This window comes from Taudactylus pleione, unplaced genomic scaffold (genome assembly GCF_031769625.1).
Source record: "Taudactylus pleione unplaced genomic scaffold, aTauple2 ptg000016l, whole genome shotgun sequence".
Lineage (NCBI taxonomy): Eukaryota > Metazoa > Chordata > Amphibia > Anura > Myobatrachidae > Taudactylus > Taudactylus pleione.
The window spans coordinates 54172492-54244580 of record NW_028284418.1 but is presented as its reverse complement, the minus strand read 5'-3'; the positions used below and the strand labels follow the sequence as shown (position 1 = coordinate 54244580).

The 72089-nt window shown below is 44.3% G+C and overlaps 2 protein-coding genes across 4 annotated transcripts; one reads left to right on the top strand and one right to left on the bottom strand.

The window, feature by feature from the left end:
• Positions 1 to 12521: 12521 nt before the first annotated feature.
• Positions 12522 to 31915, top strand: RPP30 (ribonuclease P/MRP subunit p30). 3 transcript variants are annotated; one of them, XM_088476513.1, is made up of 12 exons: positions 12522 to 12638; positions 14660 to 14742; positions 15280 to 15335; positions 17121 to 17177; positions 18576 to 18650; positions 19518 to 19589; positions 20445 to 20534; positions 22239 to 22355; positions 23898 to 23927; positions 25150 to 25187; positions 26027 to 26106; positions 31536 to 31915. In XM_088476513.1, the coding sequence occupies exons 2-12, from the start codon at positions 14661 to 14663 to the stop codon at positions 31643 to 31645; spliced, it is 807 nt and encodes a 268-aa protein (XP_088332639.1). In that variant the 5' UTR covers positions 12522 to 12638; position 14660; the 3' UTR covers positions 31646 to 31915. The 3 variants fall into 3 exon arrangements, with proteins under 3 accessions (XP_088332639.1, XP_088332643.1, XP_088332631.1); XM_088476517.1 differs by lacking the exon at positions 12522 to 12638 and adding an exon at positions 13035 to 13091; XM_088476505.1 differs by lacking the exon at positions 12522 to 12638 and adding an exon at positions 13157 to 13178.
• ANKRD1 (ankyrin repeat domain 1) lies at positions 31784 to 45572 on the bottom strand. Its single transcript, XM_088476491.1, has 9 exons — positions 45467 to 45572; positions 44090 to 44269; positions 42539 to 42676; positions 42345 to 42452; positions 39521 to 39619; positions 37774 to 37872; positions 36063 to 36161; positions 35329 to 35427; positions 31784 to 34034 (listed from the first exon to the last, which is right to left on the bottom strand). The coding sequence occupies exons 1-9, from the start codon at positions 45488 to 45490 to the stop codon at positions 33924 to 33926; spliced, it is 957 nt and encodes a 318-aa protein (XP_088332617.1). The 5' UTR covers positions 45491 to 45572; the 3' UTR covers positions 31784 to 33923.
• Between the last annotated feature and the right edge of the window lie 26517 nt (positions 45573 to 72089).

The following is a 72089-nucleotide window of genomic DNA, read 5'->3' as shown; positions in this document are numbered from 1 at the left end:
CGCAAAGACTTTGACCAGGACCCCGAGGAGGACAGCCAGAGGACAGAGCGGAGTCACAGGAGAGTGACAGGGAGTAGCAACAGCAGGAGGAGTAAAAAGGTACATATATATGTATATCACAGGCCTATCTTTTACTGTGCACATACAACTGTCCTCCCTCCCTGTCACTATGTCTGCACTGTCTACCTTCCCTGTCCCCCTGTATATATACAATCCTCCCTGTCCCCCTGTGTACAGTATATACAGTCCTCCCCAGTGGCGTAACTAGGGCAGGGCGAGCGGGGTTCGTGCCCTGGGCACCGTTGGACCGGCGGCGCGGGGGGGTGCCGCCGGCCACGGTACCGGCCCGCCCGCCCTAGATAGCCAGTGTAGCGCCGACCGCAATGAGTGCGGTCAGCGCTACACATTTGCACAGGACAGGCGCTAGGCTTCCAGCGCCGGTCCTGTGCTGCACGCCTGAGCCCGTTCCCTCCCCCTGAGCGCTTGCCCAATAGCACCAGGAGGCGGGCTCAGGCTGTGCATAACACACGCATCAGATAGACTCTCATTGACTGCTGCAGCACCCACTGCAAGAGCCGGACTTCCGTCCAGCTCCTGCAGTGGGTAATGGGACTGACGTCATGACTGAGTGCGCCAGCCCGGGCAGACTGGAGGGCGGGAGCGGCATCGGCATCGCGGACAGGAGCAGCGTGGAATCAGGTAAGTATATTTTTATATATATTTATTTATTTTTAAACCTATCTGCACAATGGGGGAGGGGTTGGCTACTACTGGGGGGGACATCTACTGGGGGGGACATCTACTGGGGGTGCCATTGGGAGGACCTCTACTGGGGGGGGGCTACTCTACTGGGGACTACTACTTGGGGGGGGACTACCACAGGGGGCATTCTAAGAGGGGCCTAGTATTACTAGATGCACTGCACTCGGGGGACCACTAATGGGGGCAATAATAGGAAGGGCCACTACAGGGACAACTGGATAGGGGGGGGTCACTACTGGGAGCCTGCATCAGGGGGACCACTACTGGGGGCACTGCATGGGAGGGGGGGACACTACTGCTGGGGGCACTATATAAGGGGCTTACTGCTAGGGGCACTGCGGGGACCACTACAGGGGGCACTAGATAGGGGGGATCACTACAGGGTGCCTGCATAAGGGGACCACTACTGGGAAAACTGCATGGGGGGGACTACTGTTGGGGGCACTATATAAAAGGGCACTGCATAAGGGGATACCGCTACTGGGCGCACTGCATTGTGGGGACTGCTACTGGGGGCACTGCATAAGGGGGAACACTACGTGGGGCACTGCATTTGGGGGGGCCACTACTGGGGGTACTGAGTAAGGGGAACTAATTGGGGGCTGTATAAGAGGGACCACTACTGGGGATACTGTATAAGGGGCACTACTATGGGCCTGCATGAAAGGGACCACAACTGCATACTGGGGGTACTACTGGGGTTAAGGTGCATATGGATAGGAATGTTCAGTTTGAAAATAAAGGGGTGTGTCATGTTGACATGCCCCATTTTTAAGTGACCACGCCCATTTTTTTGCCGCGCGCACATGGGGGGGCTCCCTTTTCAAATTTGCCCTGGGCTCCAAATACCCTAGTTACGCCACTGGTCCTCCCTCCCTGTCCCCCTGTGTATATACAGTCCTCCCTCTCTGCCCGTGTATATATAGTCCTCCCCTCCCTGTGTCTATATACAGTCCTTCTCTCCCTGCCCCCCTGTGTATATACAGTCCTCCCTCCCTGCCCCTGTGTATATACAGTCCTCCCCTCCCTGTGTCTATATACAGACCTTCTCTCCCTGCCCCCCTGTGTCTATATACAGTCCTCCCTCCTTGTCCCCCTGTGTATATACAGTTCTCCCTACCTGTCCCCCTGTGTATATACAGTCCTCCCTTTCTGTCTCCCTGTGATTATACAGTTCTCCCTCCCTGTCCCCCTGTGTATATACAGTTCTCCCTCCCTGCCACCCTGTATATATACAGTCTTACAGTCCTCCCCTCCCTGTGTATATACAGTCCTCCCACCCTGTGTATATACAGTCCTCCCCTCCCTGTGTATATAGAGTCATCCCTCCCTGTCCCCCCTGTGTATATACAGTCCTCCCCTTCCTGTTCCTATGTGTGTACTGTCCTTCCTCATACATATATATATACAGTCAGGTGCATAAATATTGGGACATTGACAGAATTTTCATATTTTGGCCTCTATTCACCACCACAATGGCTTTGAAATGAAACAAGCAAGATGTGCTTTAACTGCAGACTTTCACCATTTAATTTGAGGTCAATTACATCCAAATCAGGTGAACGGTGTAGGAATTCCAACGGTTTCTATATGTGCCTCCCACTTTTAAGGGGCCAAAAGTAATGGGACAAACTAAACAATCCTAAATCTAACTTTCACTTTTTAATACTTTGTTGCAAATCCTTTGCAGGCAATTACAGCCTGAAGTCTGGAACGCATAGACATCACCAGACGCTGGGTTTCATCCCTGGTGATGCTCTGCCAGGCCTCTACTGCAAATGTCTTCAGTTCCTACATGTTCTTGGGGCATTTTCCCTTCAGTTTTGTCCTCATCAAGTGAAATGCATGCTCAATCGGATTCAGGTCAGGAGGGGATTGACTTGGCCATTACATAACATTCCACTTTTTAGCCTTAAAAAACTCTTTGGTTGCTTTTGGGGTATGCTTCGGGTCATTGTCCATCTGCACTGTGAAGCGCCGTCCAATGAGTTCTGAAGCATTTTGCTGAATATGAGCATATAATATTGCCCGAAACACTTCAGAATTCATTCTGCTGCTTTTGTCAGCAGTCACATCATCAATAAATACAAGGGAACCAGTTCCATTGGCAGCCATACATACCCACTCCATGACACTACCACCACCATGCTTCACTGATGAGGTGGTATGTATTGGATCATGAGCAGTTCCTTTCCTTCTCCATACTCTTCTCTTCCCATCACTCTGGTACAAGTTGATCTTTGTCTCATCTGTCCATAGGATGTTCCAGAACTGTAATGGCTTTTTTAGATGTTGTTTGGCAAACTCAAATGTGGTGATCCTGTTTTTGAGGCTCACCAATGGTTTACATCTTGTGGTGAACCCTCTATATTCACTCTTGTGAAGTCTTCTCTTGATTGTTGACTTTGACACATATACACCTACCTCCTGGAGAGTGTTGTTGATTTGGCCAACTGTTGTGAAGGGGTTTTTCTTCACCAGGGAAATAATTCTTCTGTCATCCACCACAGTTGTTTTCTGTGGTCTTCCGGGTCTTTTGGTGTTGCTGAGCTCTCCGGTGCGTTCTTTCTTTTTAAGAATGTTCCAAACAGATGATTTGGCCACACCTAATGTTTTTGCTATCTCTCCGATGGGCTTGTTTTGATTCTTCAGCCTAATGATGGCTTGCTTCACTGATAGTGACTGCTCTTTGGATCTCATATTGAGAGTCGACAGCAACTGGTTCCAAATGCAAATGTCACACCTAGAATCAATTCCAGACCTTTTACCTGCTTAACTGATAATGAAATAACGAGGGAATAGCCCACATGAAACAGCTTTTGAGTTGATAGTCCCATTACTTTTGGCCCCTTAAAAAGTGGGAGGCACATATAGAAACCGTTGTAATTCCTACACCGTTTACCTGATTTGGATGTAATTACCCTAAAATAAAATCTGAAAGTCTGCAGCTAAAGCACATCTTGTTTGTTTCATTTCAAAGCCATTGTGGTGGTGAATATAGGCCAAAATATGAAAATTCTGTCAATGTCCCAATATTTAAGCACCTGACTGTATATTGATGGGGGACCCCACATGTTTGGTGCCCAGGAGCTCCCATATGCCTTATTCCGGCCCTGCTTACCTGCATGCGTCAGGATTTTCACAAATGGGATTACGATGTCGGGATTTTAACCGCCGGCATTATCAGCACTGGGATTGCGTACCCAACCCCACTAGGGTTCATTTGCATACAAATTCCACACAGAACGTGCCTTGGTTGGGAATTGAACTCATGATCTTAGTAATGCTAACCACAATGTCAACAATACTTTCCATTCATTTTATTAATAACATTATATGTAGGACAATAATTTCATTATGATTTGATTTGTGAAAGGTTTCTTCAAAATGTAAGATCTTGCAATAATAGCCATAGCAAGTTGGGGGCAATTCGATTAGCAGTGATTCCGATGTTTAGCGCTCCTACATACAGATGGAGCAGTCTTCATCATTTCCGCGATGCGCATGCATAGCAGAGCTCTTGCCGGGCTGCAACTAGGCACGGCCGGCATTCTCCCATTGAAGTCTATGGCGTGCATACCCACGTCATAGACGCGGACACAGTAGTCGCGCCATCCATGGCTACATCTGTATGGTAAAAAAGTAAAATAAGCGAATTTGGGTGTTGTTGCAGGCGTTACAATGCCACTACAGTGGCACCTTCTGGTTCTAGCCTGTAATTCGCTCCTAATTGAATTGACCCCTTAGAGATTATGGGCTCCTCGACACATGTTGCCCCTTGTCAGACAATAAAGCCATCACACTGCAGCAAGTGGAAAAAATAAATGATATGGTGCGTACACACGGTACGACGTTATCGATCATCCAACACAAGCTGCCAACCCTTTACAACTATAACGACCCACGATTAACGATCGCGGGTCCCTATAGTAAACAGGCTCACCTGGTCGATATCGACCAGTTATGCCTGCTTGCACGGACTACCGACAATGGTCGATAATGACCATACGTGGCCGCGCATCGACCATCATTTGGTCACTTGCAGAGGCCAGAAGCTGTCAGATTTAAACGATAACGATAGAATTGTTATTGTACAAATCTGATAGCTTATCTGACCGCGTGTACGCACCAATACACGAAAATGAACGCAGCGAAAGGGAAATCCGGTACGGGGTGTAATAAATTCCCCTTACAAATTGATTATAGTATTGTGGAGAGGGCTCCTCTGCTAGGAACCCCACAATTTGTATCCGCAGGCTTCCTACCCTTACATATAGCCAGGACCTTGGCTGATCGCCTTGGGTGCTTCTGCTATTGACACAGGCGATGTATCACATCTTCTACAAAATAGGAAAAGTTATCCATAGCAACCAACATGCTTCTACCTATTACTTTGTATAATGTACTTGATAAATGCTAGCTAGGAGCTGATAGGTTGCTATGGGCAATTTCTCACTTCTGCACTCTTTAAAATGTAGATACATTAACCCTCCCCAAGAGAAAGTCATAGGCTACCAGCAGATGAATCACACATGCTGCTGCCTGACTGCAGCTTTTATTATAAAGACATCCAAGTGATCTTACACATCCACAAAGAAAGAAGAGCCAGGCTGGGCAGCAGCCCACTTTATGTACAGTGTGGACGAGGCTGAAGTTGGCTTCGTATTCGGCCAGCTTCTTATTCATTTCTTATTCATTTCTTATTCACTTCTTATTCATTTCTTATTCATTTCTTATTCACTTCTTATTCATTTTCCAGCTTCTTATTCAGAAAATGTTACATTAAAACATTTAAATAAAGTAAGATCACTAAACTAACACTATGTAACCAAAGAATTGTGTCCCTTACACAGTTTACAATTATTATTTTCCTGGCACAATAAGGATTTGGGTATGAATAGGGCAGTAAAGCGGGCACAGGCACCACATTTTGTCATTTTGAATAAGAAGCTGTAGTTGTGCAGGGGTTAACTAGCTTCGGTCATCAAATGTTACACTTGAAACCCACAGAGGGTGGTCTGGTACATATGACCCACTTGCCACTTGCCTTGACCAACAAGGATTTTGGCATGAATAGGGCAGTAAAGCGGGCACAGGCACCAGATTATCTCATTTTGAATAAGAAGCTGTAGTTGTGCAGGGGTTAACTAGCTTCGGTCATCAAATTTACACTTGAAACCCACAGAGGGTGGTCAGGTACATATGACCCACTTGTCATTTGCCTTGAGCAACAAGGATTTTGACATGAATAGGGCAGTAAAGCGGGCACAGGCTCCATAATTTGTCATTTTCAATAAGAAGCTGTAGTTGTGCAGGGGTTAACTAGCTTTGGTCATCAAATTTACACTTGAAACCCACGGAGGGTGGTCTGGTACATATGACCCACTTGTCATTTGCCTTGACCAACAAGGATTTTGGCATGAATAGGGCAGTAAAGCGGGCACAGGCACCACATTTTGTAATTTTGAATAAGAAGCTGTAGTTGTGCAGGGGTTAACTAGCTTCGGTCATCAAATGTTACACTTGAAACCCACAGAGGGTGGTCTGGTACATATGACCCACTTGTCATTTGCTTTGACCAACAAGGATTTTGGCATGAATAGGGCAGTAAAGCGGGCACAGGCACCACATTTTGTCATTTTGAATAAGAAGCTGTAGTTGTGCAGGGGTTAACTAGCTTCGGTCATCAAATGTTACACTTGAAACCCACAGAGGGTGGTCTGGTACATATGATCCACTTGTCATTTGCCTTGACCAACAAGGATTTTGGCATGAATAGGGCAGTAAAGCGGGCATAGGCACCAGGTTTTGTCATTTTGAATAAGAAGCTGTAGTTGTGCAAGGGTTAACTAGCTTCGGTCATCAAATGTTACAGTTGAAACCCACAGAGGGTGGTCTGGTACATATGACCCACTTGTCATTTGCCTTGACCAAGAAGGATTTTGGCATGAATAGGGCAGTAAAGCGTGGGGTTCACCTTTTATTCCGATATCCAGCCCTAGGCTGGTTATAGGGAGAAAGGGGGCAACACTATAGCAGGGAGACACACTTAGGACCTTATTCAGAGGCGCTCGCTCTGAATCAGGGTGGTGGCTTTTTTATTTTATCCCAGCCTCCTGGCCGCTCGCTAAGCTGTGGGTTACCTCCCACAGCTTTTACGAACGGCCAGGTGATGGTCGCGATTATCGCGACCAACGGGCTTGCGACGAGACCCTTGTGATAGGGTCTCATCTGCCGCAAGCCCCAGTGAGCTTCCTGCGCAAATAGAGCAGGATGCTCACTACTGACATCACAAGTGATGTCAGTAGGGCCGCCCACAAATGGCAGGCGTTCATTCAGGAACGCCTCCGTTTGACCAGCCACCCCCCCTCCCCGCCTACAAAATGGGGCGAGCTGTCGATCAACATCGACAGCCGGCCCCTTTGTAGCTAGCCCCAGAGCGAGTGAATTTCTCACTCGCTACAGGGGCTTGCGCACGTGCGCGGCATTCGCAGTGCTCCACCATCGACCCGCTTCCCATCGCATAGCTCTTGCAAGTGGGTCTGAATGAGGTCCTTAGCATGGTGTCCTCCTGCCATCACATTAACCAGCCCCAAACTATTCAGGACATTTCTGGAATCTCTCGGAAAGCTGGCACACCGGCAGTGGCGTAATAAGGGGGTGCGTGTGAACAGGCCCGCCAAGAGCCGTGGTGGGCCCGTTTAACAGGGGGCATGGCCTAATCATGGGAGGTGTGGCCACATCCCCTTTCCGAAAAAAAAAAAGCTTTGCAGCGCCGCTTTGCTGGGGAGGGGGAGCTCTGAGCCCCCTCAGCCCTGCTCAAAGCCGGGGGGGGGTGCGATCAGTGTGATCGCTCCCCCCCACAGGCATTGGAGACTGCAGTTTCCCACTGCAGCTCAGCACACGCTGTGTGCACGGCTGCTGTGAGGGAGGGGGGGCGGTGTCGGACCCAGGCCCCCGCCGGGCCCCTCAGGAAGCCCGGGCAATCTGCACCCGCCCCCCCCTCTCAGCGCCCCTGCGTGTGGGGCACCTTGCCCTGGGCACCAACTGACAGACCCGGCAGAGGGGGGTGCTGATGGCCAGGGCGATGTCCAGGGCTCAGTGGCGTAACTAGGGCAGGGCCGCTGCGGCCAGCGACGCCCCCCGCACTGCAGGCCACAGTACTGGCCCGTCCTAGTTAGCCAGTGTAGTGCCGACCACAGTGAGGAGCTCATTCAGAGTAGGTCGCTGCTGGCGGACGCTGGCTCTCCATGTTGGCGTTTTTGTTTTTTTTTATCTCCAGGAGCTCGCAAAGCTGTGGGTGACCACCCACAGCTTGTGTGAGTGTGCTGGAGATAGTCACGATTATCGCGACCATCGGGCTTGCTACGAGACCCTGGGGTAGGGTCTAGCTGCCGCAAGCCCGAGTGGACTTCCTGCTCTAATAGAGCAGGAAGTCCAGTACTGACATCACTAGTGATGTCAGTAACCCCTCCTACAAACGCCAGGCTTTCCTAAGGGAACGCCTGCATTTGTCCGCCCACCCCCCCTACCCGCCCACAAAACGGAGCAAGCTGTCAATCAATATCAACTGCCGCCCCGCCTTGTTGTGAGCCCTGTAGCAACTGACCTCAGCGGGGCTCGCGCATACGCCTGCCGGACGCGGCATATGCGCAAACATCGGGCTGTGCGCTCGCGAGCATCTCTGAATGAGCTCCTGAGTGTGGTCAGCATTACACATTTACTCAGGACCGGCGCAAGGCTTCCCTGCGCCCAGCACTGTCCTGTGCTGCACAGCCGCACCCCTTCTCTCCCCCTGAGCGCTTACCTAATAGCGCCAGGCGAAGGGTGGGAGGCGGGCTTAGGCTAGCTCATAGAGCCGCCAGTGCATTTACAGCAGCCAATGAGAGTCAGACAGACTCTCATTGTCTGCTGCTGCGCCCACTGCAAAAGCCGGACTGGAGCTCACTAATGAGCTCTGCCTTCCGGCTCCTGTAGTGGGTTATGCAGAGTGCACCAGCCCGGGAGGACTGCAGTTGTGCGGACGGCGGCAGGAGCAGGTAAGTGGTATTTTTTTTTTTACTTGTGTGTTTGTCTAATGGGGGCACTGCATCGGGGGGGGAGGTGACCTCTACTAGGGACTACTACTAACGGAGGGAGGTAACTACTATTGGGGGCACTTTCCTTGGGGATTTGTGATATCTTGTTAGAACGCACAGTTCTTTGCTCTACTGGGGACTACTACTGGGGGGACTACTACTGGGGGCACTGCAGCGGGGAGGGACCATTACTGGGGGCACTACTGGGGAGGGGACTACTACTGGGGCACTGCATCGGGGGACCACTACTTCAGGGCACTGCATGGGGGGGACCACTACTGGAGGCACTGAATAGGGAGGATCACTACAGAGGGCACTGTATAAGGGGCACTGGATAGGGGGATAACTACTGGGGGCCTGCATAAGTGGGACCACTACTGCGATCTGCATAAGGGGGACCACTACTGGGGGCACTGTATAAGAGGAACTAATGGGGGGCTGTATAAGGGGGACCACTACTTGGGGTACTGTATAAGGGGCACTACAAAGGGCCTGCATAAGAGGGATCACTATTGGGGACATTGCATACTGGGGGTACTGTATAAGGGGCACTACTGGGGGCCTGCATAAGGGGACCACTACTGGGGGCACTGCATAAGGGGGACTGTATAAGGGACACTGCATTAAGGTGCATATGGAATGGAAAGGAATGTTCAGAGTGACGAGATAGGGATGTGTGTCATTTTGACAAGCCCCATTTTTAAGTGTCCACGACCATTTTTTTTGTGCATGCACATAGCGGGGGGCTCCATTTTTAAATTTGTCCTGGGCTCCATATACCCAGTGGTGTGACCAAGTGCTTGATCCCAGCACCTTAGTCCTGCAGTCCGGTGAGATGTATCCCCAGCAGGTCACATAAGTGTCCTGTGCTGGGACAGTATGTCTGTTTTCAGTGCCGGTCAAGCACAAGCAGCGGCTGACATGTGGCGCCGGCTGCTAGCTGAGTGCAGGTCATGTACCGCCGGCCATTGAAGAGGGGTGACAATTTGAATTTGAGCCAATCACAGTGGTGACAATTTTGACAATCTGAACAAATCACGAGGCGTGCACCGGTAGCCAATAGAAATCGTCCACAGTGAGCCAATCATTGTAAGCCGCGTCATGGCTGGCTACGCCCGTGGCATCTAACGTCAGATGTCTCTGGGAGGAAGAGTCAATTTGGCGGAAATGGGTGAAGAGCTCCAGCGGCCGTGGAAGAGTCCAGAAGACACCGGGCTTAAAGGAGAAGATCTTCAGCGGCTGCAGAAGACGCCAGGAGACACCGGGCTCAACAGAGAAGAGCTCAGGCAGCGCCGCTACTGGCCAAAATGGGCCAGCGACAGAAGAATGCGGCTGAGGACCGGAGAGTACTGCAGAAGTTGGGAAGTAAAAGAGTGAATGAAGCTCTTCACTGCAGCCTCTCCCACCGGACAGGTACTCTCTTTAAGGCCTTACCATCATTAACCCCTCCCTAGACCACCAGGTTGTTAGGCAGTAGGCACGTAGGGGTCATCGGGCCTTAAGCCTGTGGCACAAATAGGTGGGCATTAGGCCCGTGCTCCTAAGGCTATAATTGACCCTGGGCAATAAGCTCAGGTCACATAAATAAGCGAGGTGCCAATTTCTCATCTTGTCCTGGGCGCCAAACACCATAGTTATGCCCCTGGACCTTGGTCACTGCTACCTGGGTGAAGACTGCTGTGGCAGTGGGAGTTTGCCAGCTCAAGGTGAAGACTACAGGAAGCACCGAGATCATGGGATTTGGCCCACCTCGGGTGAAGAACTTGGGTAATTGTGGATGAACTAGGGTTAGTTCAGCCAAAGACTACTGGACTGGTAAATCTAATTGCATTTTATTTTCATTCAATTGCATGCTATTTTAATTGTCAGGCATTAGGCCTATGGCCACTGTGGGCGTTAAGCCCTAATCAGCAGTGACTGACTTTGTTAGGCGGAGAATAAGCCTGAGCCAGAGAGGGCACTAGTCCCACAAGGTATAAAGGGCATTAGGCCCTATAGGGTTAATTTGGGATCCACATTATTAACCCATTGTTAGGTGGGCAATAGGCAATACATAGTGTCATTGATCCCCTAGAAGGCAGGCACTAGGCCTGAGGCAGCAGAGGATCATTAAGCCCTGTAGTACTGTTGTTCTGATTTGATAAGAATGTATTATGGTTTGTAACCTTGTTACCTCGTCATCTCAGCTACTGCAATCAGACCTCCATTAAAAGGAAGGCTGTAGTAAGGTACCTGTTTGTGATTATTGTAATGCTTTGTAACTGCATTATTCCATTGTCCTGTAACAATTATTGCATTATTGGTGTAGCTGCATTGTTGGGGAGCATATGGGTAGCATGGTGATATGGAGTGCACTACATCCAGCCTGTATTGCTGTTGGCAGGATGCTGGTGTATGTATGAGTAGTCAGGTTGCTGTGTGTGGTCAGAGGCATCACCCACCATGGTGTCACCTGGTGCGGACGCTCTGAGTCGTCCTGCGCACCATAGGCGTGCGCTCCCGGAAGAGGCGTGGCTTCGCATGAAGGGGCGTGACCTCACCCGTGAAGCCACACACCTTATGTGAGCCGATCCTGCAGCTGCTGGGGCAACCCACAGTCTCTCCCTGCCTCTCTCCGCGTCCTGACATCACGGTGACACCATCCAACGGGGTGACACCAAAATAGCAGAGCAGCTCTGCTATTTTGGTGTCACCCCCTTCGGATGGTGTCACCCAGTGCGGCCTGCACCCCCCAAGGGACGCCAGTGTGTTTGGTACACACTAAAGAAAGAAGTCAGTATAGTGAAGCTGTGTAGGTGGCTGTTGTTTTGTGTTTATGTGCAGGTACCGAGATCCGGACCATTTGTCCATTGCCCAATTTAATTATGCCAAAATCCTTGTTGTCAAGGCAAATGGCAAGTAGGTCATGTGTACCTGACCCCCCTCTGTGGGTTCCAAGTGTCAAATTTGTTGACCAGGGATATTTACCCCCTGCACAACTACAGTTACTTATTCAAAATGAGATAATCTGGTGCCTGTGCCCGCTTTACTGCCCTATTCATGCCAAAATCCTTGTTGGTCAAGGCAAATGACAAGTGGGTCATATGTACCAGACCACCCTCTGTGGATTTCAAGTGTAACATTTGATGACCGAAGCTAGTTAACCCCTGCACAACTACAGCTTCTTATTCAAAATGACAAAATGTGGTGCCTGTGCCCGCTTTACTGCCCTATTCATACCCAAATCCTTATTGTGCCAGGAAAATAATAATTGCAAACTGTGTAAGGGACACAATTCTTTGGTTACATAGTGTTAGTTTAGTGATCTTACTTTATTTAAATGTAACATTTTCTGAATAAGAAGCTGGAAAATGAATAAGAAGTGAATAAGAAATGAATAAGAAATGAATAAGAAGCTGGCCGAATAAGAAGCCAACTTCAGCCTCGTACAGTGTGGACAGTTCACTGTTGCTGTGTGCGGTCAGCGAGAACGGAAGTGGAACTCTGTCTAACTTTCAGAGGGAGTGTTAAAGAGAGACACGTGACGTCACAACCTCCTACACCCTCATACATCCTCACCGCTGGGCCGAAAGCAGCTCCCCCCACATGCAGCAATGCTCTAACACAGTCACAGCACTGTCAGATTCTGTAAAACCCAGGGAAATCCGTGAGTGACCAGCTATGTAAGCTCCGCCCATTTCAGCTCCGGATTACTTGATTGGCTAGAAAGGTGGAGGGGAAGGAGTGAAATCAGGATCTACCGTCTGCAAGCGCTGTAGCACATGGACGCCTGTCATAGAATATAGCATCAGCCGGCAGGTACTAATGTGCGCCGCGCTCTGGGCAGCACCGTGTCCGCGGCTCCGCTACTATAACTGTCAGAGCAGGAGTACTGCATTCATTAAGCTATTACTAGTCCCCCCAAGTTGTTTATAAATGGTCCCATGCAGATTACCCATTGCATTCCTCACCATGTACATTGCGTCTAGTACAGCAGGGCAGTGATTGCCCCTTTTGCTAATTGTGCACATGTACACCATAATGCTAATGTATGTGTGCTATTGCATTTTTGCCAATTGCGCTGCAAATGTGCGCACGCATCCTGCCGTGTGTTTAGCCGCGCGCGCTACGGTACGCACTGTTGTTCCATGCAATCCTATAGGGTCACGGATGCGAATGCAGCGTGCATACCTTCGGGGGTGATCGACTCGCGCCATGCGTGGTGCGATTTGCTACAACTGTCAAGGATGCAAGAGGGCATATCTGTATTATGTGTGTAATATCTGTGTGTGTATCACCCACCTTGTTCTTCTGTATCAATGGAATGCCTCCGGTCATTGTAGTATCCTATTTCTGTCAGTGAGTACTGTATTACCAAGTCTTTTGTCTTTGTAAAGTCTACCCAATGCTAGGTGCAAGAGGTGGCATCCACTTGCCATATGCAGGACTTGGAATAGGTCACAACCCTGGCTACACACCCATGAGATGGTACTCTTCCATGCATGCGCCAGTTGCTACTCGGTAACATTCATTTCATTGATGGAGAGAAACTACCAAGATGCACCCCACACAATGAGGACATCCTTTGAATACTTAGTATACGGATGGACATGCTGGTAGCCAATGGTTAGCTAGCATCAATGTTCCCGATAGAAATACTTCCAGGTCTTTGATGGTTGCCGGACAGCAGATGCAGCTTTTTAGATGCCCATCCGACGGCCCGACAGCTTCTGTACAGTTGAGGACACCTGTGGAAATGGTTTCCACAGCTCAGCGCATATAGTAACCATTGATGGTCGTGTGGCAACCATTCATTGCTGGTCTTCCGATGTCAGTTCCTAACTCGGTCTGCTAAAACTGGCTAGATGTGGTCGAATTCCAAATTGTGTGTGACTCAGAGTCTATAAGTGCAGGTCCAACAATTGCTGTACTCGCATTCAGATTACCTACTGTATGTACATGTCTGACTGCATTTTCCACTGGTCCCGAACAAATAAATCAGCGTCAGTGGTAGTTTTGGTACAATATAAGTTAAATAAGGCTATTTGACTGTCCAAAATGCAGCATGTGTTTGTTTTATCGTGGGTACCCAGAACTGTTCATGTTTTTTTTTAGATTACAGGTGAGATAATTAGTAGCTAATCAGAAGTTTCAGTTATTTTTATGTTCTAGAATATGTTAGTTATAAAGGAGAGCTTTGTTGCAGAACTTTTTAGTGCAGAGGTCCGCAAACTATGCCATTACAGTCCAGGTTTTAAGGATATCCATGCTTTAGCTCAGATTGTTGAATCAAATTGACTGAGGTGCTAATTAAGCCATCTGTGCTCCTTGATATTCTGGACTGTAATTGCAGAGTTTGGGGACCTCTGTCTTAAGCTGCCCACACATAGCAATATTTTGGCCGATTCCGACACATTGGAACGACAGATCGTGTAAAATATGACCAAATCGTGAGTCCCCACTCACGATCACGATGCGATGCGCGTCCCCGCTGGTCGCACATCGCATCGTCAGATCTGCCGTGCAGTAGGGCAGATCTGACAATCTAGGACCCAATGCACTGTGAAAGTCTGGATGCAGGAGAGATCGTATGAAAAATCGTGTGCAGAGCTGCCAGGGAGAGTTTCAAGGGAAATCGTACACGTCAGCTGATCGTGAGCACATTGCTATGTGTGTGCGCACCTTTAGTGTATTTGTCAGGAACCCTCTAACTTGCTGCATACTCCCCACTCATTCAAGGTTTTACATGATAACTCTAGTATTATGAGTCAAGGTTTTACATGATAACTCTAGTATTATGCTATCTATTCCAAGTTAACGTGTCATACTTCTCATTTCAGAATGGCAGTGTTTGTAGACCTGAATATTACGAACTGTACTGAAGTAAAGGAGCTACAGAGTATTATTGAAATGGCAGCACACCGTAAGTGCCACAGAGTCTATGAATGCAAAGTTTCACATAAATAGGGAATGTATGTTCTCATTGATAAATACAATCTAGTGAAATAACTGTTGTGCTATTTATTTAAGCAGTGCATCCATTACACAGTAATATTTACATTCATAGTTTTGTTGTATTAAGGTGCCTACACACTAGACGAGTTTTTGCACAATTTGGGCGATTCTGACGCATCTGAATGACAGATCGTGTAGTGTCCATGAACAATAACGATCCCGATGCACGGCCCCTCGGTGGGTTGGTCGTATCCTCAGATCTTCCGTACATGCAGTGAGATCTGGCATTCTCGTTACCGACGCACTAGAAATCGTTAATGATGCCCGATAGGACGTTGGTCAGATTGCACGGTTTGAAGCACGATATCTTATGTCCAGGAGTGCCGGGGAGATCAAGGGAAATAGTTGATGACATTGTATAGGTTGCGAGTCGTCTAGTGTGTTAAGACGCCTTTACATGTACATAATCCTGAGAAGAAGTAATATATTATTTTTAATCTTTTAGTCGGCTATTCAGCTGTTGCCATTAATCATGTAGCAGACATGGAGAAAAAGAAAACGGTAAGATTTAATACAGCGTTTACTGTGTATTTACACCATAACTGCACAATGACAGATGGTAATCTAATCTTCATATGGGATCTGTCCAAAGGACCACATAGAAATGTATTACATCATGTAAAAGTCGGGTATTCTATTAGAATTGGTATGTTGCTAAATGTGTTTAAATTTAGGATGTAATTGTTACAAAATCAAAGGAAAACTGAAATCACTGTAGTTTTGTAACTGAATACCCCTACATCTATGCAAATATTATAAGAACGTTATGTCTGTCTGTTTGTTCCGATTTGGCGCAAAACTACTGAACCGATTTTTATGAAAACTGGTTATGTAGTGGAAACTCCTAGAAATAACTTCATTTCATATCGAGCCGTCAAATTAAAGCTGAGCAGTAACAAAAACAAAATGTATTGACGTCATCAAAGCAAGAGATAGGTGTGGCACCATGTACACTGCTGGTGTGGGGTGGTGGGAGAGGTGCTTTGGGCCGTTGTTCACTTGTATATGATGGGCTACATAGCAGGCTGTGCACAGGGCACGCAGTGACATTGGTATGAGTGGTGGGTGTATAGAATAGGCTACATAGCAGGCTGTGCACAGGGCACGCAGTGACATTGGTATGAGTGGTGGGTGTATAGAATAGGCTACATAGCAGGCTGTGCACAGGGTATGCAGTGACATTGGTATGAGTGGTGGGTGTATAGAATAGGCTACATAGCAGGCTGTGCACAGGGCACGCAGTGACATTGGTATGAGTGGTGGGTGTATAGAATAGGCTACATAGCAGGCTGTGCACAGGGTATGCAGTGACATTGGTATGAGTGGTGGGTGTATAGAATAGGCTACATAGCATGCTGTGCACAGGGCACGCAGTGACATTGGTATGAGTGGTGGGTGTATAGAATAAGCTACATAGCAGGCTGTGCACAGGGCACGCAGTGACATTGGTATGAGTGGTGGGTGAAGGCGCTGCTGCCACCAGTCTAGAACACCTCAAATAAAAGAAAAATGTTGGCAGAAGTGGTTTCATCATTGGTGAAGCCGCAGGCAACTGCTAGTTTGGTATTAAGACACAGGGCGCGGCTGTGGCACGCTGGGGACCGCACCATAGTGAACTTGCTTAGCACTTGTTAAGTACTATGCCACCTTCCCTCCTACACAAACACCGTTTTGTAGCCGCACACACTGAAGGCTCCTGTCTCCGCTGTGTGCGGGAGAGGAAATACTTTGCAGCTTCCCACAAATCGCAACTACTGTATCATTTTAATCAGCGGAAGCTATTTGTGCGTCCTATTTGCATCGATTTGCGAAAAGACACATTTGAAGGTAAAAAGTTGCACGAAAAGACGCTCAGCGCTAGCAAGTCACACCACAGCATGGCGCGACTAGAAGGACTGTTTAACGTGCAAAGAAGTAAGATGTATGCGGACACTTCTGTATGTTGAAACTGTTTTGATGCATTTTTGCAAAATGATTTGTGCTCCAAGTAAATGTTGTTCATTTCTGCTGTCTCTTCTGGTTAAAACACGTTTGCTAATCATCTTGGTTTGGAAGTAATTTCAAAAATAGAAAAATGTCTTTAACATGACTATATAGAAATATGTCAGTCATGCCAGTTGGGGTATTTAAACTGAGAATAGCATTTGGATATGGAGAGTTTAATTGACCATTTCACAATACAGTTTAGTCCCTGTATAATGCATAAAGTATAAATGCTAAGAGTTTTTAATTTAACCCAAACTAATGTTTTGTATACATCACTGTGAATGTCTGTATTTTCTGTAGGAAATTGGAAAACCCATATCTGCTACAGATCTCTTCCCATCGCTGCCTACTGTACAGGTATTGAAATTAGTGTTAGTTTTTGTCTAAAATGTTTGACCCTCTAGAGTTAAACTTAGGTGAATAAATCAGATTAGATAAAGTCTTCAGTTGCTTCTAATTCTAAGCGTGGTCTAACATACAGATGGACACAGTGAGGACGCCGTGATGCTTCGTTACTTGGCACCGCACGTTGCCTGGGTTTACAACTGCAGTTGTCTCCTTTATTTGTAAACTGAACTACATGATGCACTTATTGAAGAGGCACTGTCCATGAATAATGCGTAACTGCACATGAAGCCAATTTGATGGACTAAAGGTGCCCATAGACGGTGATTGGCTACTCTATCATACCATGTATGGGCATGATATCGGACAGAGCGTGCACCCGTGGGGTCGTACATCGCACACCCAGATCTTACTGCAGGTTCAGTCGATCTGGGGATGTGATGTGCGATCCCATGCAGCACTATGCAGGTGGGGGAGGGGGGAGCCGGCACGATCGCATCGCGTGTGGGGACAGCCCGATATGTCGGATCACCCATCGCTTCGCACGATGCATATCGCACCATGTATGGCCAGCTTAAGTAGTGCTCAGGAAGAGATGTAAAATACACAGAGGTATAAGGTGGAAATATAACTCTTCTTGACACTTTTATGGATTTGGTATTTTCTGCAAGATTTCAGTGTGTTAACTTTTGAAGTGTTACAAAGTCCGTTACATGCTAATATTGTTTTGATTGCATTTAGTATGTTGTCACTGAATGGTCTCTATCTTCTAAAGCAGGCTGCCTGCACAAGATATAGTGTGCTTGTCGACCGCATTATGGGGAGCCCGGAGGGCAAGCACAATTATGTCGGCACGTATATAATACTACTTCAAGCATTTTACGCTTCCTGGCAGTACAACTAAACATGGTGAATTATCATCATATATAGGGGTCTATTTACTAAGCAGTGTTAGGAGACAGAGTGAAAAGTGATAAGGTGTCAGCCAATCAGCTCCTAACTGTCATCTCACAGGCTGTGTTTGAAAAATGACAGTTGGGAGCTGATTGGCTGGCACCTTATCACTTTTCACTCCATCTCACTGCTTAGTAAATAGACCCCTTACAGTTTTACTGCCGGTGCATGTAAGTAGCATTTTACACATGCCGACATAATGTCGCCTTCTTTCCGGACTCTCCATAATGCTCGACAAACCACATGTATCCCTCCTTGTGCAATCGGTAGCATTATGTTAGTGTGATTTTTTTTAGTAGGGGCTAATGGAGCTATATGGTCTTTTTTGCAATTTTAACCCATTAAAAAAAACCACAACAAAACTCCTACAATCTTTTGCTTTTATCTGTTGCCCCCTTTTTCCCATTTTGATGTCCTCTAGTACATTGCATTTTGTGTTCTGCTTATTATCTGCAGGGAAAATCAACACCGATCAAAATTCTTACTAGACTAACAATTGTAGCATGCGATCCATCTCATTGCAATGTACTGGTATGTAGTAAAACTGGTGTTTCTTCTTTTTCTTCTTCTTGGACGTGTTTATCTTCTAGATGCTATTTCTTCTTAGTAGATAGGTGAGTAATTATATTTTGTCAACAAGCCGCATACAGCAGTGGTTCCTAAACTTTCTTGAATCACGGCGCCCTAGAGTATCCGTATTGTTTTCACGGCACCCCTAAGCCAAAATTTTGTTATTGAGAAATTCAGAAACAAATGTAGTAAAGTGAAGTAAATTGTGCTGACCTGTCATCCTTAGGATCAGTTATGTGGTATTGGACAGGTTTGCACTTCTGTTTGTCACATATTTACATTACATTGACCATAAAGAATTGGATTTGGTGCTGGACCACCAATCTGAGGCACCCCTGCAAGTGTTCCGAGGCACCCCAGGGTGCCGCGGCGCACAGTTTGGGAAACACTGGCTTACAGTATGATTTACAGCACAATATAATGAGAGGACAGGGTGTCTGATATAGAACAAAACGGACTCAAATTATGTGTCTGCTATTTGTAAATGAACAGTAACTGATACTGATCCAGATATGGTGAGAGCTGCCAGCAAATATAACAAATCTGTAGTCTCCAGTTACCCTATTTGAGATTTAACAATAATGGCTCATTATATTACCGGGCATTTGGGGAAATTTGTACTTAGCATTTCTTGGAAAGTGACATTGTGTATATAGTCTGAATGCGTGAGTGTGTATTACCTTTAGGTGGTTTGTGTGGGTTTAAATTTGTTTTTCTGCATTTTGGGTGTTTTTTTTGTGGGGGGGGGGTTCTTTATATTCTAGCAAGACTTATATTTAAAAAAAATTTTTTTTTAATAATATATAATTTTTACTTATTTTTTCTTAGAGATCAACCTCGACTTTAACAAGGCTGTATGATGTTGTGGCTGTCTATCCCAAAACCGAGAAGTTGTTTCATGTAAGTTACTTGCCCACGAGATCTTCATATATCGTATGGGAAGCCGACGGACGTAATCCCGACCGCCGGCTTCCCGACTGTCTGATCCTGGCAGGGACCTAATGACAGGCGTCGAAATCCCGACTCCTGTCATTAGACCTACGTCGGGAGCCCGACACCCGGCTTACCGATCGAAGGTAAGCCGGGCGCGGACAGCTGCGACAGGGGGAGGGTTAGGTTAGGGGCTCCCAGGGGGGATTTAGGGTTAGGCACCCCTCCGGGGGACTTGGGTTTAGGCTGCGGGGAAGGGGGGGTTAGGTTTAGGCACTTAGAGGGGGGATTAGGGTTAGGTACTTGGGGGAAGGTTAGGCACCCCTAAGGGGAGGGTTAGGGGGTAGAATAGGGTTAGTTAATACTTACTTACCTTTGACAATCGGGATTTTCACCCTTGCTGGGCTGCCGCTATCGGGATTTGAACCACCGGCCATGCGGTCGGCGGTAAATCATACTGATTCCAAATAGTATTAACTTGGAATTTACTTGTCAAAAAAAAAAGTTGAATTACAATATGTTTAGAGGTTTGATGCAATAAGATTCCTCATGAATCGCAGAGAATGGGTTAGATCAGGCTGCAATAGACACATCATCACCTTTGATAACAATAGTGTTTATTACTAGTGTTGAAATAATATTTAGGTTTCTTTTGACTGTTTAATGTAAAATCTGTTATGAAGTGGTCAGTGTTTTACTATTAATTTTTCTCCAAATGAATTGCAGGCTACTATTTATAAAAAAAAAAAAATAATCTATTATTGCTTTTATTTCACTCATTATGTGACTTAATCCGCATTGAACATCTTCATTGTCTTATATCAGGCTGCGTGCACAAGCATCGATGTAGACGTGATATGCATCAATGTTACGGAAAAATATCCATTCTTCTTCCGACGGCCACCTGTAAATGCTGTGAGTTTATAATATAAAATTATTTGTTCCGCGGATGTTTGATTACAGGGCAGTTCTGAGCTCTTGGCAGCCAGTAAGAATATTTTTTACATTATTCCTTAATCTTAAGTCTTAGTTCGCAAATGGTGTACTTAGCATTTATTCTAGCACCCTGCACCTGCCACAACCTGTGCAGTTCTTGGGGTGTCACTATTTGCTCTGGTGCTTCTAGCACACTCAGCTGATGCAGCAAACTTCTGATATACAGACCAGACTGTGCTAGAAGCACCCAGAGCAAGGAGCGACACCCCAGGTAGGAAAGAGGAACTGCTTGGGTTGTGGCAGGTGCAGGATGCTAGAATGAAGACTGTACTAGTTGGGTTTTTTTGTTGCAAAGGACTTGGTATAATTGTTGCAGATTAAGCATAATGATGAAGAGTGAGGGTCACACACATTGGAACGGAATTTTGTACTTTTTCTTAAAATTTGCTACTTTTTCTGCAGACTTGGAGCCTGATTCAAAAATTTAACGCTAATGTGATCGCAGCTGCGATTTCGCATGGAACACAGTTGTGAAAATCTGCTAATGGTTCCAAAGCTTACACGAGCACAGGGACGCCCACCGCGTCCTACTCATATGCGTACGACGTTGCTTATCTGTGTAAATATCGGTAATATCGAAGCACATCGAACGGCCATCTTGCCCTTGCGGCAGTCCCGACCAGCCGCAGACTTGGAAGCTCTCCTGACACGCAGAGGGCTTTCATGCTGCGTAGGAGATCGCAAGGGCTAATTTATGCGCGCCCATGTAACGGTGTTTCTGACCTGCCACAGTTACCTCCCCCCAAACGCTGACTACCTGTCACTCACTTTGCGAATGGGTTCTCTGTGCGTGCGGAATTACAAGATAATCGCAGCATGTGCGCAGTGGTAAACAATTGCTCGTTTTGCATAAAAATCGCCTTTGCGTCCATCTCTGAATCAGGCCCTTAGTTCGCAAATGGTGTACTAGGTACTTGGATCAGTGTTTTGGTGCAGCAAAGTCCGTGACGCGATAAAGGGAGCTATTTTGGGGATAGGTGTATGTGACCTATGGGGAAATACAGCATCTCTAATATGTGTATTTGGGGGTAACCTACTGCAAGTAGAAGACTATTGCAAGAGTGCAGCTGAGGGAAGTTCTGTTTACTTCAAATTTGTCAGAGAAAGTAACCAAAACTGTGACAAATGAAAGGAGGGTTATGGCATGGATCAGTCTCCACATCCCATTTGTAGTGGGTTAGAATCTGCTATATTGTGTTCAGGGCAGTAACTAGGGCTGTACGTCACTAGAGACTACTCCATACCGCTCAGACTTTAGACTGCCGTTCTGGGGTGTGAATGGCGTGTGTGCTGCTAGTGACTAAGTCACAGAAAAGGATCACTGAGCAGAAGTCAGCATTACAGAAATACAGAGGCTTGGCATGCTTATTAAGCACAATTCTTGTATTTCTACATGTTTCTTTTGAATATTTGGTTACACATGGGCTCCTTCCTTTGCTAATGTATTTCTGTAGCTGGGCATACCCCAGTTTGTGGGTGAACAGTGGGGTGTGCGCGTCAGGAGGAACGGCTGTGGGATGCCATGTATGCCATTGGTAAAGGTGAGGTATGGTTATGCTCTAGTACTGATCAATCTACAGTGCAGTACTTTATTTGCTCTTTTGTTTTCTTTCTTTTTTTAAGGCAATCGGGCGAGGTATCTTTTTTGAGTTGATTTACACCCCAGCAATTAAAGACTCCACTTTAAGGAGATACACAATATCTAATGCGCTCAACTTAATGCAGATCTGCAAGGGGAAGGTAAGTAATAGTGTGATGCGGCAGTGTGCACACTGTAATAGTCCTTGTCCTCAGCCTCCCTTGGTCAGTGTTGCAGCATACTGTAACGTGAAAAGGTTACAATGGTTTCTTTTGTTTTATATGTGAAAATTAGATCATTGTCCTTGCATAAAAGATGTTTTTCAGCAAACAAAGTAAATGCATTTAGATGAATCTATTAAAATGCACTCTAGTTGTAGTGACTTGTGGTCATACAGATGTTTTCTTATACACTATTGCTGCAGTCACGCCAAACGGTTCTAGGCCAGTCTGGTCCCGTCTAACTCTGCTTACGTCGAGCGTCTTTTTCGCCCAATATTGCGTTTTATACCCCTTTTCCACCAAAATGCCAGGTCTGTCCTGAGAGGAAAAGTGTGCGACTGAGGGGCTGATGTGCATGTGTAGAAAGGGTTCTGCGTAATCGCCCTATGACAGGCAGAGGCATTTTCTGGGCAGTCACGGAAACGGGCAGTGTCGTCCCCTTTTCTGAGAGTGACAAGGCCAAGATCAGCATCGATGGACAATGGCTATACCAGTCTGCGACCTCAGCCGCAGTGCTGGGACCGCAAATGCAGCAGGGGGTTGTCAGACGCCTCACTGCATTCACATATTTGCAAGTATGGTATTGCAAAGCACCCCCTGAGTCTGAATACAAAGTGCTACAATGCCTCGACCGTGGCATCTACGCCAAGGTCCGTTGTGCACACAGATATAAGTGTCGCATATCAAATTAATCAGTTCATTGTCGTGAAGCTGTTTGCGACTAAGATGTATTTTCGGGCGAGAAAGATATGAAAAAGACACTCGCACAACCCGAGTCAGATGGGACCTGGTGACTCACTTGCTCCACATGGCATATAGAGGCTAGATGTACAGGACACATCTGTGCAGCAGGTGAAAACCCAATGATCACATTAAGGGAGCGTCATAGCAATAATGTTACACTGCAGAAGCCCATTTATTAATATCCTTCTAAGCCTCTGCAGTGCTGTACATGGAGAATTACAATAGTATATACATACAGTACAATATAAAGAGGTTCAAAATGACAGTACAAGGCCAAAAATCAAACGGTGTGATTCCTATTTTGGATCCTTTTAATTATTACACTGCCGAATGTATTTCAAGTCTGTTTAGACCATGAAAATAATTTGTCATTTTCAGTGCTTTAGGTTACTTCCCAGTAATATGAAGCGTTGCCCCCGCGTTTCTCATAGTGATATAGATCATGCTATGAAATACTCATCATTCTTTAGCATGAAGAACCTGTACTATTCAGCTTGCCGGGAGCAGTTGAACTACAACTCCTATTACATGTCAGCGGATGTCATTAATCCTAGGATTTGCAGATTACTGATCAGTCATTAGCTGTGTCCCTCTGGCTGGGGCTTACTTTTAACCCTTTACGTGTAGAAAGCTAAAAAGAGGTATTTTTGTCAAATTCTTAACCTCAGAACAATCATAACAACATGTCTCATAGAATATATACTATACTATGATAAACACTATTTCTTTATATTTTAGAACATAATTATTTCAAGTGCTGCAGAAAGGGTAAGTCCAGCTGCGGTTTATTGAAATGTCTCATGCATGTGTGTAATTTGTTACTATTACGTGACTACTGAAATGATATGTTCTGTAGAAGTCTTTGGTATGCAGTATCATTGTGGGATAAAGAACAGAATAGAAATTTATAGGTAAAAGTAGAACGTTCTGGGAAAGGGACATGTAGTAAATCCTTATTGACGCTGAAATCTTCTTCCCCCTCAGGTAGAGGAACTGTTAGACACTTGTTTGCCAGGATTCAGGAACTTGTATAATGGGTTTCCATTCTAGGATATCTACAGTGCTAGACATTCTGAGCGATTTTTTATTTTTTTTAAAAGGTTGTTATAAAGTTACTTTCATATTTGAAGGACTTGCAGAATATAATATTGTGTTTATTACAAGAGACACTGCCCCGCTATGTGGGTTGTAAATATTTGAGCATGTAATTTTTGGAGCTCTGGAGAATATATGATCACAGAACGCTTCAGTCATTACTGATTACAATATACAGTAATCTGCTCTAGGGGGCCGATCCAATGACTCACGAGGCTGATTTCTGCTTGCAGCCTATGGCGATGAGACAGAGATCAGGTAATTGCCCTTTTAAGATTTAGATTACGGTTCACAGGTAATTCCATGAGCAGTTTGTACAGTGTATGTCATTATGCACAGTTGAATTTCATTGTGTCAATGGGGCTGGTAGCGGCTTTAATCTTTATTCTGACCATACACACACCAGTGTCAGCAAATCGACATATTAGTTAAGCATGTCAATTTTGGGCCAGACTAAAGTGATCTGTTCAAAATAATTGCTATCGATCTGTGTGTCAATCCAACCTGAGAACTGACAGCCAGCACTGTATCAATGTATAGCAGAGGTTTGTCCTCAAGGCACCCTAGCAGTCCAGGTTTTAAGGATATCCATACTTGACCACAGGTGACTTAATTAGTAGCTCCATCAATTTGATTTAACCACCTGTGCTCAACCATGGATATGTCTAAAACCTGAACTGTTGGGGAGCCTTGAGGACCGCTTTTGGGAACCCATGCTGTATAGATTACTGTTTGGCAAGGACACCATGTGAAAGGGTCTGACAGCATACCATACAATATCTATAAGACCCAGTGTAATAAAAGATAACCGTACAATTGGTGTTACCTGTTCCAATGTAAGTAATTTTTACTTGACTTATTTGATTTTAAAATTAATCATTTTATTTATTTGTAGCCACTTGAACTGAGAGGTCCCTATGATGTTGCCACATTGTATCCTTTTTTATGCTTCTTTTTAAAACGAAGTATTTGTTGACATTAATGATTTGTTTCTGATCCCCCTCAATGTACATTAGCTATTAGAAAGAAAAAACATTGAAGTCTGCCCCTAGGAGTCACCGTTCTGATTTGTTATGACAGACTTGTATTATCTATTTTGCTAGAGCACTCCAGTCCTGTGAAGACACTTAGCAGTAGTCACTATACTAATACCCAGGGGCATATATAATAACAGGCTGCAGAGAGCAATGCTGTACTGTCATTTCCATCAGTCAATCAAATGTCGCCTTTTATTTGTCGGACTACAGTTAATGGCCAATGTGTCTCATTGCTGTACGTTATAGTATGGCATTCTGTTATTACATAAGCCTCAAAGCATTGTTATTGTAATGTATGGTATATTTCCGAGCTGAATATTGCATGTACAGTATTCCCTCTTTGCACCATCACCCCTTGTACCGTTCCAAATCCAAAGGAATGTTTGAGAAAAAAAAAAAAAAATCTAAATCAATCTGCCCTGTAAGTTATTTCCTAGGTCCCTACAGATCCATGGAATGCACTCACCCTACCAGGAGTACTAGCTTTTCTTTTTGGGCCAAGCTTTATAAAGTCACCCTTAAGAGCCACAATTAACAATCTAATACCAACTTCTATATTATGTTTGTTTTGACGTGTGCTGGTATATATTTATTTTTAGATGAACCCATTTTGGTTTTTGCCTAGATGTAATAGTTTTTTCATGCTGCTTGAGTTGATTTATTTTACAATATTCCATTCTATAACGTTGTTGGTGGGACAAACATCATTGTGTACAATTCTGAACACGCGCACAGAGGTTTGCTGTTTGGAATGTCGGAAGCAGCCGCCAAGGCTGCCCTGTCTGTAAACTGTCGCTCTGCCCTTCTCCATGGCGGTAAGTTTGTTTTATACAGTGTCCGGCATGTCCTTTCATACACCTGAGATAAAATAGACACTATGCACCCGCCATGCTTATGGCACATTGACCAACATCCTTCCTCTAATTTTTAAAAGAAGCTGGCAAAGACCAAGTTACAAAGTTAAGGAAAATATAAAAGAAACAAAGTTAAAATATTAAATAATTAATTTTCTGCCATAGACATAAAATACTTTGCTTATATGGGGAATGTAGTCTTACAGGCTCTGCTGGAACAGCAGTTCAGTATCATAATCAAAGTAACTTCCTTTTGCATATTGTTGTTACACATTAATATATAGCCAGGCTTGCGTACTACAAAGCTGAGTGATAACTGCAATAATTGCTGTCATGTCATGCCGAGGCTGACTTGTGAATGCTGTACAGCATGACAGAATTTCTTCTCTGTTGTATAACCGAATTAGGAAAGGAAACAAGGGCCAGTCCATTGACCGCTGAAACTTTGTCAGTGTGATACATAGTATACATTAGAGATTCAGACATGTATTACCAGCAATCCCAGGGCCGGATTAAGGTTTGTGGGGGCCCCAGGGCAAGTTAGCCACACAGAGCCAAGCCAGACACCTGTTCTCGGCAGGGTCACGTCGACCCTGTGTGGGGGCCCAGGGACAACCGCCCCTGTTACCCCCCCCCCCCCCCCCCCTTAATCCGGCCCTGAGTAATCCCATTGTAAAAATTGCACGGGAATCCACTTGTTAATTTGCTACCTCTAGTTTTGTTTTTGCTATTTTAATGAAAGGAATAAAAAAATACACCCTGTAGGCTACTTTTCTTCATGGTAAAAAGGTCTTAATATAAACAGTGACATAGGTACAGTATAGATGCAGTTGGCAGCCCCAACCTGCAACAGTCTGACTCAGGGGCGTGACTAGAACTTTGTGGGCCCCATAGCGAGGTTTGAAGGGGGGCCCCCCCCAACTCTGGTCTCAACCAGAGTATACAAGTTATTAATTTCTTTAGTCTCCCTTGGCGGCGCCTTCCCACACCTACTCTCTGACCTCTAATTTACCAGCATGACCCATGCACGATGCAATGTTGAAGGTTTCCTTCCAAAGCAGTTTCTCATGTGGAAAGCCAACTTTATAGAAGTTTGATGAGCGTCTTGGAGTGTGGTATAAAAGAAGTCCAGCAGTTGGCAATTATAGGGCAAGTCCACCAAATGTGGGTTCCCGGAGGCCACAGTTTCCCTGCAAGTGGGCAAGGCAGAGGAAAACATGTGGGTAAGTCTCGCTAGGGCAGTGGTGTTAAACTCTGGCCCTCCAGTTGCAGTGGAACTACACATCCCAGCATGCACTGCCACAGTTTTGCTATTAGGGCATGCTTAGAATAATCATAGCTAAATCAATAATAAATAAATTAGATTAATCATAGCTAAAAGCTCCTTTTCAACCCAGGAAATCAAGGAAACATCCTGTAGGTTACGCAATCGTTGGTATTATACCCTAGTGCAGTGGTGTCAAACTCAGGCCCTTCAGCTTTTGTGGGACTACATATCCCAATATGTAGTCCACTGCACTAGGGTATAATACCAACGACGGTGTAACCTACAGGATGTTTTCCTTGATTTCCCGGGTTGAAAAGGATCTTTTAGCTATGATTAATCTCATTAATTCCCATGCCCCCTTATCAGGGGCGACCAAAGTCTTTCTCCCATGCTAGTTGGTGATTGATTTGATCAGGAAGAGCAGCATCAAGGAGGATACCACAAACTTGAGATCATGCTTTTTGCAAAGACAGGTAATTTCTAACCAGTACAAATAAAAAATAATTATTTTAGGAAAATTACCATTTAAAGGCTTGTATATCTGCAGTATTATCAAAGAACACATCAATAATGGATACATATTCCATGACCAGTCAGCAAGAAAAACCTCAGCCGTGATGTTATGTATAGCAACTGATCTCTGGCCTACAGGGGCATATTTAGAGAGGAGGGGGCACGTGTTGACTCACCATCCGGGGCCCCCTCTTTTCTCTCCGGTGGCGTACTGACAGTTTCAGTAGACTCTGGGCGCGGCAATCATTTTCCCGGCGATTTCCCTACTGCGTATGCACAGAACGCCGGGTAAGTGGCTGCTGTGGCCATTTTCCAGGCTTTCTGTGTAGCACCTCTTCAGTCGACGTGTGACTTTGGAGAGGTAAGTTTTTGGAAGTATGGGTGCAGGGTGTGGGTCCCCCTGGACCCAGGGGCATGTGTGCCCTGTACCCTTCACCCATTATAGATACACCCTGCTGACCTGTGTCAGCAAAATACATATATGAAATAATACATACCGTAAGAGGTCCATGCGTCTGCGATGGAATGCTGCAATTCCCCATTCTGCAATTCAACATGTTGAAAAATCTCAATTCTCCCATCCCGACATATAAATAGTCTGAATTGGCGAGTAGGGTTTTTTTTTTTGTTGAGTTTTCCTGATTCTCCGATGGATCGCCGATCAACAATATCCGCGGATCATCGCTTTTGGTCTGGATCGCCAGAAAGGGGAATCGCAGCTTAGTTGGATGGAGCTCTTCAATTTAAGTAATAAGGATTTTAGTCCCTACAGGCTTTTATGAACCTATAATATAAAACCTGGGTGCACTAAAATAAGAGGCTACCACTTATATCAATATTTGATAAATGCATTAAGGTAGCCTCATTATAATACACAGGTTTTCCTAATGAACAAAGTTGTGACGCCATTTTGTTAAGAGATGACTTTAAATGTAAACCACGCAACTGGCAATAATATAACTGGTAATTGTGTAGCTTGTAGTTGCAGTGATACTTTCAGGCGTCTGTCTAGGCATAACAGGGTTTCCAGGCCTTGGCAACTATTACATTATTATTAGTGGGAGGTGGTAGAGGTGACCTCTAGACTATTTCAGTCCTGTCAAACTCAGATTGTAATAGAATCATAATAGTGTTGGTTTTTTTATATTTGCTGTGGAATAGACTGGAGAAATAGACGTTGTGGTTGTATGAATTTGTCTTTGCATTCAGAATAAGACAGCATGTAGAACTGGAAGAGTGGTACCTTGCATTTGGGTACAGAACTGAAAATTAGAAGGGGTCCTGTTATAAGTTACTCTCAATATTCTCCCAATTACCAATAGAAATATTAAATAAAAAGCTAATAAGAATTGCACCTATTTTCAAAACTTGATTAAAGGCTTATCTGATATATTCAATCAGATCCAATAGTCTGTCATTGTCTAGACCACATAGTATCCAATTCAGGCCCATATTCGATTTGAGCCGAGCCGCGTTAACTTAATGCGGCCCGGATTTAATGCCGACTTCGCCTGTTTTGTAGGCGTTAAAGTATCGCGCGCGTGCACACTTTACCCTGCATTCAATTTGAAAGTACGTGTAAACGGCACCCGGCGATACTGTAACAAGCGGAAAGTACTGTCATTTTTGGGGAAATCAGTCTGTCAGCCCCCAAATGATGCTCTGACATGGGGGTTCACTATGGTACCCCCCGATTTGGCTTGCTTGAAGGTATTTGGTGTTTTTAAATGGGCCCAATAGCTGCTAAATAGCGTATTTCTATACCTGATGCAGAATAGTATTTAGGAGTATTTATTCCAGAAAATAACTTATCCCAGTAAATTTGGGGTACTTGAAAATCGGGGTCAGCATATTTAAAAGTTGCTAAAGTGATTTTGCAAAATCATGAAAAATCCACCTGCCGAAAACACCTGCAATCAAAAAAACGCTTGGGGCATACTTGGGACCCCCCCCCCCCCCCCCAGAGTCAAGTTTGCTAGTTTTTAACTTTGAAAAAGGGGGCGAATAAAAAATGTTGGGGTACAAAGTCAATTTTTGGGGAGTCCTTAAGTTTTAAAAGAAAAACATTTTTGACACCGATTACCTTTGGGGGGCTATCTGAAGGCTGCAGGGGGGTTCCCGAAATATTGCACCCCAAAACCCCAATTCTGCACTTTTTTACGTCTGCCATTCATAGGTGATACTTTACCCCCTATTACATTGCATTGACTTTCCGCCTAGGCGGAAAGTCTTTCATATTGAGTACGGAGGAAAACCAAAACAGGCGATAATGACATCATCGGCGGTAACTTAACGCGGATTCGGACTTAACACTTCAAATTGAATACGGGCCTCAGACTGATACTGAAAAGGTTCACAAAGGTACCTTGATAAAAGAGCCTGTGGAGCTCTGAAACATCTGTAAAATCATGTAAAAAATGTCCAAATTGTGAGTGTCTACTCATGGAAACAATTCCGATGCACGTCTCCACAGGTTGTACTGTACTTAGCATTACCATATTCAGATCTTTACTACAGTAGGCAAGATCTGCCAATCTCGTTAACAAGATTAAGGTCGTTGGTCAGATTGGACAGTTTATGCAAGATATCGTTTGAGAATGCAGGGGAGTTGCCGGGGGAGTTCAAGGGAAATCGGTGACGACATTGCACCTTTTGTGAGTCGTTGAGTGTGTAGGCACCTATAGAGAAGAAGTGATTTGTCACTTTTCCAAATGTTTAATTACACGGATCGCAGAAGTGGCGTCAATCTAACCTACATGATCAGAAAGAAACTTGGAATAATTTATAATTATTTTCCCCTAAATATAATGTCATGATTGCTCTGCATACACCTTCAATTTTTAGAAGATGGAATAAAAAAAAATACTGTACTGTAGGTGGTAAGTACTTCCAACATTTTGGTGGGGAATAGGGGTAGGAGGAACTAAAAGGAGGGAGCCGAATATTCCTCATACGATACACATTGTAACCACGACAGAAGCAGCTTATAGGATTCTACGATGGTGGGAGGACGGTGCATGCGTAGGATGTGAACTGTGCATTTGCGAGTTCACTCATAGTGGCTCCAAGCCGCAGCCTTATTGACAGGCTTCGGTCGTTTGGGGGCTGGGAGGGTGTGAATCCAGTCTGCGTTTACAGAAATGGAGCGTGTCACTCCCGATTTCTGGCAGCACCAAAGCCAGGGTCTGAGTCAGAGGTCGCACATTTCCTGACCTCTGCTTGCAGGTAAGACGGCTATTCTTAGTAGCCTTTGGCTTTCTCAGATGGCCGATGTGGTGGTTACTGATGGTGACGCAGCACTTGGATCTGCAATGCTGTTAGGAGGTGTCTCTTCCCCCTCAGACGTCTCCTGTATCATTAGTATGTTTTCACATCACTTGCTGCATCCAAACGCAGCACCAATGTGAAATGCATCCATCTGTGAATCGGGCCCTCTGTTCTATGTATGATACTAATATCATAGTAGGGATTCCTCCCCGCAGGAAGCAGCATTTCATTTCACACCAGTCATGTACTGTACTTTAATCCTGTTATGTCTAATTTCCAATCTGATGCCTTTATATGGTGGGCAAAATACACAGCATGTTTACTGGTATGTTTTCTGCATCAGAGACCAGGAAGACGGCTTTTGGCATCACCTTTACTGTGAAGAAACCAAAATTGGAAGAAGATGAACCAGCAACAGCAGAACCGGTCTTCAAAAAAGCTAAAAAAGAATGAAGTTTCTATAAATCTTCTAATGTATATGTAGCCAAGTTCCACAAAGTGTTCATTATGTTCCAACAAAAAATAATTTGAAGTGTGAATGTGCTGGTAGGAATTGTGCATAACGTTATGTGAAAGAAAAAAAAAACAATATTTGCTAGTTATTTTAACAAGTTTATTGCTAAACACCTGTACAGAATATATATTGTTCCTGATAAAACAATAATGGAATAGTTGAGATGATATATATATATATATATATATATATCAACAATATTGCTCAAATTCCCATTTAGTACTGGTTTAGTTTTCTGTAGTTTCACACTTCCCAGATCCTGCAATAATGATACAGAATACAGCAGTTCTAGAAGTGATTTATAATCCTTAATTTTTTTTTCTTCCTATAGTTTTTTTTTTTGTAAGCCATGTTATTAAAAGTGCACAAAATATCTCAGGCTGCCTTGTGTATATATTAATTAATTTCACAAAATGGCTGCCTCCATGATTAGTGCACTTTAACTACAATGACTTGATACAAAAAATTTAAATAGTTTGATGGCATTTTCAAACATAGATGTATAGTCTCATAATACAGGAGAACAAGAAGTGATTACAAGGTAGACACCACTAGGTGGCGAACTTTGATCATCCTTGGTCAGACTGCTCATCCTGTAATTAGTCGTCTTGGAGCATTCACATTACATACTTGGCTTAGATTTCCTTCTGCTAACAGATAATCACAGTCCTGTAAAATCACTTCTCAAGATCACAGGTCTTGCACAATGTAATGCGAATAGGGTAATTACACGATTTGGCATCACAGGCAGACACGCTGTGCTAGAGCAGATTCTAACTACTGTGATACATTCTAAAACCAAGTTATTCTGTATAACAAATAACCATTCTTCATTGGTTTGTCCCTTTCTTTGTCATCATTTGGTATATAAAGACTGTAGTCATTTATTTCCTCAAAAATACATGTGCTCAATACAAAATGTACAGAAAATACAATACAAATGTACAAAAAGGACATTCTACTGTACCATACAACCTTTCCATTTGCCATTGCATTCCTTTCTAGTCCCTTCCAATGCCTTGGTCATCCACTGACCATTATTACGTATGGCTTGGAAGCCTTCTGTCCCCTTAAGGCTATCATGAACTCTAAAGCTGAGAGAGCCTATTATTCCGGGGCTAGGTTCCAAATCCGATAAATGCCACAGTAGCTTGCAGAGCCCTCTGCATTGGTGCACTAGAGTCATTGAGGTGTCTTACACAGATCTAGCCCTTATTCCACCATATCTGAGATGTATTACAACATGCCAGTTTATTTTTACCCCCACACTTGTTTTTGGGGGAACCTGGCACAAAAAATTACTTCAATTGTAAAATACACAAGTGAATGGTTTTTATACGGCTACACTGGTAGATTCTTCCTAAGGTGCTTCTTTGAATCTAGAAAAAAAAAAGTAGCATTTTCTTAACTGTTCTCCAAATTTTAGAAAGCACCGTAATGAGACTAGTGTCACATCAAACCTTGCTGCAAGCTACATATGGGGGTTTGTTTACGAAGTCAAATGCCAGTGGATTAAACATAGCACTTGTTTTTACAATGACTAAAACTGTGCTATTTTGGACATACAGACACAGTGCTGAGACTCGAGCTCTAAAATACATTTATAGAGCTAGCTAGAGGCAACACAGGGATGTCACTTTTGTATATCCACTGGTTCATTCGCTAGATAAAACCCTCTGTTTACTAACGTTACATATTTTTCCATAACATTGTCTAGTAACATTCTGCTTTGTAGGGCAGCTTTATTCCGTAATAAATGGTTAACCCAACCCATTGCAGAAAAATGTACATTTCCAATCCTACGTCCCATAGTGCTCTCCATGGCATTTTCCACAATAAGTCATCGTGTAAGTCATCACACAATCGCTAAAGTGCAATACATGTTGCACTTCTACATGCGTTTATCATAGTCAAAATATAAATATATGCGTCCTTTATACGTCTTAATAAAATGATATCAATCAGGCATATGTGTGTCACTTTTATCCTGGACATACATATTTTCATCCTCATGGAATTAGTATAAAGCGCAATAGCAATGCAGTCTTGCTGAACAATAAATAAATATATACTGTATATTTTAAAAAAAAGCAACATTAAAAGTGCAAAGAGTTTCAAATAAATAATTTGGAATAGTCTCAAAGCTTATTGAAGCAACAACTAAAAACGGCGTGGCCAATGCCTCTTGAAAGTGTATTTTTCTTCTAGCCGTTCCAATCAGAAATCTTGTATGTGAGAGTTCTTGTAGGACTTCTCCTGGAGGCCACTGAATATCTCCTTTACACCATTCTGCCACTGTAGGACCAGTTCCATTGCTGTTTTCCCCGCCTGTCAGGTTAATTTGAAAGTAGTTTAATGTCGCTTTAAGATCTTAAAACCTTTTCATGTTTCAAGTGACAGTCCTACACATATTAGCTGCATCTCTTATCTAAGAGGCTTAATTTGATTACGATATTCATACCCAGTAATATATTCTGCAGAACATGTTCTTTCTTTGCTTTCTGTCTGTGTTGGAGGTTCTTAAACTTTCAGATTACTTGTTTATTGGCTTGTACGAGCCCTTCTAAAACTTTTCTTGAATGAGGTTTTATACTTTAAAAATCAATGAAAGCTGATGTGGCGAGAGCAGTGCAGCGCTATAGACCACAGGTTCTCAAACTCAGTCCTCAGGACCCCAAACAGTGCATGTTTTCCAGGTCTCTTCACAGAATCACAAGTGAAATAATTGGCTCCACCTGTGGATCTTTTAAAATGTTTCAGTAAGTAATGAGAACACCTGTGCAGTTGTTGGGTGACCTAGAAAACGTGACCTATGTAGGGTCTTGAGGACCAAGTTAGAGAACCACAGCTATAGAGTATCTTCAGACTTCCCAGTTATAGGTAGGAACTGGGACCCTGCTACAGTAAACAGCGAATGGCAGGGGTCCCAGGGGAGTGACCTTCAGCAAGGTACAAATATCGGTAAGGGGTTTAAAACACCACCTTCCCCAATTACTGATCTCTGCTTTTGACAGATTGAATGGGAAATGCGTTTCAGTAGGAAAAGTGCATACATCATAGAAGACAACTTTTTAAAATGAATGCGAGTCTCACTGTTTACCCCTCCCTCACATGACTGAAAAATAGTTATGGTTAGTGCACAGATTTTGGGAGGTTTCTCGCATGTACAGAGTTGGGTCCTGTGAGTTTCCCAAACTCAGTCCTCATGGCACCTTAACAGTCCAGGTTTTAAGAATATCAAAGCTTGTACTAATTAAGTCATCTGTGCGAAAACATGAATAGCCTTAAAGCCTGGACTGTTAGAGTGTCTTGAGCAGCAGCATAAAACCGTCGCTCTAACTCTACAATAAAATTGTACTTTATGCAAGTAGAAAACGTCATGACAGCTACCATCCTACTAAAAATTGCAAAAGTAACAATTTATTAATAAACCATAGTTTACGCTACTCATGATGTGGTAAGATCATTATATTTTGTTCTACTGCCTTCTCATCCTAATCTGCATAGTGCATTATATAATAAATAAAAAAAAGTAATACAACTTAATTTTGGTCCTCACAATAGCAGTGTTATATTTAGCCAGATGTATAGTAACTTTAAACAACTTGATGTTCATACTTACACAATTTTTGATAGTTAAATTGACTCCATACAGGATCAGCAGTCTCATCATCTTGTAACGATTCAGTCTCACTCCATCGTGCATTGGTGTGTCTCCTTCCTGCGCAAACCATAATGACAAACTTACCATAGGTTTCAAAGTATTCTATAGTTTGGTAAACACCTGTGTCCATCTTGCAGTATAACCTACCAAATATCCTACCAAATCCATTATGTCATACCAGGTATCGCAGCCGCCAGCATATAGTATGTTTTGAGATGCCCACCGGCGTTTTAGCAATCCAAACATCTGCGTACAATATGCAGCATCGATTGCAGATCATTTGATGTTAGCAGCACTGAGTAATTCTATGTTCGCACAGAATTGCCGCAGTAACAGGTGACGCCGGAGCTACAATTGTTTCATACAGGAACGCAGACGCTGGAAGTGACACGCCACCTGAAACGTCTGCATTTGTAGCCAACAATTCCCATGACCTCCCCTAAGCACTCACTGACTGTCAATCACACTGCGGATAAATAACGGTAATGTACCTTGACGGACGATATTTGCTTAATTGCGAAAACAAGTGTGAATGTCCTATATCTCAGGGCAATCAGGTCACATCTATGTTTTCATTGTAAAATATGTACTTGACTGATGAAAGGTAATTAGTGATTTTTCTGGTTTGGGTCTGTACATTAGCATTTAGTAGATTCCATGAGGTAAGGTAATAAAGTTAATGTCTTTCTTACCAGGTCTTTGGCATTTAGGTCTGCTTCACAGGCAATAAGATGTTCTGCGCAGTCATACTGCCCTGTCCTGACTGCAACATGGAGGGGAGTACTGAACAACTAAAAAGGGAAAGAACATAGAGAAGGATTACTAAATTGTGCTTTGGCCTTTAGTTACTTAGGCAGTTAGTTAAAAAATAGATGCAATGAGATATCAATAGCCCATGAGTTTGCAAATGTATAAATAACTGCATGTGAAAACCAGTAAGCCTTCTGCTTTTTCAACTGTAACACCATCCGCCTCAGTAAGGTAAACCAATTTGACATTATAATCACATATTTCATAGGCCAGAGTTTTCCACACTCTCCCAGTACAGTCTGGGTTTTAAGGCTATCCATGCTTGAGTCCAGATGATTAAATCATATTGAATGTACTAATTTAAGTCACCTGTGCTCAAGCATGGATTTCCTTAAAATCTGGATTGCAATGGCGAAGTTTGGGAAACTCTTTCATAGGCCATTTCCATCAGGTTAAACCAATGTTGGACAACATGATCTAGTTTTAGGGGCGCTTGTTCCTAAATGAGGTCCATTTGTTACGTTGGTTGAGAAGCACCAGATCACACTGTAAGATCAGTTCTTTTCCCATGTTCATACTAGTGTAACTAGCCTATGAAATATAGGGCCAGATTTATCAATGAGTGATATTCTTATCACTCGTTATTAATCTTAAATGGTGCTCCAACCAATCAACTCCTACCTGTCATGTATTTGCAAAATGACAGTAGGCGACTGGTTGGAGAGTATCATTTAAGATTAGTAATGAATGATAATAATATCACTCGTTGATAATTCTGGGCCTTAGGGTTAAATTTACTAAAGTGAGAGTTTTTAGAAGTGAGTTTTAAAAGTGAAGTTGCCCATAGCAACCAATCAGATTCTACTTAACATTTAACTATAACCTAGAAGATAATAGCTAGAATCTGATTGGTTGCTATGGGCAGCATCACTTTTAAAACTAACTTCTAAAAACTCACTTTAGTAAATTTACCCTTTAGTGTCTATACTTTGCTCATTTTAAGATATCAGTGTCACTATTGGACTGGTGAGAGGATTACTCTTGAGCTCGGTCTGTTGACTAGTGCTGATGTCAAGTAAACCTTTATTTGTAAATTAGGTGATTGTCCTCTGAAATTAAAATGTAACATGAATTTGGTCTACATGTGTAATGGTCTATTGTTGGGTCTCCCAAGAACCTGGCAACAATGGATCTGACTGGCACAATATGCAATATAATATTATTATTTAACACATCTGTACGTCCTGACGGGATGTAGTCATCATCTCGGCGTGTGGAATGCTGATAGTCTAAATACCGGCGCCGGAATCCCAAAGGTAAGTACCGGGTGTTAGGGGAGGGTTAGGCACTAAGGAGGGAGGGTTAGGTTTAGGCACTAGGGGGAGGGATAGGCATCGGGGAGAAAGGGTTAGGGTGCGGGGAGGGTTAGTGGTAGTATACTTACCTACGGGTGTCAAGATGCCGCTGTCGGTATTCCGACTGCCGGGAATCCATACCCAACCCATCCTGACTGTAGACAAAATTTTAATTGAATTTAAATGTATTCACTGAGAAATTTGATATACGCAAACCTTTCACAGGATTCTAATTATAATAATGTGAGGGGTAATGGTTTACATTGCAGCAATAAAATGATTTATTAAAGGAATCTACCTTGTCTCTTGCATTGATGTTTGATCCCTTATTAAGCAATAACTTTAAAACCTCAACATTTCCACCACGACAGGTCCAGTGAATTGCTGTGGATTCAAGCTGTGAACAAATGAAATCATTATCTGTTATGTGCACACAATTTATTATTTTTTTCTGCATGAAGTACATTATATTTGAAATAAATATTTAATTTAATAACAGTCATATTTGTAGAGCTACTTCATAATAAAACAAGGGAAGCCTTAAGTCTGAGAAATGCATTGATGGAAGAGAACACCTCAGTAAAGCAAAGAATATTAGATATTTATCTGCATTTGTATATTACAGCTGCGGTATATATACTGTACACTTGCCAGCCTTCCCTGAATGTCAGAGAGACTCCCTGAAATAGTGGTGGTCTCCCTTACTCCCTGAAGAATCTATAAATCTCTCTGAGGCCAGGTTGGGTGCATGCAACACAATGATGAAGTCATTAGTCTCCACCCACCATGGAAGAAACATTGGAGAGAGGAATAAGAGAGATGTGTGCTACAAGAAAATGGCCACCACTCTACAGCATACTGATGGCTACATGAGTGGCTGTGTAGCCAAATATAAGTGATGAATTGCATGAACATCATTAGAGGGTAAACTTAGAGGTGGTCATTTGAATATGCAAGAAAATAGATCGCATCTCATTTTTAATGCCAGTCATACCTATGATAAACATCTTGCACACAAACTGTAGGTGTCGCTTTCAGAGTCCGTTAAATGCGTTTTCAAAAGTAGGCAAGTAAGATATTCTAGGATGCTAAATAACTTGCACATTTTTAAGGGATATGTCTGAATAGTTAGCAAACAATGCAAAGGATTAGCTACAATAACGAGACGAGAGATAAATATATAAGGACTTTTAGATACTTTTTTTTTGTCCTGATTAACTGTTGGAAACTCATTATGAAACAGAGTATTTTCCCTGCATCAGTTTAGAGAGCAGGAGATATGTCACACTTTAATTGTCAATATTGTATGGAGGATCTGACAGTGGTGGCTCCAGCAATGGGGCTGTAGCCCAGTCCAAAATTCAATTAGGGGAGCCAAACCAACTGCCAGTGAGTCCCAGGTGGTGATGTTTGGCAGCGTTTGGGGTTGCAGTTGGTGTTGCTCCCCTATTTGAAGTTTGGACTGGGCCACAGCCTCACTTCTGGAGCCGCCACTGGATGTAAGTAATACTGAAGAAATTTTCACAAAGCTCCAAATAAATTCACAATAAGCCTGTGATGTCACTGAGGCAAAGACTTTTATGTGGCACAGATGAGCGTTATTAGCAAACCAAACTTCTATTTATCACTGCACACAAATGATGCTTTCTTGTCCAGCAGCAGGAAATGAAATGTTTTCCTTGATAATAACACTTTTAATAAATTTCTGGCTTGATGTTTTTGTGGCTAAGGGATGTCACAGTTTGGTTTTGTTATTACTGTGAATACAGTAATTGCATAACCACATGTAATATTCTGGGCAAGGGGATTGGCATTAATCCCACTTAGACAGCAGAGTGTGACAAAGGTAACTCTCCATTAGTCTATTGTTTTCTCTATGCTTTCAGAGCCTTGTAAATTGTGTTTGCCTTACGGCAATAGAATTACTGTTTGTAGTTTAGCAGCATTTTCCAGTGTCATTTGTTATTTTTCCAGCACCCTCTCTAGTTTCTCTGTTGTAGCTGTTTCCATCTTTAAAGACAAATTCATTGGAAAGATCCACATACCATGTCGTGGAATTCTAGGTCCGCTCCAGCTTCAATTAACTTCTCAACGATGGCAATGTGTCCTTCTGAGCAAGCTCTGTGTAGGGCTGTGCGTCTGTACTGTTAGGAAAAACACAGCTAAATTATCAACCGCTCTCATGAAAAATATTTATAACCTAATCTTTTCACTGGATTGGATTTACAATCTATTGAAAAGAGAGACTGACACAAAGGGCTAAACTTTCTCAAAATTGGAAATAATATGCACATTCTGGGGGTAATTTATTAAGATTGCTCTAAAGTATAATAATTAGACTTGCGATTTCACTTTCTGCCCTGTACTAGATGCTGGATGAGAAAAAAATCATCACTTTCCAAAAAGGTTAAAAAATAATATTCTGTCATATTCCAAATGGAAATTAAGTTAGTAACAAATAATTACTATTAATTTCCCTCCAGTGACCTCAGCGAAGTGTAACTGAGAGCCTTTAGGCAGCTCGGCCAGCGTTGCAGCTAGATCCCCTTCCGTAGATGTACCCTGACGTCATTAGTTACTGACCAACGTCATTCCCTACCATCCTCGTGGGCATAGAGGGGGAATATAATCTTGTGGCGAGCCACCGAGCCCAAAGCACGGCGAGCGAAGCGAGACTGCGAGGGGCCAACTTTCTTCTTTTGGTGAACAGTATCGGTAGAAAACTGCACTTCCGCCCTCACGTCACTTCCAGGTACAAAATCTGAAGGGGAAATATACCTTACCGCTCTAAGTGTCCCGATTTAGACAGGACAGTCCTGACCTTGAAAGAGGAGGAGCTTGTGCTGAAGTGGGTGGGTGGAGTTTGGGCATGTCAGGGGCTGGAGTTTTTTGTCCCATTTTTTAATTGTTGGGAGGTATGCTTAAACATTAGCATACAGAAAGACCGGTTTACCATTCATGCATGATTGTTTTAAATCATTTGTATAAAAAAAAGCTTTATCACTGCATCATATAGTTTTCCTGCTGCATATAGGGCTATTAAGTTAATACTGTTAATTTATGTCCTTCCAGTTTAAACTGTCAAGCACTGTATACTCAGCTGATGGTGGTCTACCATCATATATGTTCTTTATGGGGCTGGATTAAGATTTCTGGGATAGTCAGGCTAAGTACCTTGGGCTTCATTCAGAAGCGGCCGTGCGGTCTACGACCGCATGGCCGCCTCGATGTTTGTCCAGTGCGCATGCACACGAGGGAGCCGGCTCCTAAGTGCGCATGCGTGAGACCCGCTTCGACCGACAGCGCCGGTTGTAGCGGGTCTCTTTCCAAAGGGGACGAGCTGTCGATGTTGATTGACAGCTCGCCCCGTTTGGAAGGCGGGCCGGGGGTGGCAGCCCAAACAGAGGCGTGCCCATGGGAACGCCTGCCGTTTGGGGGAGGCCCCACTTACGTCACTAGTGATGTCAGTGGAGAGCTTCCGGCTCTGACAGAGCCAGAAGCTCTCCGGGGCTTACGACAAGTGAGACCCTACCCTAGGGTCTCGTCGTAAGCCGCGATGGTCTATGACCATCGCGACCATCACCCTAGCGGTCGTTAGAGCTGTGGGTGTAAACCCACAGCCTAACGACCGAAACAGAGGCGGGCGGTCAGGATGCAAGCGGCCGCCCTGTTTCTGAGCGACCGCTTGCATCCTCCGACCGCCTCTAAATGAGGGCCCTTGTGTGGGCACCTGCTACCTTATTTGTATTGTCACCATTGTCTTCCTGACTTGCAGTGACTGCCTGCAATTAATGCTGTTCAATTGTCAGTGCACCACACAGCTCTCAGTGACAGCCCTGCCGCACTATGAGGAGTGACAGTAATGAGGCCAATTCATTTGTTGGGTTTGTTATCGTGTTAGGACCCCAGTTGCCCATCCTGCTATCCAACTCTATTATTACATGATGTGCCTGGTACAAGGAACAGATGTAACATTTTTATGCTACATTTTTTTAAAAGACTAGATGCAGTTAGTTTGCTGTGTAGATGCCCCTTTGGCCCACAGCACTGAAACCCTTCTACTGTACAGTATATCTTCCCATGCCTCAATGATATAATATCTACCTCTTATCACTAAACTCAAAGATGTTTTATTGAGGAATGGATAACAAGCTGAACAAGACTGAAAGCAGAGCATGCCTAGAGTTACTATTACATTTGTAAAAGTTATGTAAAGTATTGCAGCAAAAATACAGTTATACATTACACCAGAGGTTCCCAAACTCCACCATTACACTCCAGGTTTTAAAGATAACCATGCTTGAGCATATGTTACTTAATTAGTACCACAGTTAATTTAATATAACCATCTGAGATCAAGCATGGATATCCCTAAAACCTGGACTGTAATGGTAGAGTTTGGGAACCTTCGCATTAAAATCTTAATATGTACATTAGACAAATACAAAGGGAGAATCGTAAATATAAAATGGATGTAATGTGATGCCAGACTGACAGAAGTATATGGGAGCACACCTAGGTCTGAATATACTGTACACTTTTAGTCAAGAACTCTTCCAAAAGGAAGAAAACTTTAATAAAATAGAAATGCTAACAATATCGATATCCTTAACAGAAGTGTAATAACTCATCAAGGTGCATGAGAAGAGTGGGAGACTTGTTAACAAGTATAATAAAATAGTCATGTCGTCATCAGTATTGTTAACGAACTGTAACTGCCAACATGCTTGGCCATTTGCTAGCTTGCCTAGCATGAAGAGAATTCTAGTTCCATGCCAACTGAATTCCTGAGCATTGCCAACTCCTGTTCTAAATCCTTGTTGTGGCAGAATATGCTGGCTATAGTTTAAAAAGAAATTGAAATCCTACCTCATCACAGGCATTTGGATCCCCTCCATCTGATAAGTATTTTTCAACTATAGGTAATTTGTTTTCCAGTGCAGCTTTGAAGAATGTTGTTTCATCCACTTGTTCAATCTGATAAAGATAGATTGCATATAAATAAGTGTTGCATTCTTTCCTACATAAGCCATTGTACACAAGTTATCTTCACCCGGACTTACTGTTGGTTCCGGCTCCGGTTCCTTGACCACCGGAACTTTAACTTTCTTGGTTCGTTTTCGCTTTTTAAGCTTTATTATAGTTTGAAGATCTTCCAAGCTATCCAGCTTTGGTCGTTCATCGAGTTTCTTTTTGATGAGCTAAATACAAAGTAATCGATGAGGGAACAATCATGTTAAAAAGCTTCGTATGTTTTTACTGATGTTAGATGAGATAGTTCTGTATTTGAAGTGTCTGGTTATTTTGCAGTGCTATATTTATGTTGATTGGTGATCAAGAAAACAGGAATTATAGTCAAAAGTGTCAGTTTGGCCAGTGCCTGGTGTAAATGCTAAAGGCATTTTTTTAAAGAGTCAGTAGACCAGACTTCATGGGGTAAATAATAGCCTGTGGGATGCAGATATCGGAAAATTATCCTGATGTTTTTAAAGGGCAATCATTTAAAAAGCAAAATCAGGTGGGTTTTGCCTTTTAAGTGAATGCCCCTTTGAACAACGGGCACACTAGCCGGAAAATGACCGATGCCTGCATCACGCAGGCTATTATAATTACCCTATGCTAGATGACTAATTTCAGTTTTAGTTTGTCTGGAAGCCAGTTTCAACTTTTAGAGATGAGTTCATTGTAATTCTGCACGCACTCTCTAATCGCTAAAATGTCAAATATTGCATTTAATTGAAATGTTTATTTGTGTTTCATTAGCTGACTTTCTGTCATTGTCTATTACATTGTTACAGTATTTACGGTTGTTTTTGCATATTAAGCACACTAGCCGAGTTTGGTATTTATATTTTGGCACTTTCCATTCTAATATCATAGTAGGGAGTGTAGATTGCCTTGATATTGCCGTCCACAATTGTTTTATTAAATGCAGGACTGGGAAGCTGGCTGGGCCAATTCTGATCCAAGATCAGCCCACTAATACCGAGAAGCCAAGATCAGCCCACTAATACCGAGAAGCCAAGATCAGCCCACTAATACCGAGAAGCCAAGATCAGCCCACTAATACCGAGAAGCCAAGATCAGCCCACTAATACCGAGAAGCCAAGATCAGCCCACTAATACCGAGAAGCCAAGATCAGTCCACTAATACCGAGAAGCCAAGATCAGCCCACTAATACCGAGAAGCCAAGATCAGTCCACTAATACCGAGAAGCCAAGATCAGCCCACTAATACCGAGAAGCCAAGATCAGTCCACTAATACCGAGAAGCCAAGATCAGCCCACTAATACAGAGAAGCCAAGATCAGCCCACTAATACCGAGAAGCCAAGATCAGTCCACTAATACCGAGAAGCACACCAAGCCTTTTGGCAAATGCCTAAATTGCCAAATTGCTAGTCCATGATGGTCAAATAACAAATGTAAATGATAGTAATTATACGAGGTGTTAGAAAATATTAGCAGAAGTAATGGAAATACAGTCCATCACAGAGCATAGTCAAAATGAATAATGCTACATAAGGCCTATATTATGGATGCGGGTGATTTAGACAGCCTGATTAGGTGACATAAAGATGCTACTAAATGGTAGTGGTAGGTCAGCAGCCGCACCTCAGCCTTCAGCTGTTTCTGCTGTGCCTGTTTCTCTTCCTCTTGTACAAGCAATGATTTTGAAGTTGTTTTTAAGTCATCTTGTTTCTCTAGTGTTACTGCTGTTTCGTAAATTCCTTGTTTAAAATCTCCGGATATGATATCTCCAGTTTCTCTCTTGTCGCTTTTCTTTCCGGTCACCTGTTGATAAATACATTATTAAACCTTCAAACTCTTTCTCACTAATATGTAGATTTGTTGGCGACATATGAAAAACTGCTAAATATGTTATAAAACAAAAAGGACATATACAATTCAATGTGTAATTCACTACGCTCGCATCTCACTGAATATTATTTTATTATGCTTTCATAATTCAGAGTTTATCAGTACAGGTTGTTGAATTTAGTTAATAAAGTTTCTATGAAACAAAAGATAATATTCAACAAGCTTTATTGATGAGACCCAGCCAGATAAAAATGACAAAACTACAGTGCAACAAAAGCAAATTTAAGTCAAAAGTAATAATAGAAACATTAATAAATTGTTGGGGTTGATTGTGTGTTGGGATTATTGGTGAGTATTAATAAACTGATCATATAATATTCATCTATGCATGTCATTGCGTATTCATATAACCATGGTTTGATCTAAGGGACATTAGCATGCAACTCCTCATGTATAAGTTATCATTCTGGGTAAAATGTTATCTCTACAAACAGAAACCTCAGCTCAACAAAGCTCAGAAATCTATATATTTATGTGGTACAGTATTTAGCAAGTAACCTCCCAAACTGTATGATACAAACACTGTAATTACCTAACAACATTTCAACACTGTACATTGCTTTGAAAAATACATTTGTAAAACATGTAAACCGCAAAATATCTTTTTTTTCTTGTTTCGAAATGTATTTTAACGTTGAGGTATAAAATTTACATTTGCTCATATCTGTAGCAATCCAGCATAATTCAACTTGTAAATGAAAGCTGAATCATGAAGCTAATTCACATATATAATTTGAATTATAGAAGAAAGAGATTAATAATCTATGGTTTAGGAGAACCGTACCCCTCAGCAGAACATTTATGACATCACAAAATACTGTAGGCACTAAATTCAAATTACTTTACATTCTACATTACTTTGTTATGGATACACAAGCATAATGTAATAATGTTGTATAGTGTTTATGTCGTTAAATTGTGAATAATCTAATTTAATTTTTTCCATTGTGTGGTATTGACTTTTTTTCCATTGTGTGGTATTGGTTTGTAAATCAGTTTGTGTGCTTTACAATAATTTGTAGAGCACACAAACTGATTTACAAACAATCCAATAGAGCTACCCCCTAAATAATACCTGATTATTAATATTTCAAGTTAAATTGAACATACCAGTTCTTCCACGTTTAGCAACATTTTGCCTGTGATGTCTTGCACTGTTCTTTCCTGATGTTAACCTTAATGAAGACAAGTTTGTTCTCTCCTCCAAACCCAGCCCAGTTCTGCTTTATATACTGTGTCCCTGGCAAGGTTGAATGATGTAATGTTCCAACCTGGGACCCAACATCTATGTGCCTAGTTCAGACATGGGGATAGGTGCTCTGTCATTCCAGACATGCTAACTAGCCAGATCTTGTGTCATGTGAGATGCTAAGAGGGGAGGGCAGCAGCAGCAATGGGCCTTATGATAAAATAATATCCCATACACTAACCACATTGCATATCCTAGTTGGTATGAAATGCGAGAAGCCCATTTCACTGGGAATGACTCAAGAGCTCAGCAATGCTAGTCATTCTATCTGTACTAGTGGGACAGCTGGTTCTATTGGTCTCACACCAAATGTATCTTCTGACTGCCAAATGACTAAAAGATGCTGGAATGGGGCTTGTATCATTTTGTCCGATAAATGGGTTACTGTTGCTTTCAGGCTGAGCTTACATTTAATTTTATATCAGGGCCCAACAATAAAGGGGGAGCACGTTCTATATATGTTATCCAGAAGTCTCTTGAGGATTACTGAGCAAGACCCATGTCTCATACACTAGACGTGACAATGATATCATTGTAAACAACTCGCTTTGCAAATAGCACAAAGGCGCAACTATTGCTTCAATGCTAGTAAACAAGTTTGAAATCTAATTATATATAGGCATTTATTAGGACAAGAGTAGAGGAGGTTATTCAGTTTTAAAGGACAATAAATTATTTTTAGGCTCTGCAAGCAAAGTCTTGTTTTGAGATATTTCCGTAATCTAAAAATATTGTCATCTATAAAGGATCCTATGTGAGGTATGTCATCAAATGGATATTTTTCCACATTTATCTGTTTTTCTGGAGCCAAAGATGTTGAACTACAAAATGAGCTGCGAATTCCAGGATGCAGAGGAATTGCTAAGTCTCAAATATTTGGCAAAAGTCTTTCAGTCTTTTTAAAATAAATAAATACATGTTTTAGATTGATTTAAAGATAGTGAAAAAAAGTAATTTGTGGACTGAACAAATAATAAAAATAAAGTATATAAATTAATTTGGAACCAGTGACATCGCTTAGGCACTTCATGACCAACTACTCATAAAACCATGCCAAAACTAATGTGCCGCTGTATTATGGTAAAGTGTGACAGGATGCATTCTCATTAATGTTTTATAGCCTACAAAATGGCTGCTGCACCAGGTACTTTTAAACTTCATAACTTGCACAGTCGAAAAAATGGACACAACGGGGCTGATGCAGTATTGGCCACAATTATGCACCTAATTGCAGGTGTAAACATGACATGATGGGCATTGCAGTGTTCCAAGGACCACAAAGACAGTATTATCACATTACCTTCAATAATGCACTGACCCAGCAGCAAAGAGTCCCTTGCAATTATTTTGAAATATTTGTACAGCAGTGATTTTCAACCTTTTTCAACTTACGTCACACCGAACTCGATTTTAAAATTGTCAAGGCACACCATCAGTCCCTCACAGAGAAAAACACTCACATTGGGACCCACAGAAATCAAAATAAAAATATTGGCATCCATGGAAAACAAAATAAATATATTGGCCCCCAAAGAAAACAAAACTAAAACACAATGGCCGCCACTTAAAAATAAAACAATCACTCTGGCCCCCACAGAAAGCAACATATTACTAGAGATGTGCGCCGACCCCCGTGTTTTGGTTTTGGATCTGGATCTACCCTGGTTTTGGATCTGGATTGGTTTTGCCAAAACCTCACCTCACCTCCGTGTTTTGTTTTCGTGTTTTGGTTTTGGATCTGGATTTTTTCTTAAAAAATCATAAAAACAGCTAAAATCACATAATTTGGGCCTGTTTTTGTTCCTACAGTATAATTAACCTCAATATCATTTATTTCCAGGTATTTCCAATAAATTTTTACCACCTCACAATATTATTTGCTTCATCTAGTTAAAGCCAAAAGGTTGCATCCAGCTAGCTGGCTGACTAAGCTAAGTGACACAGTGGGCGGCACTAACATGAGGCAGTTCAGTTTCTAATTTCCAACACGGATGCAGTGTGTTATACAGTGTGGGTTGGATACACCAATAGTGCACTTACTGTGACAGCAGTGTCGGCAGAGCGGGGTTGCTGACGGTGTCCTCAGTACATGGAATGGCAGTGCTGCGGTGCTGGCAGTGTCCTCAGTGAAGGGTACCTGTGATGTCGGCAGTGCAGGGGTGCCAGCTGTGTCTTTAGTGCAGGTTTGCTGGCTGTGTCGGCAGTGCGGGGGTGCCAGCGGTGTCTTTAGTGCAGGTTTGCTGGCTGTGTCGGCAGTGTGGGGGTGCCAGCGGTGTCTATAGTGTTTGCTGTCTGTCGGCAGTTGCGGGTTCCAGCGGTGTCCTCATTGCAGGTTTGTGAACTGTGTCGGCAGTGCACGGGTGCTGGTGGTGTCCTCAGTGTGGGAGTGTCAGCAGTGTGGGGGCCGCTGACGATGTCCTCAGTACATTGGGCAGCAGTGCAGGAGTGTCGGCAGTGGTGGTGTCGACAGCGGGGGATGCTGCTGTAAGAGGTGGGAGGGGTGGACTGCTGTGTGCGCCTGCTGCCGTGCAGGTGTGGCGGTGCACTTACCTCTCACACCCCGTGGCTCTCACCTTCAGGACACCTTGGTTTCTCCCACCGACGGTCCTGGGTCTTTCCGGTTCGACACAGCCGGGGACGGTCTAACCTGTAAGATAGGTCGGAATCGCTGAACCTATGGGCCGGACCTTGGTGCCACAGGACGGACAGACGGACAGGGGTGCGGGGACTAGAGGATGGTCATCATTGGCACTTGTGGCCTCAGACTGGTTTGCACCCGCATGCCAGGCACATGGGTGCAACCCGAACGGAAACGCCCGAAAAGGGGAAAGGGAAGAGAGGACGACACACGAACAATGATACGACACACAAACACAGAATGCGCTCACCGGGTATGCCCCTTGTCCCTTTGCTGGGTGAGTAGTCCTGGTCTCTGCTCCTATAAGAGAGCACGGCTGCCTGGCGCCGCGCTAGAACAATACCTGCGGCCCAACACCGCACGGTGATGGTGCGGTGGATATGCGGTAACCTAGCACAGGTACAGTGGTCTCGGCCTAGCGCCGCATGGTGGTGGTACAGTGGGTACACAACAACCTAACACAATGGTACAGTGGTCTCGGCCTAGCGCCGCACGGTGGTGGTACAGTGGGTACACAACAACCTAACACAGGGGTACAGTGGTCTCGGCCTAGCGCCGCACGGTGGTGGTACAGTGGGTACACAACAACCTAACACAGGGGTACAATGGCCTCGGCCTAGCGCCGCACGGTGGTGGTACTGTGGGTACACAACAACCTAACACATTGGTACAGTGGTCTCGGCCTAGCGCCGCACGGTGGTGGTACAGTGGGTACACAACAACCTAACACAATGGTACAGTGGTCTCGGCCTAGCGCCGCATGGTGGTGGTACAGTGGGTACACAACAACCTAACACAATGGTACAGTGGTCTCGGCCTAGCGCCGCACGGTGGTGGTACAGTGGGTACACAACAACCTAACACAATGGTACAGTGGTCTCGGCCTAGCGCCGCACGGTGGTGGTACAGTGGGTACACAACAACCTAACACAATGGTACAGTGGTCTCGGCCTAGCGCCGCACGGTGGTGGTACAGTGGGTACACAACAACCTAACACAATGGTACAGTGGTCTCGGCCTAGTGCCGCACGGTGGTGGTACAGTGGGTACAAATGGTACAGTGGTCTCGGACTAGCGCCGCACGGTGGTGGTACAGTGGGTACACAACAACCTAACACAATGGTACAGTGGTCTCGGCCTAGCGCCGCACGGTGGTGGTACAGTGGGTACACAACAACCTAACACAATGGTACAGTGGTCTCGGCCTAGCGCGGCACGGTGGTGGTACAGTGGGTACACAACAACCTAACACAGGGGTACAATGGCCTCGGCCTAGCGCCGCACGGTGGTGGTACAGTGGGTACACAATCACCTAACAGTGGGACAGTGGTCTAATACCAAGATACAAGGACCTCACTGAGGGCTTACCTGAACTGCCAACTCGCGTTCGGGACTCCCTCCAGCGACGATCCGCCTGCTCCGACGACTCCTCCGCTCTTCTCCCTCCTGGCCGCATGCGGGGATTTTAAATACCCCGCTGTGCGGGCTCCTGGGCTGGATGAGGGCCCGCCGCGCCGCCGGGTGATGACGCGCCCCAACACGTGGGTGCGCCCGGCAATGCGGGGTCCGGTCCTTGCCGGCGTCATGGCCGCGCCGCGTTGCCGGGTGATGATGCGCCACAACACGTGGGCGCGTCCGGTGACGCGGGGTCCGGTCCTTACCGGCGTCTTCGTGGGAGGGGGGGCGCGCGGCCCCGGACCTCCCACACTATCCCCTTTTCCTTTTGTGGTCCCCACAAAGACCGGGTGGCACGACCACTCAAAGTTGGGTTCTGGGAACCGTGGTGGTGGCACTCCCAAGGTCGATCTCGCGGATCTCCGGACTGGAGCCTCGAGGGACAGGGTGGCTGGTTCGGCCAGTGGTGGGCTGTCTTGGGGTCCGGGCGGTGGTGTTCCTGACGCCCGTGTTGCTGGTAGGGGCAGTTCGGTCCCAGCCGACTCCTCGGTGATGACGAGGGGGCTGTGCGCCCGGGAGGTCGGCACCCACCAAGTGAATGGGGTGAACCCCGGGGTCCCCGGTCCTGCCAGGGGGTTTGGGGGCTCCCTGCTCTGTCCACCAGGCTTCATGCTGCAGCACGGCTCCTGTGCCTCCGACGGGTCTCCAGACTCCCAGGGTCGCAACATGTCTCGGTGCAGGGTGCGAGTGTGACCGCTGTCGTCATCGGCATGCACCTCGTATACTGGGTTGTCGGGCGAAACTTGTCGTGTACGATGTAGGGCAACACCTCCCATCGCGGGCTTAGCTTGTTCTTTGGGCGCTTCTCACGGACAAATACTCTTTGTCCAACTGGGATGGGCTCCCCCATGGCCCCTCCGGGCTGGGGGTGCCTGGTGGTCCCGATGTTGCGCTCCGCCACCTCCCCTGCAGTCCTCAGCCGTCGCCTTTGTTCCTCGACCCACCCACCATGGGTCCACTCGTCTTCCCCCTGGGGTAGAGAGAGGTCAAGGTCCTGCAGTTCCCTCCCTGCTCTACCGAACAGTAGGAAGTAGGGCAACGAGCCCGTGGTCCGGTGCACGCGGTTGTTGTACACCCACACCAGTTCTTGGACGAATGCTGGCCAACGGCGTTTCTTTTGCGGCTTCCAAGGTTCTCAACATTTGTAACAGGGTCCGATTGAATCGTTCGCAGGCCCCATTACCCTGGGGATGGTAGGGCGTGGTCCGGGATTTTTGCATGCCGTAGGTCTGACACAGTCGTTCCATCACGCGGCCCTGGAAACATGCTCCTTGGTCTGAGTGGATGCACTAATACCAAGATACAAGGGCCTCACTGAGGGCTTACCTGAACTGCCAACTCGCGTTCGGGACTCCCTCCAGTGACGATCCGCCTGCTCCGACGACTCCTCCGCTCTTCTCCCTCCTGGCCGCATGCGGGGATTTTAAATACCCCGCCGCGCGGGCTCCTGGGCTGGATGACGCGGCGGGCCCTCATTGGCCCGCCGCGCCGCCGGGTGATGACGCGCCCCAACACGTGGGCGTGCCCGGCAATGCGGGGTCCGGTCCTTGCCGGCGTCATGGCCGCGCCACGTCGCCGGGTGATGACGCGCCACAACACGTGGGCGCGTCCGGCGACGCAGGGTCCGGTCCTTACCGGCGTCTTGGTGGGAGGGGGGGCGCGCGGCCCCGGACCTCCCACACTGCCAGTGGGGGTGCCGACAGTGTCGGCAGCGGGGAGGGTGGCGGCAGTGTCAGGCGGCGGGGGATGATGGGCGCCATCTTCTTTTCTTCTTTTGTGCTGTTTTCAATGGGCTTAACGCTGATTGGCTGAGAGCCGTGACAGATGGCTCTCTCAGCCAATCAGCGTTAAGCCAGCTGAAAACAAAACCTTGCGACTCGACAGAGGGGTCGCGAGGCTTCGCCTCGGGTCAGGGATCCGGGGCAGGCAGGGAGAACCGAGCTGCGCTCGGATCACCCCGGATCCCCCAAATTCGGGTTGGTTCGGATCTCTTAGATCTGAACCCGCTCATCTCTACATATTACACAGTAGTCCCCAAATAAAAAAACAATCACACTTGCCCCTTCAGAAAGCAAAGTATTATGCATTGTCCCCACAAAAGGAAAAATAATACATTGCCCCCACATACAAAAAAACCATTGCATTGCCCCCACAGAAGGTAAAACAATGCATTGTCCCCATATAATAAAACATAACCACACTGGCCTCTACAGAAAATAAAATATATTATATTGGCCCTACCTGTCCATAGCAGAGAAAGGTGCTCCCTGCCCCTCAGCCGCGGAGCAGGTGCAGCGGCAGCCCGTCAAACTCACGGTTGTTGCTAGATCCAATGTAGGAGGACCTCTCACTGGTCAGCAGTGAGCACTGTGTGGGCGGGACAGCAACGCGGCGTGCGTGACCTATAATGTCACGCCGCCGCAACTCCATTGATTACAACCCGGGCAGCGGCTGAGCCACCCGTAAGAGCCCAGCGCTGCCTGGACCCAAAGTTAGGAGTTTACTGCGGGCACAGGATCTCACCCGAAAAACTGTAGGAGATAAAGTAGTTCACATTCTCAAATATCAGTAATATGACTCTTTTGTACTACAATTTCACAATATAAAAGCCACCAGGCTAAACTGGGAGTACTGTACATGCAACTTGTGCTGTCTCTGTTTGGCTTTCATGGTGTTATCCTTAACTCTATGGGCCTAATTCAGCGAGGAACCCATTCGCGTATACGATTAATTCACACTGTGAATGCGTATGCATCGCAGTGCATGTGCGCAAGCCAGATGCTGCATTCAGAACTGCTTTTGTAGAGGCTATGTAGACCCATGACAGAGTGATTCACAGTAAGTGCTATGTGTAGGTGGTAATGGGGGAGTGGTCAGGCGAACGCAGGCGTGCCTGTGCATTTCAACGCTGTTGCATGGGCTTGCATAAACTAGCCACTGTAAAACCAGACGCCGCCTGAGGTTTCATAGCGTGCGCAGAAGATAGCAATTCCTGAGTGATGTCTGACCTGCATTAACTGTGCGTATGTGACCGATGGTACTCAATGTTTCCGATTGTTTCCCTATGTTGTCAAAGTATACGGATGTGAGTAAGGAGAAGTGGGCTTCCTTATGTCAGGTTGCGATCGCAATGCGAATGCAAACATTTAAATAGCACCGCAGATCAGAGGCGTTTTAAGAGAGGAAGGGGCCTGTGTGCAGCCTCTGTTTGGGCCCCCTCCTCTCTGACGGTGGCTCAGCAACACTGAGCGCTGTAGATTCTGGCTTGCATGCCCGGGGCTCCGAGAAAATGGCACCCACGCCTCTACTTTCCCGGGGACATCTTTTTTGTGCATGCGCAGATCACTGGGAAAATGCCCGCCATCATTTTCCCAGTGAGTGTTGCTGTTCTACAGCGCCGGTCCGGCACTGCGGAGCAGCACTTCAGGAATCGGCGGAGAGGTAAGTATAATTACCTATGGGTGCAGGGTGTGCGGTGTGGGCCCGCCTAGACCCGGGGGCCCGTGTACCCTGCACTCATTATAGACACGCCCCTGCCGCTGATATTAGCAACGCAGTTGTGTGCGTATAAGCAGAATAGCGATCTGTAGTGAATAAGTTCTGTATATTTGTGGATGATGTTCTGCTTTTTGTTACTCAGCCATATTCCTCCTTACAGGCTTTGCATAACATACTGGATACATTTTGTGAGGCCTCTTATTATAAATTGAACACCTAAAAATCTGCAGCATTACCTATGAACATACCAACTTGTGCTTTCTAGTCTTAATAAAAGATTTAAATATGTTTGGAGGAATGTTTTCCTCACTTACTTAGGGATAAAAATTCTGGCCTCAATTAATAAAGTGTTTGATGTTAATTTAATTCCAATGATCTACAATTTTATATACTCTTATTAACAACTAGCTGGGATATCCGGTGTTACCGGGTTGAAGAAAGGACCATGAAGTATACCTGCAGCCTTCATTTTTACATTGTCCTCGTCTATAACCCTATTCCATTGATCCTTACTCTATTCCCAAAGCTGAATCAGGCCCGAAGTCGCACACAGATATACAAGTATCAAATTAATCAGCACAGTCTCCTGGTGCGTTCTAGTCGCATTGCATTGCGACTTAGACGCATTTTCAGCAAAAAAAGATGCTTGATGCAGATCAGTGCAGTTTTAGGCACTGGAAGACATTTTAAGGGACTTGCTTAATCCAAAACTTCAAATCAGAGACTCCACGGCCTACTTGGTGGGCACCATGTAGACCTCCATGGCCCTGATGAACTTTAAACATAGTCAAAAACTTAATCCTGGGCAAACTACACAACCATGCCACATGTGGTGGAGCTAGGTACAAAACTCTGGCCATGCATAAAGGACAAACAGACACACACACCTTCTTGCTTAATATATAGACTGGATTAATGATGAGGTTTATTGGCTAGCTCATGTTGCTGCCTTCAAAATTACCTTACTCCCGAGTGTCGGATTGGGGCATACGGGCACACGGGGAATGCAATCATAGGGACCCACTGAAGACGCAAAGCTGAAGAGGTGTGGCCAGTTGATTGAGAGGGCATGGCAGAAAGCATTGCAATGCCCTCCATATTATACAGGGACCGTTGAGGTGACTGCCATATAATACATGAAGCAATGCAGTGACTGCCATATAGTGTAGGGAGCATCACAGTACAGTGAGTGTCGCAGTAACAGCCATATAATGCAGGAAGTGTCACAATACTTGCCATATAATGCAAGGTGCATCACAGTGACTTCCATATAATACAGAGAGCATAGCAATGACCTCCATATATTACAGAGAGCATCACAGTGACCACCATATAATACAGGACACTCAGTGACCGCCATAAAGTACAGAGAGAATTACAGTGCCTGCCATTTTAATACAGACCATCAGTGACCCACATATAATAGAGTGAACATTGCAGTGACTGCCATATAATGCAGAGAGCATCGCAGTGACCACCATGTAATGCAGAGATCATTGCAGTGACAGCCATATAATACAGAGGGAATTACAGTGACTGCCATATAATACAGAGAGCATTGCAGTTACTGTCATATAATACAGAGAGCCTCACAGTGACCGCCATATATTATAGAGAGCATTGCAGTGACCACCATATAATACAGAGAACATCACAGTGACCGCCATATAATGCAGAGATCATCGCAGTAACCACCATATAATACAGACAGCATTGCAGGGACTGCCATATAATACAGACTGCATTGCAGTAGCCGCCATATAATAGAAACCATCAGTGACACACATATAATACAGAGAACATCACAGTTAACACCATATAATGCAGAGAGCAACACAGTAACCACCATATAATACAGAGCATCACAGAGACCATAATATAACAAACAGCATCGCAATGACTGCCATATAATATAGAGAGCACTGCAGTGACCACCATATAATTCAGAGAGCATCACAGTGACTACCCTTTAATACACAGAGTGTCACAATGACCACCATGTAATACAGACAGCATTGCAGGGACTGCCATATAATACAGACTGCATTGCAGTAGCCGCCATATAATAGAAACCATCAGTGACACACATATAATACAGAGAACATCACAGTTAACACCATATAATGCAGAGAGCAACACAGTAACCACCATATAATACAGAGCATCACAGAGACCATAATATAACAAACAGCATCGCAATGACTGCCATATAATATAGAGAGCACTGCAGTGACCACCATATAATTCAGAGAGCATCACAGTGACTACCCTTTAATACACAGAGTGTCACAATGACCACCATGTAATACAGAGAGCATCACAGTGACAACCATATACTGTACTGCAGAGACCATCGGTGACCCACATATAACACAGATAATATAAATACACACATACAACATTAATATGTACATCACCCCCATCACAGACAGTATTAATACACCCCTCCCCAATGTATAACTATACCACCCCCTAGATAACATTAAAACATTTTCACACCTCCACTGGCACTTACCTCACCAGAGGGATGATCTTTCTGGTCCCAGTGGAGCTACAGAGTGTCCTTCATCTGCAATGACAATCCTCTGTGACAGGAAAGGAATATACAGAGACAGGCTACAGTAGAGGAAGTGGCGGGGACTAAATGTGAGAGGGGGGTTTGCGGGAAAGGATTAACAAAATAGACACTGTAGATGAGAGGATGGGGCTGGGACCTGGTAACTCTAAGTGGAGGGAGTACTTGGGCATCCATAGCTCAGACACTGGCAGCTGGTTATTCAGAGTAGGGACCAGCTGCAACTGCTTAAACAGTTTGCCAGCAGGGCCCATGTGTTCTGACACAGCCAGAACATGCTAGGCAGCATCCATCCGAACACCCCTCCCCCATGGTGGCCCACCTTGAAGCACTGGAGCCCACCAGGGGGGCTCCAGTTCCCGGTTCCATAGTATTGTCTTATGTCTGTAAGAATAAGCCTCTTCGCCTAGTTCTTAGATGGATTACCTTTCCCAAGAAGAATGGGGGCCTACACCTTCCTGATCTCTCTTTGTATCCATTCCCAACTTAAAAAATTGGTGTGTGTGTGTCCACTTGTGCCAGGTTAAACCCTGAGTTGATATAGAAAGAGCTATATTATTGGGGTTTCCTACTTAGGACCAATTATGGACTCCTAAGAAACCGTGATCTTGGATAAATCTAATAAATAAATTAGTTGGGAGTTAGACCTCCAGCGCACCTTCACCCCTCAACTGTGGTTGAAAATCCAACTTAATTTTCAAATTCTGATTGTACAAACCATATAGAAGCACATGTGAAACGAATCCAACATTTGTACCATACTCCTGTCATGATACAAGAAATGTGGCCATCTTGCCCGAAGTTCTGCTGGACCCAATTTACTGCTGTTGGGGATATCCTTCACATATTCTGGGATTGCCCTGTTATACGCCCTTTCTGATCTGACGTATTTAATTTGTTGGTCAAGGTTATTCAGGTTTCTGTAACCCCAGACCCAGCTATTACTCTCTTACTTTGTTACCCACTATATTTCCCTAAATCTGAGCATTACATTGTAGGTCAAATCTCATACACACTGATCACTATAATCTAGTACACTAATATCACACAGCTGATACCCACTGATCACTATACGCAGTGCACACTGATATCACACACCTAATACACACTGATTCCTATACCCAGGTCACTCCGATATCACACATCTCATACACACTGATCACTATACACAGGTAAGGAAGTTATATTTGAACCTCTATATACCCCTGCCTATACCTTCTAATATCCTACCTATAAACCTCTAATGATGACGCTATTTTGCGTACGCAGTCATACAGTAAATAAAGACTCCAGACTTGGAACGTGTGGTTCCAAACCACAAAGTATTATTCAAGTAAAAGTACAGTCAGTTACACGCTATTGATCCATACACAATTCGGCGCAAAGGAATTATACAGACCCAAGTACAGTATACATACGCAGCGCTCTCTGGTCCAGATGTTAGGCATCAGCAAGAAACCCCTCGTCCGTCAGCATTCAGCAAGAAGACTAAGAACCCACTGTTGGAGCACACATATATACGCCCCAGAAATAGACAACACAATAGAGAAGTTTGTTGCTGATGCCATTGGTTCCCAAGGGGGAAGCATCTGTTACAGAGCGTTTAACAGGCTGGTTCAAATAGACTCAACCCAACCTCCAACAACTGGGGGTCTCTGCCCTCCCACCCCCTGCAACAGTTGTTCATATAATATACATTTTGTTGCTTGAAGTCTCTGCGGTCCATAAGTTGAGAATGCATGATGCCATCTCCACACCGATAATACCGGAATTCTGTTGAAAGAGTACGCATCAGTACAAAACCAAACACGGCTTACTTAGCATGTATAAAACCTTAGTTACCAAATAATCTTTATTTCACAGCATTTATACTAACTGAACAAACTTAAATCTTATACCTTTAAAGCTTATTAAACCTTTTATGTGAATATGTAATGTGTAAGTATGCGGGGTGTGATGTAAAGACGCTAGTTAACTTGGGGCAGATGCATGCGCATGAAGCTAATAAAACAGCGTTTTCATACAAAGTCTTATGCATTCGCTAATATGCGACTAGTTACCAGCGCAATTGTGCGTATTAATGTGTGTATGAGAAATGGTGCACTTAAATCTCACTTACTAAGTGAACACCTAGCAGTGTGGAATGCTGAGCCTTATAGTTCCACACGCCCCCTCTCTCAGCAGCCCCCACCTTTCCCAGACTCTTGTGTGAATGCAAATTAGCCCAGCTACAAGACCCAAACCTAAGATAACACTCTTGGCTTTGAAGGTATTTTATTACAGGAAGCCTGCTAATGTAAGGTGTGTATTCTAGCCGGGCCACCTGGAGTGAGAGCAGACGTTATCCAGGAAGCTTGTCTACACAGGCTAGTTATCACGTGGCCATTTGCTCTGTTTAGCTAATGCAATATATCCTATAGGGGAATTATAATAATATACACTTTATCCAGAGCACCCAAACTACGTAAAGTCATGAAATGCGCTTTTGGTGAATCGCCGTAACTTATGGCGATGGTCACAGAGTAATATCGCCACATGTACTAAAGTGTGAGTTTATCTAAAATGGCGCTTAGGCGGCCATTCGAAAAATGGCATCCTGCGCCCAGTCGCAAGATGGTGTCACTGCGATTCAGTTCTAAACTGATCTTGTCTCAGCCAATAATCCAGCTTCGACAATCCACCCTTTGATAGCAAACAACATGCTATCACATTCTGCTATTAGAATTTAATTTAGGCTTACATTTACATATTATTTAGTGTTATTATGGGATGGCACAAGGTGGTTCTTAATCCATCAATAATGTGTCTCTGAGTGGGGACATAAAAATACTATTATACGCACACCGCGGATCTTGGAAGATCATGTGAAAGGTGTGGGGATGCACCAGTCTTATAAAAGCAGTCTTGAAGGGGAATTTAGACTTTACATTATCTGAGGTGTTTTAAAAAATAACATTTCAATAATACATTCTATGCATGTCTAAATATAATACATTAAATGATGGTATTTCCTAGTTCAGGGTTGTAATGCAGTTCTATATTTACCTCGGTATTCATATTGTCATTACTGACCACCATCATAATTTCGTTCTTGCATTTTACTCTATTTTTACATTTTCCACACTTCAACACAATAGGAACACACCGGACGCATATGCCAATTATTATGATGACAATTAGTATAAGGTTTAAGAATTTTCCTATACTGGCGATCACCTCCTGAACCCATTCCCCTAGACCTGAGAACCATTTCACTGGGTTCAGCCATGAAACCCATCCTTCTATCTTCTCCCCTACTTCAGCCACTGAAGCGTTATGGTTCTTACGAAACTCCCATTTTAGCTGCAGAATTTCATCCATCTTCCGATCTATCACTTCCTTAGGGTCGCAGGTATCATTGGTGACATAGGTGCAACATTTTACTCCAAATTGGGTGGGCAACGTTACGCGATACCCTCCAGTAACAGCAGTTAAATAATTCAACACTAGCCTGTGTTGCACCAGTTCTTCTTGTACGCTTGCAATTCTCTTCCTGTATGCCTGAATGTGTCCTCGTACATCTCGGTGATATTATCTATCAATTTAGCAAGTTCCTGAATATATCTAAAATTTTATGTACCCCGAGCAATTCTGGTGGGATCCAGTGAGACTAAAACTTGAAAGCGAGTTGTCTCACTAATTAACTGAGCGGCTTTATGCACATCACCAGGTATCATGTTTCTTTTGCCTCTGTGTTCATATTGTGTGTGAAGATATGGTGATGGTGTGTTCTTATGTATACCAAGCATTTCAACATGTGTGAGGGTCATAACTTCTGAAGTATTCTTCCCAAATAACATAACAATTACATACTAAGATTGGTCAGACACTCCCCTGGTTTGGTATAGCACTCCTCCTCCTGACTCCACTCCATCAGCTCTGCCATCAGCTCACATTTCCTTTATCGGTCCCCCATCACAGAAACTGGGTATCCCCAAACAGATCATCGCGACAGAAACTTCTGGAAGAAAGAACTAGGATGACCACAGCTGACCACTCCATTGCTGGAAGCACTGATCTACACATTTCTTTAGCTCAGATATCTCACCGTCACCTTTTTAATCCTTCCGGGACAAGCTCGCAATCGACAAGTCCACGTTATCGGCCTTGTCTTCGCCTTGTATCTCCACCGGTTGGTTAACCTCCCTATAGTGAGTGGAATGGACCCACGTATCTTCCTCGGCCACCCTTTGAGGATGTGGTATCGTCAGATACAGACCTTTTCACCGATCAGTCAAACAACCTGAGCTAAAAATTTTTGGATCTTAACAAATTCTCCAGGTTTGACATCATGACAGTTTGCATTAAACATATTAGTTAATAACACTTTCAATTTCGGTTATTCTCATTCATCTTCGTGAGACCCTGCACAGTAACCTCATTATCATATTTTCACATGAGGCTGCCTGTTTGAACAGTATATCAAAGGGGGGCAAATAAAGGAAAAAACAGTCTGGGATAATCTTAGTGTTGTTACCCATCACCTTACACATGTTCTTGGAAACGTCACCTGTAAAATAAGTCCCCCCATCATTTTTAATAATTCTAGGGATATAGTATCTGCATACAGGTTCCTGCAATTAAATCTTGTTATTAATAGCTACTGCTCTAAATAATGCTTGGGCCACTGGGTTGGATAGTATTCCGAGTATTCGACCTTAGCCTGGCATGGCTGCCGTTTATCCTTAGCAACCTTGTGTCCTGTGAGTGGGAGATAAAGCACAACAGTTTAATATAATTTAAACATGACCTAAAATACAACAATAAATCGTCCACATTTTACATTAGAACAGATCCATTGATAGGTTGAAAAGATAGTAAACAGTCATATAAGGCCTGGGAGAAGATACTGGGGTTACCTATGAACCCATGGGAAACTCGTGTTCATGTGTGGTGGTCTTCACTTTGCAGTTCTTACTTATGTGTCCCACTTGGTGACAGTTAAAACATATTTTTGAATGGGTTGGATGAAAGGATTGTTGTGGGAGTTGAGCAAGAGGAAAAGATGGTGGGTATGGGTAAGGATGTGAAGGATAAGGGCATTGTGGGAGGTATGAAGTTTGTGGGTAGTATGAGGCCTGTGGTTGTGTATGATATTTGGGGTAAGGATGTGTTTGCTGTGGTGTGGGATTGGTGAGGAGGTGTAATTGTTCAGATGCAGGTGTGTGTGTGGGTGCAGGTGTGTCGGTTGGCTGTGATGTTATTGTCATTCCTTTCAGAGCTTGGATACTGACAGCCATTAGTTTTTCGCTTTGGGTCTCTCTCTTCTTTGTGATATTTTTATCATGTTCTATGGCAGATTCTATGAGTGTATCTATTGTGACTCCCCTCCAGCCAGGTTGTGAGGTCTGAACCCGAGTCTTTAAGTCATCTTTCAGACCGTCCATGAGTACCGTGACTATCATTCCCCTGTGGTGAGCGCTATCGTTAATATCTTCTATCCCAGTGTACTGGGTAATAGCCTGCAGAGCCCGATCGCAATAATCTTCTGCAGTTTCACTCTCCTTTTGCTTAATTGTGAAAATTTTGTTCCAGTTAACTACTACTGAAAAATATATACCCAATTGAGTTACAATGCGGGAAATGTTACCTTGGTTTACTTGGTCTGTTAAGGGAACGTCACCATCCAATACCCAATCCATGATAAATTTTGTTACATCGGTATTGCGTGGCAGACAGGCCCTTAACACCACTCGCCAATCTTTATTAGTTGGTTCATGTGAACTACCCAAATTCCTTAAAAATCTTTGACATTAGGCTAGTTGCTTTTTGGGATCAGGGAAATCATTTATGATGGAATTTAGTTCTGCTCTTGTCCAAGGACAATGCATTACTACATCCCTCATGGGCACTACACCGTTCGCATCTGCATTTCCATTCGGAACAGTTATCGTCCGAATGGGATGCAGACCGGTAGCGCTGCTACCTTTGACCTTATTTCCTGGCTGGGGGTTTAATCTGCTGCTGCTACGTATGGTATTAACAGCTTCCTCTATGGGTGCAGAGTGTGTTAACACTTCCCTTGCTCTTACCGATGAAGATGGCGGCACCACTCGTGATTGTGGTGATGCAGCATCTATCACTTGCACAGCATGGGAAATGGCAGACATTACAATAGGCTCATCATCCACATCATAAACATTTTCCTTATGGTTGCTTAAGAGAGGGTACAAATTGCTTGTTACATTTTTATGGGTATTTTTGGTAACTGTACTTGCACCTCCATCCACATAAGGTGGGGGAGGTGAGCGTGAACTGCTGGCAATACTCTCCACAATGCTACCTTGTCACACGTGCTCGCCATTTTGCGGCTCGTCCGTATTGCAATTTAGCATCGCGGATGTATTTTCTGGCAATGCGCTCAAAGCGCTAGTTTGCGTAGCTTGCACATTTTTAAGCCACACATCCCCTTCATACTGCCACACTTTTAAACATTCATAATATTTTTCCTTTTTCTCTCGGAAGCACATCAAACTGATGTGATCCCGGACATTATCTAATACATCCTTATCAAAACTACCAATTCTGGGAAACGGTCTAACACTCTTCATCGTCATTTTAAACCATACATCACAATACCTTATTGCATAAGTACCGTACTTAGTATGCATAATACAATGGGCCGATCCAATCGGAGCTTTCATTAGCAGCACATCATTGTCTAAAATCTCTACTGTTTGCGCGGCTCCCATTCTGAGACAAAATCCTACGCTTTTCAATAAAGATTTAAACTGGTGAAAGACAATCAAGATACTTTCACTTACCTGTGGACGATTTAAGTCGGCGGCGCCCACACACCTGGATAAGATTTGAAAAAGGCAACTTCCACACCCGGATAAGATTTAGTAAGGCAACTTCCACACCTATGGAAGTTTGTATGTCGGCCACTTCCACACACCTCTCTACAACAAAGACAACATGTACACCTGCTACTGTGTATAGAACGGTAAAGCTACTTGCCGAGCGGCTAGACTAACCCTTGCACCTAGCCCTTAAGGATCATACGATACCCTTAACCTTGTCCAACAAATACTCACTGTTACACACTTTTTCCTGCGCAGAAAAATAAACGTTAACCCAGATATTGATAACAATTGAAAAATGTAAACCTCAACGGCTTTGTTTAAACATGTGGCAGCACAACCGGAAGTATGCATACGCTATTGTGCGACCAGTCGCATACACAATAATGCGACTACCACACAACCGTATGACAACTTTTTTTTGATAACTGCATACGCAAAAGTGCGTCTTTGCTGTGCGCAAAACTGCGACTCAGCTGCGTACTCAATACTGCGGCACCCTTTTAAATGTTAGGTTCTATCAACAAAGGAAAACAAACTTTTTCCTCTCTTGTCCCTGGATTCTAGTCAGCTTCCTTTGCTCACACGAAAATGGATAGCGATCCTTCAGCACAAAGCAGTTGCAGGTAAACCCTGCATGTGGCCACTCCACCCTTTGCTGAGATATCGATAACCGTATGTGCCATGTGAGTAGGTAAGTGACCACTCGATGAGCCCCCAACTAAGGAATCTATATTTGAACCTCTATATACCCCTGCCTATACCTTCTAATATCCTACCTATAAACCTCTAAGGATGACGCTATTTTGCGTATGCAGTCATACAGTAAATGAAGACTCCAAACTTGGAACGTGTGGTTCCAAAGCACAAAGTATTATTCAAGTAAAAGTACAGTCAGTTACATGCTATTGATCCATACACAATTCGGCACAAAGGAATTATACAGACCCAAGTACAGTATACATACCCAGCGCTCTCTGGTCCAGATGTTAGGCATTAGCAAGAAACCCCTCGTCCATCAGCATTCAGCAAGAAGACTAAGAACCCAGTGTTGGAGCACACATATATACCCCCCAGAAATAGACAACACAATAGAGAAGTTTGTTGCTAATGCCATTGGTTCCCAAGGGGGAAGCATCTGTTACAGAGTGTTTAACAGGCTGGTTCAAATAGACTCAACCCAGCCTCCAACAACTGGGGGTCTCTGCCCTCCCGCCCCCTGCAACATCCTAACAGTTGTTCATATAATATACATTTTGTTGCTTGAAGTCTCTGCGGTCCATAAGTTGAGAATGCATAATGCGATCTCCACACCGATAATACCGGAATTCTGTTGAAAGAGTACGCATCAGTACAAAACCAAACATGGCTTACTTAGCATGTATAAAACCTTAGTTACCAAATAATCTTTATTTCACAGCATTTATACTAACTGAACAAACTTAAATCTTATACCTTTAAAGCTTATTAAACCTTTTATGTGAATATGTAATGTGTAAGTATGTGGGGTGTGATGTAAAGACGCTAGTTAACTTGGGGCAGATGCGTGCGCATGAAGCTAATAAAACAGCGTTTTCATACAAAGTCTTATGCATTCGCTAATATGCGACTAGTTACCAGCGCAATTGTGTGTATTAATGTGTGTATGAGAAATGGTGCGCTTAAATCTCACTTACTAAGTGAACACCTAGCAGTGTGGAATGCTGAGCCTTATAGTTCCACACACACCCCCTCTCTCAGCAGCCCCCACCTTTCCCAGGCTCAAAAGAAAAGGTCCTTTGTTCTCTCATACTCTTGTTTGAATGCAAATTTGCCCAGCTACAAGACCCAAACCTAAGATAACACTCTTGGCTTTGAAGGTATTTTATTTCAGGAAGCCTGCTAATGTAAGGTGTGTATTCTAGCCGGGCCACCTGGAGTGAGAGCAGATGTTATCCAGGAAGCTTGTCTACACAGGCTAGTTATCACGTGGCCATTTATCATGTGGCCATTTGCTCTGTTTAGCTAATGCAATATATCCTTTAGGGGAATTATAATAATATACACTTTATCCAGAGCACACAAAGTACGTAAAATCATGAAATGGGCTTTTGGTGAATCGCCATAACTTATGGCGATGGTCACAGAGTAATATCGCCACATGTACTAAAGTGCGAGTTTATCTAAAATGGCACTTAGGTGGCCATTCGAAAAATGGCGTCTTGCGCCCAGTCGCAAGATGGTGTCGCTGCGATTCAATTTTAAACTGATCTTGTCTCAGCCAATAATCCAGCTTTGACACAGGTCACTCCGATATCACACATCTCATACACACTGATCACTATACACAGGTCACTCCGATATCACACATCTCATACACACTGATCAATAAGTGACAAGCTTCCAGTGCAGTTTCTTGGTATTCTCTTAGCTTCAATCCCTTGCTGCTGACTAAAGGAAGGACATTGGATGTTCCCTTTTGGGTTGCCAATCATCGGATGCTTTTCCGATACCCATCCTATGGTGACTGTTTAAATTCAGCTGTGGGCACCAGGTAGTGGTGTCTGCAGCTCAGCTTATGTGCCTTGCGCAAAGCTCCAGCTGCTTCTGCTCATGTGCACACTATGGGCCTGATTCAGAGCTGAATGCTCTGACCAGAGCGCTCGCTCTGAATCAGGGCCCTTCTACCTGAAAATGGAGCGGCCTCTTGGACGCTCGCATAGCTGTGGGTGACCACCCACAGCCTATGCGAGCGTCCATGATGATGGTCGCGATGGTCTTGACCATCGCGACCATCAGGCTTGCGACGGAGACCCTGCGGTAGGGTCTTGCTCCCGCAAGCCCAGGAGTGATTTTGGCTCTATCAGAGCCAAAATCACTCCCACTGACATCACTAGTGAGAACCCATGGGAACGCCTCCGTCTGGCAGGCACGCCCCTGGCACGCCCACCAAAGGGGGCATGCTGTCAATCAACATCGACAGCACGCCCCCTTTGGTGCGAGACCCAGAGCGATGGAGAGCCCGTCGCTCGCCGAGTCTCGCACATGCGCATGACGGAGAACATCGATCCGCTTGCCAGTGTACTGCCGCTCACGAGCGGGTCTGAATGATCCCCTATGACCATAGATGATATAGTTATTATGCAATGACTAGTAGCCATCGAATCGTATGTTTTGATGTTGGAAGCTCGGTAGCCATTCGATGATGGGCTTCTGATGTCCATCCCTACTGCTGACTGCAGAAGTCAGAAGAGAATGTGCTGAGCACTGACTGGAAGAGCTTAGCACATGTTCCTGTGACCCTTGTGATTGGCTGAGAGTGCAGAGCTTGCTGTGCATGAAGCTCTGCCCCCGCTATACTGTGATTTTGAACTAAGTTGTTGGGCTTGTGGCATGCCAGTAATCCTAATACCCTAACCCTAATAATAATAATTATTTATTATAAAGCACTTTCAGAAATTTGTAGTTGGAGTCTCCACGGGCAACACAGACAGGATGCTCACCTCAGAGCTGTCCGGGCGCATATCTTGGGGGGAGGCAGTAGTCAGAGAGGGAACTGTGGCAGGGAGCCCACGATGCTGCAATCGGCGGGCTGCTCCAGGTGGCGGTGTTGGGGTGGTACTCCGGTGGTGTCACAGAAACGCAATGTGATTGTGAATTATGTGGAGTGTGCTACCATCACCAGCCCCCAACCGGTAGTAAGTAAAAGAGCTGATGAAGTGCTGACCCAGCAGAACTCTCTAAGCAAGCACCTGCATCCCACCCCTGCAATCCAGACCTTTTTCTTAAAAAAAATGTCTTATGATTTCAGAGGATGATGGGCACCCTATGGCCCACAAAGCCCTAGCCGGCTGCCTGGGTTGTATTGTGGATAATCCGGCCCTGAGGAGTCAGATGTGTTAGTTGCCCAGAGATCTGCAGGTGTGCATATTAGCGGATTCGCTTTCTCAGCTTGCACAGAGCAAAATAATGCAAGCCATGCCACGCAAACTGGCATAATACTCACTCTGCATCAGCCCCTAAATGTCTACTATGATGATTGTTCTCTGAATACAGAAGCACAAATAAATCAGTGAATTTTAACCCTAACCAGTGGTGGGTTTGCACTAGGCACCACTTTCTGGGGAAGGCACAGCAGGCACTTCCCCTGCTTTAAAGCCACTGGCTCTTTTATTTATATTTTTAAACTGTCAGAGGGAAAGGGGAGGGGATTGCAGACAGTGAATTGCGGTACAGAAGGTGTCAGGGTGAAGTTGGGGCTGCCTGCCTACTTGGCTGTCAGCCTGTCTGGAGGCATCGGATTTGGTACCAATACAAAAACTGAGCAGTAATCTACTGCAATTCCTGGGGCTATTAGTAAGAGAAATATATACACTTAGATCCCGCTGCAAGTAATTATGGTCTAGTTAAGAAAGAGATATAGGGGTCTATTTACTAAGCAGTGTTAGAAGTGAAAAATGATAAGGTGCCAGCCAATCAGCTCCCAACTGTCATTTTTCAAACACAGCCTGTGAGATGACAGTTAGGAGCTGATTGGCTGGCACCTTATCACTTTTCACTTCTCCTAACACTGCTTAGTAAATAGTCCCCTCAATCTCAATTGGGAGTACAAAGGTTGTATTGTAATGATTACTGCGCTTGGTGTTAAGTGGTATTTATAGCCCATAAGGGATATATAATCTCTAAAAAATATATATTATTATAAAAAAAAACAGTATGTCTGCTCTCTATTAAATGTACATGAGGCTTATTCAAATATCACCAATAATGGTTTTATTTCATAAAAGCATAAGCATATACTAAAAACACAACACAAAACAATACACTTCACATATAGAGTAACAGATTTCTCAATCCATAAATATAATAGTGTAAGCTATAATAGCTTCAAGAGTAATATAGAAATTGAATAACTGTTTTCTTTTTACAGCATTTGGAATCCAAGCTACATAGAAATATACTTAATTACCATACAGTGCTTGTAACTTAATTGTTACTAGATAGCCATTTCATATACAATCCATCAGCACTAGGATAAATGTGAGCTGATGAATGAAATGTAGCCATTGATGTACAGTTCATAGAAGTTGGTATACATAAACACGCTGATTGCTTTGTGAGTTGCCGTTAGGACTCGGAGTAGTCCATGAACACTGGCGTCCCAGTGTTACACTTGTGTACTAATAGATTACCTCAGGACCTCATTCAGAGCCGGACGCTATTTGCGCTCGCTCGTTCAGAAAAAGGGGCTGGCTATTTAAATTGAGCACTCGCTCTTTGTGGTCTGTTGACGCCTCTACGTCTGAGCGAGCGTCCGAAACATGCGCTCGCTATTTTGTAAAGATGCCCCTTGGCCGTTCGCACCATACGTCATCTCCGCTATTTAATTGATTAATCGAGTACATCGAAAGGCGTATGAACTGCTCGCTATTCTTGTGGTAGCATTTTCCTACCGCAATCATGCGAGCAGTTCAGGTTAAAAGACAACCAAGTGACGTGGTCGATGACGCTGCTTTGTTAATTATGCACACCCTTAAAACGCCCGTTTTGACCGTTTGGCATGCCTGCGTTCGGATCTCCACTCCCCATTTTCAAGCACCTTCCCCTGTTACCACCCACAAACGCCTCATCCTGTCACTCAAATTAGCAGGCACTCGCTATTTTGCGAGCACACGATTTCCGACCGCACTGACTGGTTGGTGCATGCGCATTAAGACCCATACGCATGCGCAGATGTGCGAACATCGCTCGGAGCGAACGAGCGGCCGCTTACGAGCGGCTCTGAATCAGGCCCTCAGTCTATAAAGGCAGATGTTCCGCTGCACCCTTGGTGCAGTCGCTGATGGTCCACTAGTTAGCATGGCCACGCTTGGGTCCATTATAACCGGGTGCTCTCCTGATGGGAAACAGCAGCCAGAGGTAAAGATGGAGGTCATGGCGGTATAAAGCAGCAGCATGTAGCGGCTGCTGCCCTCAGCGTGTAGCAGCTGTGGTATTTTGTTCCCGGGTAGTTGGGTAGTAGCAAGAGCCGGAACAGTGGCTGGAACCATCTTTAGGCTGGATGCGTTTCGTCCCTTGGATAGCCAGGACTTTCTCAAGACTGGTACCAGTTCCATCATTACGGGGGTGGAGTCAGCAGTGACAAGATGTGACAGGCAGCACAGACTGTACTTCTTGTCACTGTTGGGTGACTCTACTGATCTGCCCATGCCCAGGGAGGCTGGAACCTTTATTTGGTAACTGTCTATTACAGGCCTGGCCAACCTGTGAAATTATTTGTCCCAACATGCCCTGCTACAGTTTTGCTATAAGGAGATGCTAGAACTGTAGTAGGGCATGCTGGGATATGTAGATTTACAACAGCTGTAGAGGCAAGGTTGGTCAGACCTGTTCTATTGTATCTGCACACTAAAATGAACAGATAACTCCTGAGACACAATGTACCGTATATTTGCACGTCTACATTTCTTTCTTGTGTCTAAAGTCAGAAAACTTTCATTCACTCTTTGTAAAACATTGATGTAGTTGCAATATGGAAGAAATTCAGCAGAAGAGCAACATGACCCCTAAATCTGCCTCTAGCCCTAACAATGAACCCCTAGTTCCTACCGCACTAGTAGAACGCGCTAGACCACATTAATAATGTCACTACGTAGAAATACAAAACCAAAGTAAATATTATAATTGTCTATGCTCGCAAACTTAGGGCCTGATTCACTACCGTACGCAACTGCGTATTCAATAGCGATTACGCATGCAGTTCAACTGTGATAGTATGCTAATTCATTGCGATCGCTATTCCCTCGCAGCACTACACAAGGATGCCTACTTTCCTTACCACACATCCGTAATGTTTAGCTAGACTGCAAAACCATCGGTATAATCGCAGCCTCACGTGCACTTGCACAAGCTCTGACCTTACTCAGGAATTGCTAACAACCACGCACACTATCAGGCCTCAGGCTGCATAGGCCATCACAGTGGATAATTTATGAACGCCCCTGCAATGGCATTGAAATGCACTAGGACGCCTGCGTTTGCCCGACAACCCCCCTGTTACCTCCCACAAATGGCACTTCATGTCAATCACTCTGCGATGGGTCGGCCTAGTCACTATGATTGCAGTCCCGATCACAATAACTAGTTTTGCGCACTGCGATGCATACGCATGCGCATAGCGAAACAATCGGTCGATTGCATGCATAGAGACGGGTGGGGCCGCGCAGGACAACAAGACCCAACCTCTGGAATTTCCTTAAACTAAATGGGATAAAAGACATTTTATACCTCTACAGCTTATTTGTTCTTTAAACCTATGATAAAAGATCCATGGAAGTAGTGCTATTATCCCAATATCATCAATTGTCCCACAGTCACATTCACTTTATGTATAACATGATGAAACAAACACAATAGTGGCAGCAAAACTGTGAAATAAAGAATAAAAAGTTGATTTGCTGCTGTTTTTGCTTATTATGAGCTGGGGTAACAGGCTTAGAGTAAAGGGGCCTATCCATTACACGACTTTTTGAACGCATTGTTCACAAAGTCGTGTGATGTATAGCCGGCAAGGACCAGCGATGCACGTGCACGCTACCCCTACCCCGGCTATCTGCCTAACATGCTCATCAACCTGACGATGCTCATCAGGTTCCACATGTTAGCAGATAGGGAGGTTGGTATTCTGCATTGAATGACGTTCAGTGAACGCCGTTCAGTGCGGGCACCGCACCCGGCGACCTGAAGGACTGAACGCTAGATGTTCAGTTTTTCAGGTCGCATAATGGATAGGCCCCTCAATTGTTATGTCACAATAACATTTAGATTTAGATATACGTAATATTTCCCTTTCAGAGTAATGTACGTTCCAACTCTAGCTTTAGTTGTCCTGGAACTTAAAATATTATTAGACAAGACCCATTTGTTCTGGCACTTTTGGTCTGTTGCATCATATCTGAAATAGTCATTAGTTATTTTGGGCACAGTAGGTCATCTTTTTTTTCTGACTCTTCGTACCTGCTGGGAGCATATTAAAATTATTGGACATATATAGTAGCCCAAAGTGCTGTATTTTTTTTTTATAGCAGTAGTCAGGTTTTATTTTTATTCTAGGGTTACATAGTTTAATATGTACCGTATGGCTACAGCTGCTGGTTTTGGGACTGTGCCAATGTTGGAAGCAGCGGGAGTGGCTCATTGGACAGGCAGCAGGAATGTAAAGGAACACCTACTGTATCATCATCACATGTTGCAGGTCCCATGCCCAGTAAATGACATACACTGTTACTGAATTATGAGTAATGGCTTCTAGTGTAACAGACATTACAACCTTTCCAAAAAAGAATACAGCAGCATACCCAAGATAATGTAGTAGAACACGTTATATGTATGTAGTACTGATAACACAACTTAGTGTAATAAATAAATTAGAACAATACTGTACATATTAATAATGATAAAATTGCTTTGCTATAGAGCAGTCCATAGCAAACTATTTAGTCCATAGCACACAATTTAGAAGAAACATAGAATACAAAATGCATAATATAATATTATATATATATATATATATATATATATATTCAGTACCCCTGTGGCTGTAAGTTTCAATGTTCACTTGAGTGACAGCATCGTTCAGCGAAACCACTTAAGGATTCACTCACTTGGGAACTGAACATACTAATTAAGTTGCAAAGCTTGTTTAATATCCACTTCAGAGCAAGAACATTGGGCGGATTTGTGTTTCAAACATGCCAGTCATTGCGTAATATTGTGAAGATATCACTTATCGATGTCAGCGTACTGTATTACACCGAGCACTAATACTGATACTGTTCAGCACTCAAGATTTAGATGAACTAACTCTCCCATGCTAAACCTTCCTACAATATCTATTATGAATGGATAAATGATGAGTTTAGGTAGCTGAGTATCCGAGCATTATGAGTGTTGTAGTTCAGCAAGAGTGCAGATTTCCTAACCAGTGTAATTATTGTAATTGGTAACACATGTCACCCCAGCACTTTGGACCTGATTCATTAAGGATCACTATTGTGAGCACATCGTGCGTATACAATTGGAACATCGAGTAACATCGGCCCCTCACATACAACTACAACAGGCCTAACCTTACTAAGAAATTGCTAAACTCGTCGCACACAGCTGCGTATGCCGTCACAGTGGCTACTTTATGCCCACACAACAGCGTACAAACGGACAGACACGCCTGTCACCATCCCCAAATGCTGACAGCCTGTCACTCACTCTGCGATGGATTCCTATCTGCATAGGTGATCGCAATGCAATCGTAATGCTAACTTGCGCATGCGCACTGCGGTGCATGTGCAATACGCACCATCAGCCGATCTGCGTATGCTGTTGTAGTTGAGATCTGTAATGAATCAGGCCCTTTATCCATTGCATTTAAAAGTACATCACATTAATGCTACAAAACTCTACATAGGCAGCAATAAACTTTAAACATAAAGTAAGACATG

Excerpts from the sequence above, each read along its gene's own strand:
- ANKRD1 (XM_088476491.1), bottom strand. The coding sequence starts at position 45,490 with ATGTTGCTAAACGTGGAAGAACTG. Across the intron at positions 39,620-42,344 it reads ATCCAAATGCCTGTGATGAG|TACAGACGCACAGCCCTACA; the intron begins GTAGGATTTCAA and ends TTTTCCTAACAG. Across the intron at positions 34,035-35,328 it reads ATTTAACTATCAAAAATTGT|GCGGGGAAAACAGCAATGGA; the intron begins GTAAGTATGAAC and ends TTAACCTGACAG.
- RPP30 (XM_088476513.1), top strand. The coding sequence starts at position 14,661 with ATGGCAGTGTTTGTAGACCTGAATATTACGAACTGTACTGAAGTAAAG. Across the intron at positions 18,651-19,517 it reads CATCTCATTGCAATGTACTG|AGATCAACCTCGACTTTAAC; the intron begins GTATGTAGTAAA and ends ATTTTTTCTTAG. Across the intron at positions 23,928-25,149 it reads TTTCAAGTGCTGCAGAAAGG|CCACTTGAACTGAGAGGTCC; the intron begins GTAAGTCCAGCT and ends ATTTATTTGTAG.